At 34.6% G+C, this 72089-nt stretch overlaps 3 protein-coding genes across 3 annotated transcripts; 1 reads left to right on the top strand and 2 right to left on the bottom strand.

The window, feature by feature from the left end:
• The first annotated feature begins 51780 nt into the window (after positions 1 to 51780).
• LOC141712788 (uncharacterized) lies at positions 51781 to 56889 on the top strand. The gene is made up of 7 exons (XM_074515859.1): positions 51781 to 52250; positions 54087 to 54334; positions 54536 to 54688; positions 54835 to 54991; positions 55143 to 55285; positions 55414 to 55449; positions 55750 to 56889. Exons 1-7 carry the CDS (start codon positions 52160 to 52162, stop codon positions 56524 to 56526), a joined length of 1605 nt encoding a protein of 534 aa, XP_074371960.1. The 5' UTR covers positions 51781 to 52159; the 3' UTR covers positions 56527 to 56889.
• Positions 56890 to 57237: 348 nt separating this feature from the next.
• On the bottom strand, positions 57238 to 62821 carry LOC141712787 (uncharacterized). The gene is made up of 7 exons (XM_074515857.1): positions 62490 to 62821; positions 60998 to 61083; positions 59525 to 59671; positions 59316 to 59424; positions 58782 to 58905; positions 58190 to 58460; positions 57238 to 57638 (listed from the first exon to the last, which is right to left on the bottom strand). Exons 1-7 carry the CDS (start codon positions 62611 to 62613, stop codon positions 57531 to 57533), a joined length of 969 nt encoding a protein of 322 aa, XP_074371958.1. The 5' UTR covers positions 62614 to 62821; the 3' UTR covers positions 57238 to 57530.
• Positions 62822 to 65458: 2637 nt separating this feature from the next.
• Positions 65459 to 66664, bottom strand: LOC141714603 (uncharacterized). The gene is made up of 2 exons (XM_074518114.1): positions 66097 to 66664; positions 65459 to 66003 (listed from the first exon to the last, which is right to left on the bottom strand). Exons 1-2 carry the CDS (start codon positions 66662 to 66664, stop codon positions 65459 to 65461), a joined length of 1113 nt encoding a protein of 370 aa, XP_074374215.1.
• Between the last annotated feature and the right edge of the window lie 5425 nt (positions 66665 to 72089).

The following is a 72089-nucleotide window of genomic DNA, read 5'->3' as shown; positions in this document are numbered from 1 at the left end:
TAACTCTTCTCCTAAGCACTTGTTCCTTTTCACTCTATAACCCTTCCTGGTTGCTCCATATAGGTTACGTCGGGTTGCATGTCTATGCGCTCATATGCCCCTATTTATCTGGCATCCGAATTACACTTCCTTAACATTGATACGTGGAACACCTTATGAACTTGCTACAGGTTCGGGGGTAGGGCTAGCTCGTATGCTAACTTCCCAATATGTTTTAGTATATCCAAGGGTCCGACAAATTGTGGACTTAGCTTTCCTTTCTTTCCGAATCTCATCAATCCTTTCCAAGGGTTTCCAAGGGGATACCTTTAAAAACACTAGGTCCCCTACTTCCTATTCTTTGTCCTTTCGTGTCAAATCAACATACTTCTTATGTCCATCTTGGGCTACTACCAGCCGTTCTCTGATTAGATCTATTATATCCTTGGTCCTTTGGACTACTGCGGGTCCGAGCATCTTGCACCCTACAACTTCATCCTATCATAAGGGAGATCGACATTGTCTTCCCTCAAGGATCTCATAAGGCGACATCTCGATAATGACATATGATCTATTGTCATAAGAAAACTCAATCTGTGTTAAGTGATCATTCCAATTTCTTTCAAGTCTATTGCACAGACTCTCATTATAGCTTTTAGCATTAGAGCTTTTGCTTCTCAATACCCATTCTTTTCTAGTTCGTAATCGTTACTACCTTCCGTTCCTAATATTATACTGGTTATACTTTTGCTCGTTAGCGTTCTATAACCTTTTAATATCCACGTCAACCTTAGTATCACGAATGTGTTTCCATTCCGAATACCACCACAACTTTACTACTCCTTTTTCAGCTGTTTCTATTTCCCAAAGTTTGATCAATCATATAGAAGTAAAGGAATTTGTTGAGAGATCACTATGATCATGAACACTTGTTATATCGCATAGTTAGTACAGAAGGTGGCCAACCTTTAGTACTTGACAAGCAATTAAACAATAGATGGTATCCTAATAGGCTTCTATCACACAGATAGATAGTCATTCGGCAATACCTCCCCTTCTGGAAGGGTTGTTCTTCTCAGCTTACATGAAATGAAAAGAAGAGAAAAGAACGAACTGAAGAGAATTGTATATTCGTAAAAAAAAAAATTATTGCCATAAAATATCTGGCTTGGAATCTACCTCTGAACTATAGAGGTTTGTCATAGGAGAACAAAACATATATGTATTTATATCAACATCAAGTATTATAGCATCGTATTTCACATGCCTAAATATTTTTGCTATTCCGTCCATCATTCTATGGACCCATGCTCTTCCTCGAGCGTATACACAATCACCTTTGAAACTCCCTCGATATCGAAAATCGAATCTGGGATCTCATTCTAGACATCATCGTTACTAGAATTCTATGCTTGCACCGCAACCTTCCTCATATAGTAATACGACTCTCTTTTCATAAGAGGGAATAAATATTCAATAGATAGATACTCTACTTAATTAGTCTATCAATGATAACTTATACACTACCACGACCCGATTAGTGGTACTCAATCTCAACATCCATTCCAATACAACTCTCACGGTTGTAATCAGCTCATTACTCGCAGAATCATTGCTGCATTACTATGGTCCACCACTGACCTACTGTCGTCATTCACTTTCCATGAAATCTTAATATCTAACCATACGGAGTCCATACATGTCGTATAGAATACTTCTAAGGAGTTAACATAATCACCAATCATAATTTATGAAGAACATTCTAGATCCTGATGTACATACATGACATGAAGCAGATAAAATTGCAGAAGAGTTTCAATCAAAGCAACGATAGCAGGTTAATACCATTCTTAATCATATGCCTTCGATAGAAGACTTAACTCAAAGGTTCGTTTAGTCCTTTTGAAACATGGTCCAGGCTTATTCTGAAGATAGTACCTTCTAAGATAGATAGCCCGCTCATGGCAATTACATAAATTAAACCTTTACCAAACTACTATTACGGTTTGGTATTGCACAGTCATCAGAAGGAATGTCAATCTTTCAAACCATAATACAACCTTCACGGCTTTAACCATCATCAATGTATTCCTCTGGCACGTGTGCTTATAATTTTCCTCTTACACTTAAAGTGTCGGCCACCTCTTTGACCTTTCCTGATAGTAAAATTTCCATACAATCAATGTCATTTTTTAACCACTTCCAAATAAATTTTCTACCTCATTTCAATCACTGCTTATGTGAAAATGCTTTTCTTAAGTCCTGGTGAGAGGAAAAAAAAATCACCATTTTTTTCCATAAGTCATTGCCTTAGTCTTTAGATGTGAACATTGCCACGACTGACTCTCGATCATACTTAGGACGTCTTTTATCTTGGGTCCTTCTTGTTTTCACCAATCTCGACCCTCATTGGGTCGATCTATACTTTCTTATGGTTCAAGACGTGCCCCACCTGGCATTATTATAATTACGTCACATTTCCTTTATCAAAATTTCTATTCTTGAGAACTTTGAATATTACCTTTTTTCCTTGTAAAACCTCTAAGGTTATCCTTGAATCGTTCCTCCTGTATTCCCTAGATACAGGGCATATCAAAATACCATTTACTAATACTATAATCATTGTCTATATACTTTTGAAAAATTTCTCCACTGATTCTTTAAAGGTTGATGTTACCTTAATCCTTTCCAATTCATACTGTCAAAACTCATACTATCCCTATTAAGGGTGAAATGCCAACCTTTATGCATTCCCCTAGGATTCATTTTAAGTTACCGATGTTCTATCCTTAATTCCACCTTTAAAAAGGTACATGCATCCTTCCATGGATAAATCAAGTCATATATTCCTGATAAGGGTGTCTTATTCAATCATTTCCACCTCGATAGTATGTGCCTAATTTCACAATAACATCTGTATTCAAAATGAGGTCAATCAATATGGCCTCCAAAAGATAACAACGGTTATCCGCTTTTCTTGCCTAATTTGGTAATGATAACAAGGATGTTCTGGAAGATATTGGTTGTGTTCAACGTGAACTTCTTCTTAATAATTCCTTATTTACTTTTGTTGTTTTATCTCAACAGTCACCTCAATGCTGGGATATCTTTCATACCTGGCGTCTCCCTTTCTGGGTATCAAGCCACCGGTCTTACACTTCACATTCTTGAAGGTCACTTCCTTCACCCACTTTTCCTAATTTCTTACTTCCTTGTCTCCTCAGTCTATCCGCGTCTCATTATTTATCCTTCGAACTATCTCAAGGTTTCCTTGAATCCTCCCAACTTAAAGGGGGTACAATATATGTATCTCTTATGCCTTCAACCAGCAATTTAACTCATGGTAAATCACCCTCATCCTGACGATTACATACTTTTCTATTTCTATTGCTACGAGTCTTTAGGGTTTCCTCATACCCAACTTCCTTATTATTCCTCAAACTCTATTGCCTTTATATTCCTTTCCACTTCAGTTTCTTTTTATTTTCCTTTCTCTTATCATTATTTCATGAACCAACACAACATAAGCGTTGATTTCAAATATCCCGTCATTTTGGATTCGTGTCCTCAGAACGAATCTTGACAACTTTTACAGCTTAGATTCATAATTCATCATACTCGTCCGCCTTTGTTCTGGCTCTAAAGCTTTTACACTATCTCCATAACCTTGGGAAGTACTTTCCTGAAAACAATTGACTGAACTTTAATCAGTTTATTGTAACCTCTTGCTCCGTGTTTTTCTTGGTCTTTCACCAGTGGGTGGTCTCTCTCTTAAGAGGGTAAGTGACAAAAATAGTCTTTTGTGATTCGTCCATCATTTAGAATCTCAAATGATTCCTATTTTTCCTTTAGCCAGGCTCTTGCCTCGACTGGGTCAGCTTGTTCCTTGGAACTCTAAGAGCTTAGCAACTTAAAGGTCCTGAAAGAATTTCTCGCCGCATTGTTTCCTCAGGGTGGTGGTTGGGGATAATAGTCTAAGTTCTGTTTAGGTAGGTCCATGAATTGCCCAATAGGAGTACCATCCTGATTCTCCCTATCTTGTTCAACTTCTGTTTTCTCAGTATGAAATGTTCCAACCTTCTCCCATAATCGGGGTTATCTTATACGTTAAAAATCCTTGTTTTCCACTTCATTATGTTATGGGTTCCTTCTATCTTGATGTCAATCTCCCTGACTATCATGTTCAGGTTTTGCTCTAAATCTTATTCCTCATGGGGGCATAATGCTTGGAAAAAAAATTGAGAATCTCTGGGTATTTGTCTTATTTACTTTGCTTAAGTCTTTCCCTCGTTCCGTCCTTGCATGATTGCAAATTATGAATTCTCAAGTTCTATAAACTTCATGACACTCTCTTAAGTGTTAATAGTGCAATTAGCAATATGTACTTATCATAAACAGGCTGATCTGAACTAAAATTAACGAATATATACATAACCATTTGTTCGAGGGTACAACAACTGAACACATTAAAGAGAATTACATCATGTGATCTGATCGCTTCTATCCCAAAAGTACTACCATAGATAATCATCTAGTCATTAAAACTAATCATTCATAACTTAGGCTAATCCTCCAAAAGCGGTGCTACATGAAACCCTTGTCTGATCGCCCTGTCTCTGCACACTACCATGGATCAAGAAATGCGGGCACGCACGACATCCCTAAACTGCTCCATCACAGAGGTGATGAGGTCTAAGATAGTTGCAAGTAGAGCTGGATCAATCTGACCCTCAAGATGGCCTCTAGCTGTAACACGGGTGGTAGCCTCAATCATTTCCATGCTATGAGCTAATCCTGCCGGAAGTACCCCGCCCTCAATCCTTGGTGCAGTAAGTCGATCCAACAGATCACTCCGAACATTATGGGCCTCAGACAGGCCACCTAAAGTCATGTAATAATCGGCGATAAGAGAAGCCTGAGTGGTTGCATCTAGCAGTCCATGGGGTGCAGGTGGTGCAGGCCCAGGGGATCCAAATGGATAACCAAGCATGGTATTAGGTGACAATGGTGCAGGAGATAAAGGTGGCATTTCCTCAGTAGGTGCTGGGCTCTATACAGGGGAGGGAACAGGAATTGGTGGAACCTCATGGATGTCTTCAGGAACCTCAGGAAGAGGGTCTGATACTGGTATAATTGGTGCCGTGGAAGGCCCCACTCCTTCTACCCTCATTAACCTTTGTGCTCTTGGTAACTCTTCATCCTCTAGTGCCACCTTCGCGGCCATTCTTGCTCTGGTAGTCGCCCTGACTACGGTCATCAATTCCTCAGCGGTCCTCTCTTCATTCTCGTCAGGATCCTCCACGAGATCCTCCTCGGCAACAATCCCTTCTGGGATAACATCCTCAACCGCAACATTCTCAATATGAATCTCATCCGGTCCCTCGTTAGGGTACTCTATCAGATTCACAATTTGATCTCCAACATGTAATAAAACATCATCATGCTGATGCTCCTGAACCTCAGGGTTCGGTGCCCCGCTTCCCTATACTAGAACGAACTATGTTACTACCACGATATTTATAAGGGTTCCCATAAGGGTTTTAACTGTCAGTACTACATTAGGTAGCCTGACTATGAACTTGGCAAGAGTTCTTATTATCTTAGTGAACTTATTATCATAACGCCACATCATCTCTGAGGTTTATAACGCTTAGCTCTGATACCATTTCTGTAACACCCCCAAATCCGGGGTCGGGGATCCGGGTTGTCACGAGTTCCATTTCCCTTAATAACACCCAATCTTAATAAACAATCAACTACTCTGTACTGTGACCCCACAATAAACACACACACCACAAGTTATAGTCTCAGAGATGAATATCCAAAAAAATAACACGAGTCATTTTATTCCAAAATTATATGCCATTACACCTCAAGAAGGTTCTGAATAAATTTACATTTCTTTGCCATTATTACAATTCATATTATACATAAGTCTGGTTCATCAATAGTTGAAACCCTATCCTATTGGTAGCTCCTACCTCAGCTACGGCGGTATCAACGCTTCCAGAAAACTGCGGAAAATTTTCTAACCGCTTGCGAATTGGAAGCTTGGTCCTGTTCATCTTGTCTATCTGATGTTGTGTGATAAAAGAAGAAAGCAAGGGTGAGCAACAAGCCCACCAAAATAATATGTAGAATAATTAACAATATATGAGCATTCTCATAGTACTCATGAAAGTCTTGGTCAAAAGAGATGAACCAAGTTTGATCACTTATGCGACCAAATCGCAAAATATTCAGTATATATACAAATATACTTTTCACAATCTTTGAAATCCTTTGACCTGTATAATATACACAGAGTTCCAGTTTATAACTGTATAAAAATATCGTTGCAAGGTGATCTCATATATCTAACCTTGTCTCAACGTTTTTCTGAAAATCTTTATCATGCATAAGATAATCATTTACTAGATATAAGTTTAAAAGATGAAGTTACAAGATACTCCAATATACTTATATCTGAATACTACTTGAACTACCACCGTTCAAGGTATAATCAGTTTCAAAAGTTTATCACATAGATGAGACTACAAGATAAGACTTGAATAGATTCAATCCTTGAAATATCATTATAAATAATGAAGTTACGAGATACTTTATTAAGTCCCGATATATATATATATACACCTATATATATACATTCATACACTCCTTTAAAACCTCTGTTATAAAAATAATAAACAGAGTTGCAATATCCAATGAATTTGGAAAGGAGAAAACCTTGGCATAAACCTGATATCTTGCTGATCAGGCAAAGATAACAATAAGTAACCTTTTCTACTAGTAGATGGACGAATTCCCCACTGGTCATCACCCTGGTCGCAATAGGACCTTATGCTGGACTGCCACTCAGCCACTTACGCATTTGATGGACTCCCACTGAGCCACTTACACTATCATGGACGCCCACTGAGCCCATGTTGCTTATGCCGACTCGATAGATGGACTTACTTCCCGAACGTTGGGTAAGTAATCAATTCATTTACCAAAACCGCAACCTTGTTGCGAATATAAAATACACCACAGAGCCGGATCCCTCTGGTTTTGAGCGAGTATTTAAATCCCCTTTAAAAAGGAAGATCTTAAATATATAAAAAATTGAGTTTTGGAATCCGCTCTAACTTTTGAAAATCATTTTAAGGACTCGAAAACACTTTAAAGAGTGTTTGGAGTAATGCTGATTTAATAAAGTAAATCAGTCCCAATATATTAAAAAATATCTGAATATTATTATTTAAATAATATTCCCATAAATAATAATCTTTATACAAATAATTGAAGTAGAAGTTGTAAAACTTATACTTGAAACGAGTATTAAATAACCAAAGATATACTTGTACGAAAGTACTATCTTTATTTGAATAATCAAAATAAGTTTGATTATCGACACCTTATTCTTTAGTAAAATAAAGAATACATTTCAGAAAATAATCGGAGTCATAGGTCCTCATATGAATATTCAAATAATATTCAATTAAATAATATAAGCGGAGTCATCTGTCCTCGAATGAATATTCAAGTAATATTCATTAAATAATATAAAGTGAGTCATAAGTCCTCGAATGAATATTCAAGTAATATTCATTAAATAATATAAAGTGAGTCATAAGTCCTCGAATGAATATTCAAGTAATATTCATTAAATAATATAAAGTGAGTCATAAGTCCTCGAATGAATATTCAAGTAATATTCATTAAATAATATAAAGTTATCGAATAAACCTTATTCGATTAATAGTTTTAAAAACTATTCATATATATATATATATATAATACTCGAGAGCCTCGCCTCCCGGTTTTAGAAAAAGTTCACCTTTTGATCCCCTATACTAAGGGTAAACTCAAATACCGCTTATCTCTAGCATAGGTATTATGCGACTAATAAGCATTTGAACCAACAGATATATAAATCAAGAATACGAAACAGGCATGCATATATACCATATCACATGCTACAATATATCGCAAGAATTTGCTAATAACAAATATGCATTTATCACAAGATCATGCATATACACATATACATCACAACAACAGTTATACGGGTAGAAAACTTGCCTGAGCGACTGGGGGTTATAAATGGATTGGGACGAGTCTGGTAACCTATAAATAACATATAAGTTGGAATTAAACCAAACTCACTTATAAATCTATACTTTAACCAATTTAGACTCTAACGCTCGCTTTGCGCTTAACGATTCACTTAAGTCGCTCGAGTACCCTCGGCTCCACCATTTTTAATAAATTAATCATTACGAGTTTTAAGGCGATTCTTTCGCGAGTATCTTACCAACTTCCTATTACACTTTACATAAATGTTTCATACTCCAATTAGTCCTTTAACGTCTTTAACCTATGTTTCAAAGTAAGGCAAGGGGTAATGGTTCGTTCGCGAAACGTCGTTACTTAAAACGGCCGTTTCTCCTAAACCGTACATCGGAATCAAACGAACCACATATCAAAACGAAGCTCGTAAAATGAACTATCTAATAATGGCAATGGTCAAAATCTTACAGTGATTTCACGGGTCCTGATTGTTAAGAACAAAACAGTCTTAAAGTAAATCGGACATTACGACGGCTATGTTTACGCGATTACCCAAATTTAAAACACTCCAATTCAACCCATAATCAATCCACAATCACAACCCAATCAAAACTCCATCCATACTACATCATAACAGCCCCAACAACTCAACATTAACAATTTATACTTATTCTTAAACTTGAATTTAACTACACCTAAGTTCATTAATCAACAATCCAAGAACTACCACTCCAAAAAATTCACAAAATCAACTAATCTCTACATTTACAACTAGCAAACCTCTCATGAATTATAACAACAAAACTAAACCTAATTATTCAAATAAAGTTAGGGTTTGGAGGGGTTATACCTTCCTTGGAGAGTGGAAATTCAAGAGAATGGCTTGGAATCACCCTTAAAGTCCTTATCCAAGCTTAATCTAAACAAAACTTCAAGAACAAAAAAATTTAGTTCTTGAAAAACACTATTTACCATCTTCTTCCATGATTTTTAGGAAGAGATTGTGAATGATTTAGGAGCTCAAACTTATAGGATATCCATAACTATGCATAAGGAGTCTGGGATAATTACCTTGTGATTTAACAAAGCTTGGAACTAGGATTTTGATTTTTCTTTCTTTGGAAAAGAAGAAAAGCCGAGAGCAAGATGAAGAAAATGAAATGATCTTTGTGTTTTGGGTGAAATGATTGTTGGTTGGTTGTTTCTAGCTTGATTTTGGTTAATTACCTTTTTAACCATGAACTTAGTGAGGTTTTAAATCAACTACACCTCCTTCCCCCTTATATCATGCTTATGTCACCTTGTTATGTCATCATCCCTTACTTGCCCTCTTCTTATTGGTTTGATGACCTCATCATCACTAACCTCTTTTATTAGCTTCTAATTACTTGGCTAATGACCGCTGATCTGTTATACGATTCGCTTAACTTTCGTTTTCGTTTATCGTTTTGAGGGATCATAACCGGGATCTTATTACTTGGGTTTCCTTAACCTTTCTCAATACATTATATTCCTTTTATGACCCTCTCTCATAATCCTTGAATTTAAATCATTTTAATCATGTTACCTTATACTTAATTCTTTCGGTATTTGGTGGATTTTCGGGAAAAATCAAAGTGTTCGGAATTGGATTCTGACGATCTTTACATACACTTATATACCATATAGAGTACTAATAAAATCTCAGAATATCAATAACAGAACCCCTACATAGTGTGGCATGAAAAGTTTTCTTATTCAGCATAATCTGCAAAATCACTATTCATAAGGGTTTCAAAAATTTTCAAAAATTGGGGTTATTACATCCCCCATGATCCATGTTGTGTTCATTTTCATTTTCTGATGCTCCCCCTGAAACTATGCTCTCTGAGTTGGATTCTTCAGAATTTAGATTTTCAGAACTATCAGAACTTGGCTTATCAGAACTTGACGGATCAGAACTTGAAGAGCCAGATGTATGTTCTGATGCTTCTTGAGATGTGATATGTTCTTGAGTATGCTCCCCCTGCATAGGTGCATCTTCCTTTGACGTAGTCACCACAGTTTCAATAACATCAGAGTTTAATCCATCAGAGTTTACAGTATCAGGACTTAGACTGTCAGGATTTTCAGTATCAGAATTTGAGTCTTCATTTTCAAATCTCAACTGATCATGATCAATAAAATCTTCAAGACCAGTAATCTTCTTGTCATCAAAAGAGACATTGATAGATTCCATGACCACTCTTGTTCTCAAATTATAGACTCTGAAGGCTTTTGTGGAAACTGGATATCCAACAAATATTCCTTCATCAGCTTTTAGATCAAATTTGGATAGCTGTTCAGGATGAGTCTTGAGAACAAAACACTTGCATCCAAATACATGAAAGTACTTCAGATTTGGCTTCTTTTTCTTCACCATCTCATATGGTGTTTTTCCTTGCTTGTTAATGAGTGTTGCATTTTGAGTAAAACAAGCAGTATGCACAGCTTCAGCCCAGAAATAGGTTGGAAGCTTTGCTTCTTCAAGCATTGTACGTGCAGCTTCAATGAGAGTTCTATTCTTCCTTTCAACAACTCCATTTTGCTGTGGAGTCCAGGAGCAGAAAATTCCTGCTTAATTCCATGGTTTTTGCAGAACTCTTCCATTATCAAATTCTTGAACTCAGTGCCATTATCACTCCTTATGGTTTTCACAGAATCTTTGACCAATTTATCCAGATGTTTGACATGATCAATCAAGATAGATGCAGTTTCACTTTTTGTGTGCAAGAAATGCACCCATGTGTATCTGGTGAACTCATCCACTATGACCAACGCATATTTTTTCTTTGCAATAGACATGACATTCACTGGACCAAATAGATCAACATGTAGTAGATGATAAGGCTCAAGAATTGATGATTCAGTCTTGCTCTTGAATGAAGATTTTCTTTGTTTGGCCTTCTGACAAGAATCACAAAGGCCATCAGGAGCAAATACTGACTTTGGCAGTCCTCTCACAAGATCTTTCTTGACTAGTTCATTTATATTGTTGAAATTTAAATGAGAGAGTTTCTTGTGCCAATTCCAGCTTTCTTCAATTGATGCTCTACTCATCAGACAGATTGCAGAACCATCAGTACTTGTTGAAAGCTTAGCTTCATAAATGTTACCACGCCTGTATCCTTTCAGAACAACTTTGCCTTTAGATTTACTTACAACTTCACAGTGTTCTTCAAAGAAATCAACATGATAACCTCTGTCACAGATTTGACTTATACTCAGCAGATTGTGTTTAAATCCTGAGACCAGAGCTACTTCTTTAATGATGACATTCCCAAGATTGATATTGCCATATCCCAATGTTTTTCCAATGTTACCATCTCCATAAGAAACACTTGGGCCAGCTTTCTCCACAAAGTCTGATAGCAGGGCCTTATTCCCAGTCATATGTCCTGAACATCCACTGTCCAGAACTAGAATATTTTTCCTGTTGCCCCGCAATCATAAAGACCACTAATGATTAGTTTTAAGGACCCAGACTTGCTTGGATCCTTTGGCTTTATCAAGTTTGTTAACATTTGCAGCGGATTTAGCATCAGAGTTTATGTTAACATTTTTCTTATCAGAACTTACACTATCAGACTTTGAATCAGAATTTACACTAGAAGGAACAATGGAAACTTTCTTCAAAGAAGGTTTTATTTGATAATTATCATAGTACAAACTATGATATTCCTTACAAGTATAAATGGAATTCCATAAACTACCACAATGAAAACAAGGATTTTGTGGTTTATATCTAACAGACTGACTCTTAACTCCTGATTTTGAAGGTAAGGAGTTTATGTTCTTATTCTTCCTGCAAAAAGAAGCATCAGGAACTTCCACAGTTATGACACGTTTTCCTAGGAGCATCAGGAACAGGCTTATAATCATTGCTTTTATTCATACCTTCCTTTCCATTCCTATTTTTCCTAGGTGATTTTACCTTGTTTGCATTCTTAACATCTTTCAGCTTATGCTTAAGCTGCTTCTTTGTCATTAAGCCTATGTTTACTTCAGCTGTCTTTTCCTGTTTTAGTTTGTCAGAAGTTAGTTCCTCTTTAACTTCTAATTTCTCATTATCAGACTTTATAGTTACAAACTTAACAGGTTTTAACTTTGGCTTTTGCTTAACAACAGGCTTAATTTCTACAGTTCCTTTATCATTCTTATCCTCTCCATAACCTAAGCCCTCTTTCCAATTTTCACTACTTAGCAAATTTTGAGTTATTCTGCCAGAGTTAGTCCAAGTCCTGATAATCTCTCTTTCCTTTTCTAACTCAGTTTTTAGAGATTCATTCATTTTTAGCACTTCATCCCTAACATAAAAAGCATCATCTCTATCCTTTTGAGTTTGATGGAACATAACTAACTCTTTTGCTAAGAAATCATTTCTTTTCTTAAAAGCAAGATTTTCAGAAGTTAATCTTTCACATGTTAAAGTTTGATCTCTATAACTAACAAACATGGTTTTAAGATATCTTCTAAACTCATTAATATCATCAGTATGAAAAGCATAAGTAGTCTGAGGTACCTTTGTTTCAGCAGCTTCAGAACTGCTCTCAGCACTTTCTTTATCAGCATTTGTTTTGCCATCAAAGCATAGTTCTCCTCACTTTCAGAGTCTGAGGTGTCTGTCCAGCTTTTCTTCTTTGTGACAAGAGCCTTGCCTTTGTCACCCTTCACTTTCTTGTAATCAGGAGATATGTGGCCTTTCTCACCACAGTTATAGCATTTGACATTGGTATAATCTCCTCTATCAGACTTTCCTCCTCTACCCTCAGATCTTCTGAAATTCTTCTTATCAGAACTTGTGCCTTTCCTGGAAAACTTCTTTCCCTTCCTGAACTTCCTGTATGCAATCTTTGTGATCCCTTTCACCATAAGAGCACACAGCTTCATCATCTCCTCATCAGCATCAGTCTCAGGCAAGCTTTCAGAATCTAAGACATCATCACATTCAGAACTTGATGACTCAGTATCAGACTTTGTGAAAAGAGCTTTACCCTTGTCTTTCCTTGAGGTAGCTGCCTTGGGGGATTCTTCTTCAGCCTTAAGAGCAACTGTCCTTGACTTTCCTCCTTTCCTCTTGCTTCTTTGTTCCATCTCAAGTTCATGAGTCTTGAGCATTCCATAAATTTCATCAAGAGTTGTTTCATCAAGATTGTAGTTGTCTCTTATTGTTGTTGCCTTCAAATCCCAGCATTCAGGAAGAGCTAACAGGAATTTAAGGTTTGAATCTTCAAGATCATACTCCTTATCAACCAATGACAAATCATTCAAGAGTTTGACAAATCTATCATATAAATCAGTCAATGACTCATTTGCCTTTGAGGCAAAGTGTTCATACTCTTGAGTGAGTATTGTCTTCATGTTCTTCTTAATTGTATCAGTTCCCTGACACCTTATTTCCAGAGCATCCCATATCTCCTTAGCAGTCTTGCAGTTAATTACCCTGTTTGACATTACATTATCAATGGCACTATGCAGTAAGTGTCGTACCTTAGCATCCTTAGCAATTGATGCGATATCTTCAGCAGTATAATCACTCTTTTCCTTTGGTACGGTCTTTGCTGCTTCACCTGCAACTGTAACAGCGAGCTTGGTTGGTTTGTGAGGCCCTTCCTTGATTCTATCAAGATATTCTGGATCTGTTGCTTCTAGGAACATGGTCATCCTTACCTTCCATATGGGATATTTAGATGGTCTCAGTATGGGAACTCTGATGGTCTCATACCGACTTTGAATTTGTGTCTTTGGTGGTTCTTCAGTTTTGGTAGGTTTAGTTGGAGTTTCTGTGTCAGACATGATTGTGTTTGGATCTTAAACTGTATGTGCGTTAACAGATCGGCTCTGATACCACTTGTTAGGTCACACACACTGTAGAGGGGGTGAATACAGTGTAAAGTACAATCAAATTGAACTTTAATATCTCAAGTAACAGAAAACAAACTTTATTGAAACAATAAACTCTGTTACAGTATGGAACTGTTACCTCTCAGTGATGAACAAATATCACGAGAGCTGCTAGGGTTACAATGAATAATCTTCTCGAATATGATAACACTTATAGTGTAAACCCTATGTCTGTGTTTATATACTACACAGTTACAAGATAATCGCTAATTGATATGGAATATAATTCTGCTTCCTAAAATATATCAATCAGATATCTTTTCTTCCAAGTATTCCATTCTTCATAGAATTCCATCTTCATGCATATCTCTTCTTATGTTTGTCTCGATCTTCTTTCCTTTAACCAGCTGCCTTCCTTATCTGAACGTCCTTCAGTACTTAAGTTTTGATATCCATCTTCTGATGATTATCTCCTAATAATATAAGTACTGATATCCTTAAGTCCTGACTTCCAGTAAGTACTGATTTATCCTGTTTAAGTAAGATCTGAAAACTAAACATAAATCATATTAGCCATGACATTATCAAATATATCTAACAAATTATGTTATGTATACTACATATATGTAAAATTTTGGTGCCCCTTATCGATGTGATGCCCTAGGCACTCGCCTTGGTCGCCTTAGCCAAGGACCGACCCTGGGTAAAAGTTAGACGTTCTAAAAATGTCGGGAATCGGTCAAGTTTCTGATTAGGGTTTTATTTCATATTGTAGATTTGGAAGAGTGGAGGCATTCAGGCTAGAAAATGGAAAGAGGTCTTATGTGGCAGTAGCTCAAATTCCGTAAAACAGGAAAGTTTTTTTAGGCAAGTAACTCTGCTTTTATTATGAATTGTTTATAGAGAGATTGTTGATGCTATGCACTAATAGAATAAAGAATCTTCATAAACTTGTTATTGATCCTTGTGGTAACACTATTATTGATCCTTGTGATAAACCTGTTATTGATCCTTGTGATAAACTCTAATGATAACCCCTTGTTCCAAGTATTTATACCCTATTTTCATATTTTGTAATCTTATAATCCTTGACCCTAAGAGATTCGTAATGAACCTTTCATATGTCATATCTTGTTAACCTAGATTCCTTTGATAATCACTTGTGCCTTATTTATGCGTCGTTCTTTGGAACTATCCTTATAACAACCTTGTTATACCCTGTTTAATGCTGGATCATCTCCACAACTTAGGATCTCTGTTGTTTCCCAGTTGTTCACTTTCCTTGAATTCTTGAAACTTAAGAATGACTTTCGACTTGAATGAGTCCCAATGATTTCACATATCGGTAAAGTTAAAATGAATTTTGCAAAACTTCATTGTATTCTTACATAAAGGTTTTCCCAAATGAATTCCTAAAGGATTGGATAGAGACGTAAGAGGCTAGTGGGACTAGTCCAGTCATGTAAGAGACTAGCGGGGCTAGTCCAATATAAGGCTGAAATAATGCCATAAGTACCTTAATGACTGGATGGATGTGAGTACGGGCTGATCACCCGTATTATATTTAAAAGATGGATATTCCAATCAAGGGTTCTTTACTGCTAAAGAATAAAAAGTCAAAATTTTTATAAATGTTACAACAAGCGTTATGCTTTTCTTTTGATTTGAAGTTGAATACTTTGAATTGATTCTTCTTTAAAGTTCTGAGAATCTTATTTGAGAACCCCGTCACTTTGCTTTGATATTGATGCTCATAACTTAGGGCGATTTATCTCTCAAAGTGTGAAACTCTCTAAGAACCCTATCAATTGATCTTGAGAATTATTGATTATGCGAATTTGAATCTTAAAAGCTTTTGAAACCTTCCCTTGGAACCCTTTTCCTAGAAATTGATCAAACACTGCCACCTAGTTTATTGAAATAGAATGCCTCATATATTATTTTTTATGTTGATATATATAACTGTTCATATAGTTACTTGTTGAGCTCATTTGCTCATTTATTTGTTTGATCTAACAATGGCAGTTAAGCAAGAAGATGGTCAGACTTAGGCGTATCGCTCGCAAGAGTGTTCCTGGTAGTCCCTATCGTGTCGTGGTATTCCAGATTCCAGATTAGGTAGATGCTGTGTGAGCAAGCGACAATAAGTTGGTGGGAAGTGTAATAGATAAATCAGATAATTTTGGGTTATCTGTCGGTTCCACGTCGGAATCGAATAATTTAGTTTTATAATAAAGGTTGTAATAATATTATTTTGGTTGGTAGTTGTAATCTTGTCTCATACTGTATCCTGTTTAGATCATGTTAGCTTCGGGGTTATTATATTTCTGCTGTTAATATATTAGTTTATTGGTGTTTTGGGTACTCATTCATAACCCCGAGTTTGAGGGCGTCACAGAACGTCATGACTATGGCTGTTTATTCAAACAATAGTAGCAATCCGTTGAAACTCCAATGTACGCCTTCAAATACATTTGATAAGGTACAAACACTGAAACACAATCAAATTAGAGAATTTGACATATACTTGGGTGAAAACCCTGGAGTGATGGGAGCTTAGGGGATATTGGGCCAATAACACTAGATTTGCACATTATTACAACCAAATACAATCATGTACTTGAGAAACCAATGTTTGGGCATGAGCTCATGTTTCAGAAAATCAAAAAATCAACTTTTCCCCTATCATAAACGTCATGGAGCTTTATATTTTTCTGAAATTTCTGAAATCACAAACAAGTGATCAAGATGGTAAGCTCTAGCTAACTTATGATATTCTATCTACGAGTGCTAATTTATTTTCTTTATCCTTTTTCTTTCTTACTTAGTTTATCTTTCTTTTTTTTGTTGACGATTTGGGAATTTTTAGTTGCTTCCATTATAGAGATTAAGGCAACTACATTAATTTTGTTTTATCACTTACACGCCAAATGTCATGAAGAAAAAAATTAAAATTTAATCCATGAAATATCTAAATAAAATAGAAAAGAAAATGTAGCTTTGTGTTTAGCGTTTAAACAAAAGTGTTGCAAGTTATATAAAGAATTTATGAGAGAATCTTAAATTTATTATTTACGAAACTAAATAAATATTCATGTGCCAAATCATTGATGGACTGTGAATATATATAATCTATATGACTATTATTTAGATTGGAAATCTTAAGATCATCATTACTAATTTCAAAATATTTAGCATTGTTTGTCTTAAAGAGAAATGTTCTTCATACTCTTTTTCAGGAACATAGAATTTTCCAATGACTAGTAAATATTGTCATATCATACGATTATATTAATAAAAAATTACTTTCTAATCTCCTAGATTTCTCTAGAAAGATATGTGAATAGTCAAAGTGATACATATCGAACATTTAATAACTATATGTATAATCTTTCTAAAATTAACTATTAATATTTTCCATGCTTATTATCCAAATATTATCATGTATTAAACAAGTCTTACCACTTGTGTTATTTATCAATCTAATTTGTAAATAAAATATATCATCAAAAAACTAATCTTGATGCACAAAAATAATTCAACATCTATTTATATTGGACCATCAAACACCCAAACTATCATATAATGTATTAATCCCAACAATTATGATCTTCAACATAGCACAATTTAACTATATATTGAATGATCATCATCAAAACATCAATATTTATTAGACAATGTTTTTGTTAATAATAATAATTATATAAACACGCCACTTTTGTTCATTCAACCACTGAGCGTCGCCAAATATCACTTCATGGCCTTCAAACTATATTTTTCATCCTAGAAATATATCTCAATGTCACAGTATGTGCGTTTAATATAAGTGTTAGTCCATAGTTTCATATCACACTATTTTTAATTCGTCATTTTATTAACATCGAGAATAACAATAATAATATCATCTAAATTATTTAATTATATCATGAAGCTATTGAATTAATTTAGATTATCTCTTCTATCATCTCCTGCCACCAACCTCAATAAATTTTTATTAATTCTTTCTCCAATTATTATACATAATTTGTACTGCCTCTTTGAAATAATGTCTTAACTAATACTCCTATAACAATCTCAAACTTAACTTTCAAGATTTATATATTGTTATCGAAATTTTATCATACTTCTTATACGAGTCTTTTTATACACTTGTTTATATAAATTTATGAATTAAACATAACATCTAAGATAATTTACTTGATATAAAAATGGGTTCAAATTATATATAATTTGAATTGTTTGATATTCATTTCAATGTATTTGATCTAACACAATATTATAATATTCTTTATTCCTTTGGTACGAGGGAATGAGAATTTACTTACTTACGATAATTAGGATTCAACATGTAAGGTTATATAAACACTTATATAAATATATAATTTTTTATGCACATCGTTAGCCTACACTCATTCTTTAGTGTTATTATTCATGTTATAAATCAGAATCATTTCATCAAAATTAAGATAATTAGGTCTTTTTTTATATGTTTTTTTATATGATTTATAACATGAATAATAACACTAAAGAACGATTTAATGAATGTTTTTTTATATGATTTATATTAAAAAATGAATTCCTTTAACTAATATTTAAAGGAAAATATATAATTTTATTTGCTCAGAGTTCTTCCAATGCAAAGTTGAATCTAATGAAAAAATATTTATATAAAAAAACATGTACGGATAATATTTATATTAATGAAATTCTTAATATTCACTTTTAGTATCATATAGTTTTCAAATATGATGGTATACTTCATGAAATTCATAGAATGATACTGTTATAACAGAAGCAAGAAATTTTATTATAAATGTAAAGAAAAGAATACAAATAGGCAGAAAAAGAAAAGTTTTATTAATCTTGAGGATACATATTACATCATACGTTTAGGTTATGTCCTAGAGAGTTTATATAATACTTTCTAGGCGGTTATAGAAAAATTCATAAAAATAGGCCCAAAACAAATAACCTTAGCATAAAACATAAGATACCGTAAAGGTCGGGGAGTTGGCCCCGAATCCCCATCGGGGATCACGTTGCGTCCCCGAACCCCCATCGGGGATCTTCGCCCCTGGACCCTGACTCATTGACCGGGTAGCGAGACCCCCGAAATCCCAGCGTTTGGGGCATATACCGATTCAAGGCATATTCTAATAAATTTCCAACTTGACTTGAATCCTCTCACAAAAAAAGATGTACCAGATGCACCATAATAATGCCATACATACCAGAAAAAACTTTTTTACCGCAGATTTTTCCCTAAAAGGGCAATCAACTACTTCGAACATTTAGCAAGTTTAAATAATGTTGAAACTTGCAATGTGAAACCGGCTTGGTGAGCATATTATATGGGTTATCAGCAGTATCCACTTTGCTCACCTCGATTATCTTCTCACTTCTTAGAAAATGATATCTCACATCTATTTGTTTAGTCCGCTCATGATGGACTTGATCTTTGGCTAAACATATTGCACTGAGACTGTCACGATACAAAGTAGCCTGATCATGATGTAGACCCAAATCACTGACCAAAACTTTCAACCAGACTCCATCTTTTGCAGCTTTTGTCAACTCCATGTATTCTGCTTCTGTAGTAGACAAAGTCATCATAGATTGCAGGGTAACTTTCCAACTGACAATTGAACCACCCAAAGTGAAAGTATAACCAGTCATAGATCTTCTACTGTCAACATTTCCAGCATAATCAAAGTCTGAAACCCTGTCACCAAACACTCTGTATGCACCTCCATAAATGAGACCAACATCACACGTACCTTTTAAGTACCAAAACCCCCTCTTCAAACCTTTTAAATGCTCCTTTCCTGGATCACACATAAACCTATTAACAACATTGACATATTGTACAAGATCGGGTCTAGTGCAGACCATTGCATACATCAAACTTCATACTACAGTAGTATAGGAAACTCGAGACATGTGCTTCTTCTCCTCAGCAGACTTAGGTGCATAAGCAACGGACAGATGTGCATTTGCAGCACCGGGAGTATCTATGGGCTTTGCTATAGACATGCCAAACCTTGACAAAATCTTCTGAATGTATCTCTTATGTGACAAGAAGAGTTTTCTTTTGTTTCAATTTTTATAAATCTCCAATTCCATAATTTTTCGAGCTACACCCAAATCTTTCATTTCAAACTCAGCACTAAGAAGACCATTCAACTTCTAAACATTAAACTTGTTCTCTGCAACTAATAAAGTATCATCCATATATATGACTAGATAAGTAAAAGAACCATTTGTTGTCTTACTATAAGAAAACATAACAATCATACAGACTCCTAGTGTAGCCAATACCCATCATATAGCCGTCGAATTTCTTGTATCACTGCCTAAGAGACTGCTTTAGTCCATACAAGGACTTCAACAACTTGCAAACATAGTCTTCTTTACCAGGAACCTGAAAACCATCTGGCTGAGTTGTGTATATCTCATCTTCCATCTCTCCATGTAAAATAGCTATATTCACATCGAGTTGTTCAAATCGCAGATTTTGATGTGCAACTATTGCTAGTAGCACCGTGATGGAAGTGTGTCTTACCACTGGCGAAAAAATCTCATTATAGTCTACTCCCTCTATTTGAGTGAACCCTCGTGCTACTAACCGAGCTTTATACTTGATACCCTCAACAGATGTTTCTCCTTTCTTCTTATTATAGACCCATTTACAAGTGACATTTTTTCTATCTCGCGGCCGCTTGACTAATTCCCAAGTCTTATTCTTTTGAACTGACTCAATTTTATCTCCCATTGCAGCAAACCATTTTATAGACTCAGTACATGTAACCGATTCTTTGTAAGTGGATGATTCATTAGAGCTAGGATCCACCTCTTCAGCAACCTGTAGTGCATATGCCACCATATCTTCATAACCATATTTCTTTGGAGGCACCTCATAGTTAGCTCTCCTCGATCGATCAAGAGTCAAACTGTGCTGATTCACTACTGGTAATGATGAAACTGATGATTCTGATTCTGACTGTGGTTGTTGAATTTCCTGTTGTGGGTCACTCTCATCTTGAGTGACTCCCTTCTCTACCTGTTTCTCAACATCGCCACTTTCAAAAATAATAGTAGACTTCACAGTAGAGTTAAACATAAAATTTTCATCAAAGACTATATTTCTACTTAGTATAACCCTATTTTTAGATGGAGATAAGATTATATAACCTTTAAACCCATCCCCATAGCCTATAAATAATCCCTTTTTAGCTCGTTGCTCCAATTTACCCTCATTTACATGATAATAAACGGTACAACCATAAACTCTTAAATCGGAGTAATCAGCAGGCTTACCAGACCATTTCTCAATAGGAGTTTTGAGATGAATACCCGTGTGAGGTCCACGATTAATCAGATAACACGATGTATTAACCGCTTTTTCCCAGAATCTTCTAGTTAGTCCAATATTAGAGAGCATGAACCTAGCTCTCTCCAAAAGTATACGTTTTGCTACACCATTCTGTTGTGGTGTATCCCTGACTGTATGATGCCTACAAATCTCCTCATTCCTGCAGAATTCAATAAACTCAGATGAGCAAAATTCCAAGCCATTATCCGTTCGCAGCCTCTTAATCTTCTTCCCTGTTTGATTCGCCACCAATGCCTTCCACTGCTTGAAAATTTTAAAGGCTTCACTTTATGCTTTATGATGAACACCCAAGTGATTCTTGAGAAATCATCAATCGTTGACAGAAAATATCTGTGACCTCCTAAAGTCTCCACCCGGGAAGGACCCCAACAATCAGAATGGATGTAATTAAGTGTGCCTTTTATTTTGTGTGTTAATTTAGGAAACTTACTACGGTGTAGCTTCCAAAAACACAATGTTCACAAAACTCAAGCTTGTAATCTTATGACCACAAAGTAGATCAGCTTTTGACAGAACTTACAACCCTCTTTCACTCATGTGCCACAACCTGGTCATGTTTTCATCTTCAATCTCAGAGGACACAAACAACAACAATACCTGTTGTAGAACCTTGAAGAAGATACAAGGTGCCATGTGTAACACCTTTTAGAATCACATCGGAACCCTTGCTGTAACGCCCCCAAATCCGGGGTCAGAGATTTGGTCAGTCACTATAAAACTTCAATCCAAATCAACCTGTTTAATCAATAAATAAATGCCAGCGGAAGATATTTAACATAAATGACCCCAACTAATCCAAGATCTTTTAAGGTTACAGTTCTAGAAACAAGAATTCCAAATTCCACAAATAATTTTTTTCACTTTCTTTTGACACTCTTTTCAATAAATTCCAACTCACAATTAAACCCACTAGTATAACTTCGAAATGAAGTATACTAGGCCCAAATAAAATACACAACTATAATATAATATAATATAAATAACTTTATACAATAGAACTTACACTAGCCCGCAAACCCTGGACCAACCACCTTCCAAAAGCTTCTTCTTTGCTTCCTCGAATTACGCAGCTAAACAGCGCAAGCTAATCCTCACTGGAGGTTAAATTTAAAAACAGGCAAGTATGAGCGGAAGAAATGCTCAGCAAGTTCATTATAGTAAATATAGGGTCGTTTGATATAAAACCGACATCTGCATCAGAGCAGAACATTTAAACTCATAGTTGCTAATCATAAAATTCTTTTTGATATTTTCAAGCGAAAGGCTTCAGCAATACTTTGAATCTTGATAAGAATAAAACTCGTAAAATAGTGGTTACGGAAATATCGTAAAGAATGCTAACATGAAATAATGATTATAGAGTGGATCATAAACCCAGTCAAAACCGAACTCTTCAAATTAATACTTACTTTGCTATCATATCAAATTAGATATCAATACGAACTCTGATGCTCACAACACCCATACTGAATCAACATCAGTCATCTATACTAATACCACCTTTGATATTTAACAACAAACTAAGTATTCTCAAAATCAGAAACTGAATCAAAGCCACAAATCACTTTTAATCCAAAACAGAATCAATACTTTTAATCCAAAACAGAATCAGTTGATAAATTATTATTCTATGAATATCAGAAATGATATGATAATTTAGATTAGGATCATTCTCCGATGGACGTACTATCACATGCTGATCAGCCCGTGTGATAGCACAAGGTCATGATTCTTAGAAACGTGACCCCAAAAACACGAGTACTCAAACAAAAAGGCATAACTAGCCTGTGGCAAAATGGTGTCATAATATTCATATGGCACTTAGAAATAGCCCTCCGTTGGACCGTCCGTCCCGGTCACTTACGGAATTATGATCCAATCTTAAAACCTTTTATTGAAATGGGGTCATGATACTCGACACCCGAAATAATTTTATTTCCCCCAATTCTTGGGTAGGAATATTCGCAACCAAATCACTTTTCTCAAAATCCAAAACATTTATAAATCCGATAATTGGATAAGTAAAATCACTTGACTATTCTTAACATAGAACAGCAGACGAGTATTTGCATAACATAATTATTTAATTCAGCGATATGTAAAACATTTATCGATTCTAAACTGAGAATGGGGAACGCAATACTTGCATCAAAAGATTTAAAATAAATATCACTTGAACAATAAGTGATGATAGGGATACTTGCATAATATGATTTGAAATAAACGTCACTTGAACGATAAGTGAAGTCAGGGATACTTGCCTTTGAGATTTAGCAGTTAGTCACACTCGCAAACACGCATCTATTCTGACATTCTGTCTCAAAGCATCACCATCTTTCTTCTACTAATTCTTTGGTATGCTGCTCATGCAGTGCTGCAACCTAATATTCCACACTGTTCAACTCTAGTCCTCATCCATGCCCTCTGGTTCTGATCATCTTGAAAGACTCGCATCTATAATTAAAAGATACAAATTTAATCGTCTAAACGATAATCACTCAACGAACTGCGCGTCAAAATCCTATCGTCTACCCATACGATAGCCCACACATAATTATATCAGCCAAACACAGAAATCTTGACCCACATATGCACATAATTCACATAGCACATAAGCACATAACTCATATATCACATAATTCATATCACATAAGACTCAATTCATCAGAAGGGTCGACTCGATATGTTTAAAACTGAAATCGGATCAAAAATATGATTTTTCAGTCACTACGCGACTCAGAATCGATTTACAAAACAAGCAACCTTTCGAAACAAAAAGGATTTTGATCTCGAAAGTATTTTTATTGAAAGCGGAATATTTTTCTGAGTCTGGAGGCGTTCGTTTCGTATTAAACGGACGAACGGTTGATTTATTATGAATTTTTGAACATTTTTCGGAATAAAAACAATCTCCGAATCATTTAATAATTAAATAATAGTGCTCGAACACCCGAAAATAACTTTATAAGAATTATCGAGCCTGTAAAATAATTTAAAATAATATTTTAAAACTCGAAACTATTTTTCAGAATTTTTAAATCAAAAATAAATAATTAATTTAATTAGTTATTAATTAATTCAATTAATATTAACATTAATTGACTAATTAAATAATTAATTATCAACTAAAATTAATTAATTATTAATTAAGATTTATTTTAGAATTAAAAATATTTTTCGAAATTAAAATAATGATTTTTGAAAGTAAAAATGAATTTTACAAATGAAATAATGAATTTTGAATTATTATTAAATAGAATTTCCCAAAAACAGATTTTGTGATTGAATTTTGAGGGGAAGGGAATCAAAACCGGGTCAAAACCCCGGGTCAAATTGACCCGATTGGGTCACCCAAATCTCTGAAGAACACGGCCACCTCCCCCCCAGAATCCGGCCACCGCCGCCCAGAATCCGGCCACCGCCGTCGACTCCGGCGAGGTCAAACAAGGGCCAAACTGCACCATCTCTTACGTTCTGTGTATCAAAATCGATCAAAATGAATCGAGTAATTCAACGGAAACCACAACAACAACAATTGATCACCCCAACCCTTAAATCGATCAAAACCCGACCCCCAGGTTCATCTTTTCCGGCAAAACTCGATTTTACTATTTACTGAACCAAATTCAACAATTAACATCTTAAAACGAAGCTTAAGACATGTATAATCAGTTCATATCATCAAAATAATCCAAAAATCATCCAATAAGAAACCCCAAATTTTCGAATAAAAACCCTAAAAATCGACTTTGAATTTTACCAACTGTTGAAACGATTTGAAGATATAAAATGATAGAGAATGGTCTGTGATTCATTTTGGTTATTCATACTTGTGATTTGGTGTTCAATAACACCTTCAAAATTGACTTTGATTTTCAGAATTCTTCAAGAACACCAAGAACACATATTCAAAGAATTTTCAGAAAATCAAACCTTAATTTCTATATGATACTGAACTCTATTTTTGAAGTATAATATACCAAATCGACCAGAAAAATATGCTCTACAACATGGAAGCATCAAATCACATCAACAACATCAAGAACAAATTTTCATAATTTAATTATCAAATAATTCGAATATAAATAAATAAATAAGAAAATTACCATGATTTCTGGGCAGAAACTGATGATTGATTCAGAAAGAAGATTTCGAGAGCTTCGTTTTGATATGCTGCACGCCCGAATCAGAGTTCGATAACGCCTTCGTTCGTGAGTTTGATTCTCGGGAACGTATCGGTTTCTCGGGTTTTTCTCTGTATTTACGGTATTTTAACTGGTTGCAAATGAATAAACGGAATAAACGAACTAAGAAATGGGCTATTTATATTTATGGAATATTGGATCGTTATGGATCGTTTTGGATCGTTAAATTAGTTACTTAGCCACTAAGTAACTATAAAAACGATACAATTAAATACCAGAATTGGATAATTATCAAAACCGAGCTTTTTATAAAACACTATATACGAAAATAACGTAAAAATATCCCGTCTCTCGAGAATACGGGTTTTATTGATTACCGAAATAACTATCGTATCAAAAATCTTGCGACGGGCCGTGCACGGGTCAAACAGTAATCCGGATTGAAAAAGTCAAAACACGGAAAATGTCCGGAATTACCAGATTAGGTTAGAAAGGAGTTTTCGGAAGAGTTTCGGGTTGTAAAAACGCAAAAACGGTTGAAGTCGGATGATTCCCGGCTTTATAAAATAATTTTGGTAATTATTCAGAAAATAATTAATAATTCATAAATCATTATAAAATCATCTAACAGTCCAAATATTACCAGAAAAATATCACAATTATCTATATTTTATTCTGGACATATAAAAATTCAAATATTCAAATAATATCACATCTAAACACCCAAACATCAATTCCAATTATCAGATAATTCACCAAAATTCACATAAAATCACATAAATAATTCCAAATAATTATAAAAATAATATCTGAAAATATGAGATATTACAATCTACCCCCCTTATAAGGATTCCGTCCTCAGAATCAGCAGAAGAGATCACTAAGGATCTTATCACAAATTTTCCATTTCCAAATAACCTCAATTTTCCATAATCTCAAATAAATCTTGTATTCCTTGTATAATAAAACTTTTACAGGAGCTTCACTGTGCACCACTGTTCCATTCACACCTCTTGATTAATTCTTCAATAGAATTCCCTTTACTACTTGCGAGAAAAGAATAGAGAGAAAGATAAAGAGAAAGAAAAGAAAGAGAGATATAGAGAGAGAAATAAAGAAACAGACCGAGTTCGGTATATGCCACTGATATTCTAATCGCATTGCAGTCCACTGTCGTCCTTCGTAATTCCATCACATCGCCTTACTTTGACTTGACCAGGATACTCAACTTAACTTGATTGGCATACCTTCGAATATTTGGAATGATAAAATCATAGAATTTCAAAAAGAAGAGACTTTGACACCATGACGGAACCAAAATCTGAATTTGAGAAAAAGTATTGTTGAAATAAAAGAATAACTGAGAGATCAATATAATCAAATGAACTTGGTATTGCGTGTCCAAATTAAGACACTACTAAAGGTTGTTAACCTTCCTGTATTCATAATACACACAAGTGATGGCGTCCCATCCGACTCCTATCACACAGACAGGTATACCTTGTGTCCCCTATAGTTAGGGTTGTTCATCTCAGTCAGAATTAAAGAATATAAAAGGAATTCAAAATCAAATGAATAAAACTGAAAATATTTCAAAGATGATATTTCTAAAGGAAATGAAATCCAGAGAACAAAAATTCTGACACCAAATAAATAAACGGGTGTTAGGAAATATATCCTCTAACAGATACCTCTTTTAAGAGAGGTAAAAAGAAATTATAGAAAGAGAAGGTATTGCCAAAGTCTTAATACTTATCTTCTATTTGAACTCTTATGTTGACTCGTCATCCGATTATAGATACTTCTTCATGTTCTAAGGATATCGAGAATCTTTGTCGTCGTCAAATCGTAGCAGCCTCGGTAGACTCCAGAATAGAATTTTGCAGCTTCCCGGAGTTCCATCCAGCTCAGCACAATCATCTCAAACGAATGCGCCTATCTTAACTTACTCGTTGGTACTATATCCAATAGTCCAACAGGAACTCGATATGAGCTCAAACGCCCTCACATAGCTATACACACTCCTACACACTCTCGTTTCTAGTATACTATAACCTCAGCTCTGATACCAACCTGTAACGCCCCCAAATCCGGGGTCAGAGATTTGGTCGTCACTATAAAACTTCAATCCAAATCAACCTGTTTAATCAATAAATAAATGCCAGCGGAAGATATTTAACATAAATGACCCCAACTAATCCAAGATCTTTTAAGGTTACAGTTCTAGAAACAAGAATTCCAAATTCCACAAATAATTTTTTTCACTTTCTTTTGACACTCTTTTCAATAAATTCCAACTCACAATTAAACCCACTAGTATAACTTCGAAATGAAGTATACTAGGCCCAAATAAAATACACAACTATAATATAATATAATATAAACAACTTTATACAATAGAACTTACACTAGCCCGCAAACCCTGGACCAACCACCTTCCAAAAGCTTCTTCTTTGCTTCCTCGAATTACGCAGCTAAACAGCGCAAGCTAATCCTCACTGGAGGTTAAATTTAAAAACAGGCAAGTATGAGCGGAAGAAATGCTCAGCAAGTTCATTATAGTAAATATAGGGTCGTTTGATATAAAACCGACATCTGCATCAGAGCAGAACATTTAAACTCATAGTTGCTAATCATAAAATTCTTTTTGATATTTTCAAGCGAAAGGCTTCAGCAATACTTTGAATCTTGATAAGAATAAAACTCGTAAAATAGTGGTTACAGAAATATCGTAAAGAATGCTAACATGAAACAATGATTATAGAGTGGATCATAAACCCAGTCAAAACCGAACTCTTCAAATTAATACTTACTTTGCTATCATATCAAATTAGATATCAATACGAACTCTGATGCTCACAACACCCATACTGAATCAACATCAGTCATCTATACTAATACCACCTTTGATATTTAACAACAAACTAAGTATTCTCAAAATCATAAACTGAATCAAAGCCACAATTCACTTTTAATCCAAAACAGAATCAATACTTTTAATCCAAAACAGAATCAGTTGATAAATTATTATTCTATGAATATCAGATATGATATGATAATTTAGATTAGGATCATTCTCCGACGGACGTACTATCACATGCTGATCAGCCCGTGTGATAGCACAAGGTCATGATTCTTAGAAACGTGACCCCAAAAACACGAGTACTCAAACAAAAAGGCATAACTAGCCTGTGGCAAAATGGTGTCATAATATTCATATGGCACTTAGAAATAGCCCTCCGCTGGACCGTCCGTCCCGGTCACTTACGCAATTATGATCCAATCTTAAAACCTTTTATTGAAATGGGGTCATGATACTCGACACCCGAAATAATTTTATTTCCCCCAATTCTTGGGTAGGAATATTCGCAACCAAATCACTTTTCTCAAAATCTAAAACATTTATAAATCCGATAATTGGATAAGTAAAATCACTTGACTATTCTTAACATAGAACAGCAGACGAGTATTTGCATAACATAATTATTTAATTCAGCGATATGTAAAACATTTATCAATTCTAAACTGAGAATGGGGAACGCAATACTTGCATCAAAAGATTTAAAATAAATATCACTTGAACAATAAGTGATGATAGGGATACTTGCATAATATGATTTGAAATAAACGTCACTTGAACGATAAGTGAAGTCAGGGATACTTGCCTTTGAGATTTAGCAGTTAGTCACACTCGCAAACACGCATCTATTCTGACATTCTGTCTCAAAGCATCACCATCTTTCTTCTACTAATTCTTTGGTCTGCTGCTCATGCAGTGCTGCAACCTAATATTCCACACTGTTCAACTCTAGTCCTCATCCATGCCCTCTGGTTCTGATCATCTTGAAAGACTCGCATCTATAATTAAAAGATACAAATTTAATCGTCTAAACGAAAATCACTCAACGAACTGCGCGTCAAAATCCTATCGTCTACCCATACGATAGCCCACACATAATTATATCAGCCAAACACAGAAATCTTGACCCACATATGCACATAATTCACATAGCACATAAGCACATAACTCATATATCACATAATTCATATCACATAAGACTCAATTCATCAGAAGGGTCGACTCGATATGTTTAAAACTGAAATCGGATAAAAAATATGATTTTTCAGTCACTACGCGACTCATAATCGATTTACAAAACAAGCAACCTTTCGAAACAAAAAGGATTTTGATCTCGAAAGTATTTTTATTGAAAGCGGAATATTTTTCTGAGTCTGAAGGCGTTCGTTTCGTATTAAACGGACGAACGGTTGATTTATTATGAATTTTTGAACATTTTTCGGAATAAAAACAATCTCCGAATCATTTAATAATTAAATAATAGTGCTCGAACACCCGAAAATAACTTTATAAGAATTATCGAGCCTGTAAAATAATTTAAAATAATATTTTAAAACTCGAAACTATTTTTCAGAATTTTTAAATCAAAAATAAATAATTAAATCTAATTAATTAATCAATTAAAATTAATTAATAACTAATTAAATTAATTAATCAATTAATATTAACATTAATTGACTAATTAAATAATTAATTATCAACTAAAATTAATTAATTATTAATTAAGATTTATTTTAGAATTAAAAATATTTTTCGAAATTAAAATAATGATTTTTGAAAGTAAAAATGAATTTTACAAATGAAATAATGAATTTTGAATTATTATTAAATAGAATTTCCCAAAAACAGATTTTGTGATTGAATTTTGAAGGGAAGGGAATCAAAATCGGGTCAAAACCCCGGGTCAAATTGACCCGATTGGGTCACCCAAATCTCTGAAGAACACGGCCACCTCCCCCCCCCCCCAGAATCCGGCCACCGCCGCCCAGAATCCGGCCACCGCCGTCGACTCCGGCGAGGTCAAACAAGGGCCAAACTGCACCATCTCTTACGTTCTGTGTATCAAAATCGATCAAAATAAATCAAGTAATTCAACGGAAACCACAACAACAACAATTAATCACCCCAACCCTTAAATCGATCAAAACCCGACCCCCAGGTTCATCTTTTCCGGCAAAACTCGATTTTACTATTTACTGAACCAAATTCAACAATTAACATCTTAAAACGAAGCTTAAGACATGTATAATCAGTTCATATCATCAAAATAATCCAAAAATCATCCAATAAGAAACCCCAAATTTTCGAATAAAAACCCTAAAAATCGACTTTGAATTTTACCAACTGTTGAAACGATTTGAAGATATAAAATGATAGAGAATGGTCTGTGATTCATTTTGGTTATTCATACTTGTGATTTGGTGTTCAATAACACCTTCAAAATTGACTTTGATTTTCAAAATTCTTCAAGAACACCAAGAACACATATTCAAAGAATTTTCAGAAAATCAAACCTTAATTTCTATATGATACTGAACTCTATTTTTGAAGTATAATATACCAAATCGACCAGAAAAATATGCTCTACAACATGGAAGCATCAAATCACATCAACAACATCAAGAACAAATTTTCATAATTTAATTATCAAATAATTCGAATATAAATAAATAAATAAGAAAATTACCATGATTTCTGGGCAGAAACTGATGATTGATTCAGAAAGAAGATTTCGAGAGCTTCGTTTTGATATGCTGCACGCCCGAATCAGAGTTCGATAACGCCTTCGTTCGTGAGTTTGATTCTCGGGAACGTATCGGTTTCTCGGGTTTTTCTCTGTATTTACGGTATTTTAACTGGTTGCAAATGAATAAACGGAATAAACGAACTAAGAAATGGGCTATTTATATTTATGGAATATTGGATCGTTATGGATCGTTTTGGATCGTTAAATTAGTTACTTAGCCACTAAGTAACTATAAAAACGATACAATTAAATACCAGAATTGGATAATTATCAAAACCGAGCTTTTTATAAAACACTATATACGAAAATAACGTAAAAATATCCCGTCTCTCGAGAATACGGGTTTTATTGATTACCGAAATAACTATCGTATCAAAAATCTTGCGACGGGCCGCGCACGGGTCAAACCGTAATCCGGATTGAAGTCAAAACACGGAAAATGTCCGGAATTACCAGATTAGGTTAGGAAGGAGTTTTCGGAAGAGTTTCGGGTTGTAAAAACGCAAAAACGGTTGAAGTCGGATGATTCCCGGCTTTATAAAATAATTTTGGTAATTATTCAGAAAATAATTAATAATTCATAAATCATTATAAAATCATCTAACAGTCCAAATATTACCAGAAAAATATCACAATTATCTATATTTTATTCTGGACATATAAAAATTCAAATATTCAAATAATATCACATCTAAACACCCAAACATCAATTCCAATTATCAGATAATTCACCAAAATTCACATAAAATCACATAAATAATTCCAAATAATTATAAAAATAATATCTGAAAATATGAGATATTACAATCTACCCCCCTTATAAGGATTCCGTCCTCAGAATCAGCAGAAGAGATCACTAAGGATCTTATCACAAATTTTCCATTTCCAAATAACCTCAATTTTCCATAATCTCAAATAAATCTTGTATTCCTTGTATAATAAAACTTTTACAGGAGCTTCACTGTGCACCACTGTTCCATTCACACCTCTTGATTAATTCTTCAATAGAATTCCCTTTACTACTTGCGAGAAAAGAATAGAGAGAAAGATAAAGAGAAAGAAAAGAAAGAGAGATATAGAGAGAGAAATAAAGAAACAGACCGAGTTCGGTATATGCCACTGATATTCTAATCGCATTGCAGTCCACTGTCGTCCTTCGTAATTCCATCACATCGCCTTACTTTGACTTGACCAGGATACTCAACTTAACTTGATTGGCATACCTTCGAATATTTGGAATGATAAAATCATAGAATTTCAAAAAGAAGAGACTTTGACACCATGACGGAACCAAAATCTGAATTTGAGAAAAAGTATTGTTGAAATAAAAGAATAACTGAGAGATCAATATAATCAAATGAACTTGGTATTGCGTGTCCAAATTAAGACACTACTAAAGGTTGTTAACCTTCCTGTATTCATAATACACACAAGTGATGGCGTCCCATCCGACTCCTATCACACAGACAGGTATACCTTGTGTCCCCTATAGTTAGGGTTGTTCATCTCAGTCAGAATTAAAGAATATAAAAGGAATTCAAAATCAAATGAATAAAACTGAAAATATTTCAAAGATGATATTTCTAAAGGAAATGAAATCCAGAGAACAAAAATTCTGACACCAAATAAATAAACGGGTGTTAGGAAATATATCCTCTAACAGATACCTCTTTTAAGAGAGGTAAAAAGAAATTATAGAAAGAGAAGGTATTGCCAAAGTCTTAATACTTATCTTCTATTTGAACTCTTATGTTGACTCGTCATCCGATTATAGATACTTCTTCATGTTCTAAGGATATCGAGAATCTTTGTCGTCGTCAAATCGTAGCAGCCTCGGTAGACTCCAGAATAGAATTTTGCAGCTTCCCGGAGTTCCATCCAGCTCAGCACAATCATCTCAAACGAATGCGCCTATCTTAACTTACTCGTTGGTACTATATCCAATAGTCCAACAGGAACTCGATATGAGCTCAAACGCCCTCACATAGCTATACACACTCCTACACACTCTCGTTTCTAGTATACTATAACCTCAGCTCTGATACCAACCTGTAACGCCCCCAAATCCGGGGTCAGAGATTTGGTCGTCACTATAAAACTTCAATCCAAATCAACCTGTTTAATCAATAAATAAATGCCAGCGGAAGATATTTAACATAAATGACCCCAACTAATCCAAGATCTTTTAAGGTTACAGTTCTAGAAACAAGAATTCCAAATTCCATAAATAATTTTTTTCACTTTCTTTTGACACTCTTTTCAATAAATTCCAACTCACAATTAAACCCACTAGTATAACTTCGAAATGAAGTATACTAGGCCCAAATAAAATACACAACTATAATATAATATAATATAAACAACTTTATACAATAGAACTTACACTAGCCCGCAAACCCTGGACCAACCACCTTCCAAAAGCTTCTTCTTTGCTTCCTCGAATTACGCAGCTAAACAGCGCAAGCTAATCCTCACTAGAGGCTAAATTTAAAAACAGGCAAGTATGAGCGGAAGAAATGCTCAGCAAGTTCATTATAGTAAATATAGGGTCGTTTGATATAAAACCGACATCTGCATCAGAGCAGAACATTTAAACTCATAGTTGCTAATCATAAAATTCTTTTTGATATTTTCAAGCGAAAGGCTTCAGCAATACTTTGAATCTTGATAAGAATAAAACTCGTAAAACAGTGGTTACGGAAATATCGTAAAGAATGCTAACATGAAACAATGATTATAGAGTGGATCATAAACCCAGTCAAAACCGAACTCTTCAAATTAATACTTACTTTGCTATCATATCAAATTAGATATCAATACGAACTCTGATGCTCACAACACCCATACTGAATCAACATCAGTCATCTATACTAATACCACCTTTGATATTTAACAACAAACTAAGTATTCTCAAAATCATAAACTGAATCAAAGCCACAATTCACTTTTAATCCAAAACAGAATCAATACTTTTAATCCAAAACAGAATCAGTTGATAAATTATTATTCTATGAATATCAGATATGATATGATAATTTAGATTAGGATCATTCTCCGACGGACGTACTATCACATGCTGATCAGCCCGTGTGATAGCACAAGGTCATGATTCTTAGAAACGTGACCCCAAAAACACGAGTACTCAAACAAAAAGGCATAACTAGCCTGTGGCAAAATGGTGTCATAATATTCATATGGCACTTAGAAATAGCCCTCCGCTGGACCGTCCGTCCCGGTCACTTACGCAATTATGATCCAATCTTAAAACCTTTTATTGAAATGGGGTCATGATACTCGACACCCGAAATAATTTTATTTCCCCCAATTCTTGGGTAGGAATATTCGCAACCAAATCACTTTTCTCAAAATCTAAAACATTTATAAATCCGATAATTGGATAAGTAAAATCACTTGACTATTCTTAACATAGAACAGCAGACGAGTATTTGCATAACATAATTATTTAATTCAGCGATATGTAAAACATTTATCGATTCTAAACTGAGAATGGGGAACGCAATACTTGCATCAAAAGATTTAAAATAAATATCACTTGAACAATAAGTGATGATAGGGATACTTGCATAATATGATTTGAAATAAACGTCACTTGAATGATAAGTGAAGTCAGGGATACTTGCCTTTGAGATTTAGCAGTTAGTCACACTCGCAAACACGCATCTATTCTGACATTCTGTCTCAAAGCATCACCATCTTTCTTCTACTAATTCTTTGGTCTGCTGCTCATGCAGTGCTGCAACCTAATATTCCACACTGTTCAACTCTAGTCCTCATCCATGCCCTCTGGTTCTGATCATCTTGAAAGACTCGCATCTATAATTAAAAGATACAAATTTAATCATCTAAACGAAAATCACTCAACAAACTGCGCGTCAAAATCCTATCGTCTACCCATACGATAGCCCACACATAATTATATCAGCCAAACACAGAAATCTTGACCCACATATGCACATAATTCACATAGCACATAAGCACATAACTCATATATCACATAATTCATATCACATAAGACTCAATTCATCAGAAGGGTCGACTCGATATGTTTAAAACTGAAATGGGATCAAAAATATGATTTTTCAGTCACTACGCGACTCAGAATCGATTTACAAAACAAGCATCCTTTCGAAACAAAAAGGATTTTGATCTCGAAAGTATTTTTATTGAAAGCGGAATATTTTTCTGAGTCTGGAGGCGTTCGTTTCGTATTAAACGGACGAACGGTTGATTTATTATGAATTTTTGAACATTTTTCGGAATAAAAACAATCTCCGAATCATTTAATAATTAAATAATAGTGCTCGAACACCCGAAAATAACTTTATAAGAATTATCGAGCCTGTAAAATAATTTAAAATAATATTTTAAAACTCGAAACTATTTTTCAGAATTTTTAAATCAAAAATAAATAATTAAATCTAATTAAATAATCAATTAAAATTAATTAATAACTAATTAAATTAATTAATCAATTAATATTAACATTAATTGACTAATTAAATAATTAATTATCAACTAAAATTAATTAATTATTAATTAAGATTTATTTTAGAATTAAAAATATTTTTCGAAATTAAAATAATGATTTTTGAAAGTAAAAATGAATTTTACAAATGAAATAATGAATTTTGAATTATTATTAAATAGAATTTCCCAAAAACAGATTTTGTGATTGAATTTTGAGGGGAAGGGAATCAAAATCGGGTCAAAACCCCGGGTCAAATTGACCCGATTGGGTCACCCAAATCTCTGAAGAACACGGCCACCTCCCCCCTAGAATCCGGCCACCGCCGCCCAGAATCCGGCCACCGCCGTCGACTCCGGCGAGGTCAAACAAGGGCCAAACTGCACCATCTCTTACGTTCTGTGTATCAAAATCGATCAAAATGAATCGAGTAATTCAACGGAAACCACAACAACAACAATTAATCACCCCAACCCTTAAATCGATCAAAACCCGACCCCCAGGTTCATCTTTTCCGGCAAAACTCGATTTTACTATTTACTGAACCAAATTCAACAATTAACATCTTAAAACGAAGCTTAAGACATGTATAATCAGTTCATATCATCAAAATAATCCAAAAATCATCCAATAAGAAACCCCAAATTTTCGAATAAAAACCCTAAAAATCGACTTTGAATTTTACCAACTGTTGAAACGATTTGAAGATATAAAATGATAGAGAATGGTCTGTGATTCATTTTGGTTATTCATACTTGTGATTTGGTGTTCAATAACACCTTCAAAATTGACTTTGATTTTCAGAATTCTTCAAGAACACCAAGAACACATATTCAAAGAATTTTCAGAAAATCAAACCTTAATTTCTATATGATACTGAACTCTATTTTTGAAGTATAATATACCAAATCGACCAGAAAAATATGCTCTACAACATGGAAGCATCAAATCACATCAAGAACATCAAGAACAAATTTTCATAATTTAATTATCAAATAATTCGAATATAAATAAATAAATAAGAAAATTACCATGATTTCTGGGCAGAAACTGATGATTGATTCAGAAAGAAGATTTCGAGAGCTTCGTTTTGATATGCTGCACGCCCGAATCGGAGTTCGATAACGCCTTCGTTCGTGAGTTTGATTCTCGGGAACGTATCGGTTTCTCGGGTTTTTCTCTGTATTTACGGTGTTTTAACTGGTTGTAAATGAATAAATGGAATAAACGAACTAAGAAATGGGCTATTTATATTTATGGAATATTGGATCGTTCTGGATCGTTTTGGATCGCTAAATTAGTTACTTAGCCACTAAGTAACTATAAAAATGATACAATTAAATACCATAATTGGATAATTATCAAAACCGAGCTTTTTATAAAACACTATATACGAAAATAACGTAAAAATTTCCCGTCTCTCGAGAATACGGGTTTTATTGATTACCGAAATAACTATCGTATCAAAAATCTTGCGACGGGCCGCGCACGAGTCAAACCGTAATCCGGATTGAAAAAGTCAAAACACGGAAAATGTCCGGAATTACCAGATTAGGTTAGGAAGGAGTTTTCAGAGGAGTTTCGGGTTGTAAAAACGCAAAAAACGGTTGAAGTCGGATGATTCCCGGCTTTATAAAATAGTTTTGGTAATTATTCAGAAAATAATTAATAATTCATAAATCATTATAAAATCATCTAACAGTCCAAATATTACCAGAAAAATATCACAATTATCTATATTTTATTCTGGACATATAAAAATTCAAATATTCAAATAATATCACATCTAAACACCCAAACATCAATTCCAATTATCAGATAATTCACCAAAATTCACATAAAATCACATAAATAATTCCAAATAATTATAAAAATAATATCTGAAAATATGGGATATTACACTTGGAGAAATGGAGAACTCCACCTTCACCTTTAAAACTAAAACCTTTCTTGTCTAACATACTCAGAGATATCAGATTCTTTGTCATAAGTGGGACATGCCTAACATCATTCAATGTGCAGAAATTACCATCATATGTACGAAGTTTAACCGAGCCTATTTCAACCGTCTCACAAATAACACTGTTAGCCATAGAAAATTTTCAACCGTTTGCTTGCTCGTAGGTTGTGAACCACTCCATGCGCAAACATATATGGTAAGACGCTCCAGAGTCAAGAATCTACACATCAGAGTGATGCGTGCGATTAACAGCACCTAGAGAAATATTTTCTTCAGAATTATCACCAGCTACAACAGCAGTAACTGCAATAGTACCCGCCAATTTATCATGTTGCTTCTTTTTCTTGGGACAGTCAGATTTCCAGTGCCCATTCTCTTTACAGTAATTGCAGGCATCGTTAGATTTCGAACCCTTATGAGTTGGTTTCTTAAATTTATTTTTCCCCGACTTCCCATATCCTGTACTCCTGTTGGCTACCAACCCAACAGCCCGATTATCTGCACCTGTACTAGCCGCCTTATGGCGCATCTCTCGAGAATGAAGAGAAGATCTAACCTCCTCTAGAGAAATAATATCTTCCTGCATTCGCATTCGTAGACTAAACAGATGTTTCTTGAGAAACAACTTATTTGTTAAAGATTTTGTCATGTAGAGACTTTCAAACTTCAACCATAAACCATACACGGTATTCTCCTCCACGATTTCAGTAATAATATCATCAGTAGAGCTGGAAATTCGTTCATTTTGTGTACTTTTGTGTCTTGTACTTTGTGTTTCGTGTCATGAATGCCTAAATCAAACCCGAACAGTTAATGATTCGTTTCGTGTTCATGTACCTTCATTTCATGTACGTTTCATGTCATGTTTCGTGTAATTTTAAAATTAATATAAAAATAAAGATAAATACAATTTATATTTAAATATTTTATTTTTACTAGTCGAGTCTTAAGTCAATAAGTCATACAAACGCAAGTGCAGTCAAATCTTGTGAAATTTAAATTTGAATCTATTTTGTATCAATTTTTCATAAAAGTAATATGTAAAATATTATTGTAAGATAAATGTATTCATATAATTATGATAAATATATTTATTTATTTATTTCGGGTACTTTCATTTCGTGTCGTGTACATAAGGGTACATCCAAAACCGACACTAAATTCATCCGTGTACTTTCGTATTTGTGTACTAAAAAATGTCAACTCAAACCTGTTATTTTCGTGTTGTTTTATCGTGTACAAAATTTCCGGCTCTAATCATCTACCTTGTGTGCCTTCTCTTCAAGACTGGCCATTTCAGCGCTTCCAGAAGCAACTAATTTCGTGTTCAACGACGTCCAAAGCCCCCGAATCCAAGCATTTGGGCTATATACCTGTGGCGCCCTCCAAACCCGGGTCAGAAGTTTGGGGTCCACACACACACACTTTATTTATAACCTACTTATAACAATAATAAAGATAATAATAATAATATATGCAGTGACCCTACTTACCAACCACCACGGACCGCAACAGGTTAAAGTATGCACACAAGCCAAACTCACTAATATATTACAAACCGTTCAAATCCCAATCATTCAAACTCAAACTGAGTATTAAACTTTATTACAACTTTTACAAACTTAAATTATCCCAAAAGAAGCCTACTAGCTCAGCTTTCTCAACCTGAACCCCTAGCTCTCGCGCTGGACTGGGGATCCTCTTTACCAACTGGTTCCTTTTTAACTGGAAAGAATATAAACAACATTGCACAAATGAGCTAACTAGCTCAGTAAGTCACAATGACAAAACTGAGAATAATGATCATCAAGTGAACATGATTATGATATCAAGTGAATAATGGATTATGATTTAGAATTGGATATTATACTTTTAATTTAAAAACCAAGGTTAGGCTGCTGATCAGTCACGCACTAACCCCGAGCAAGGCACACAGCATTGCTCTAACTACTGGATCCAAGGCACACATTGGCCTAACTTGACCATTATATGGTCTGACCACGAATCTGGTCCACAATTTTATAAAAACAGTCCAATTCTAACATTATAGCAGAATATGCAATAATAAACAATAACCAGAATCAATAACAACAATAAGTGTTTAACAATGAAAGGGGTTCAATCCTTGTAAGGATCAATAAGTCAATTTAAAAGCTTGGATGTTGGGTAATGAAGAATTGGATAACAGAGGAATCAACATTTCAGGGTTTCAAGGATTTGGGCTTTCAAAGCATAGGATGCAATGATTGAGTATACAAGTAATTCAGTTCAGTGTTTGGGATTTTGTTTGCATGTATTTGTAGAGTAATATCGTATGCTTGAGATTCGTGTTTGGGTACAGAACAATCAATGGTCTAGAAAGAATAAGGTCCATGGCTCAAGAACAATAACTGGAATCAGGGTTTGGGTTTCAGTGCTTCAAAGCACTTGCAATATCAACAAGACTATCAAGTACTACAATATCTCGAGAAAGTTCAGAACACTTGCCGGATATTAGCTTACTACACTGCACTCGCTTCCAATTACAACCGTCTTACTCCTCAACTATTTGTTTCCCTTTTCTACACCTTGCCTCTTCTGCTCACATATCATAAGCATCTATCAATAATCGACTCATAGAATTCTATTCAACACATACTTCTATCTACCCTTCGCTTTACCCAAATCCGATTAACGGATTGAAAGTTACGCAATAATCAGTAAACATCGAATATATAAACCGACAGTCAACCAACATATCACATATAACACATAATACGTCACATAATCAATGACATATCATTTATAAAGACATTTCGGGTCATAAATAGGCTTTCTGGTATTTAAAATGATTTTTAAAACATTTTTCGGAATTAAAACGGGTCATTGGATCAATTTCGGGTTAATAAACAGGGTTCGGTTGGCCAATTCTGGCTCCGAAATAATTTTAGAATAATTATCGAGCCTTGGAAATAATTTAAAATAATATTTTAAAGCTCGAAACTATTTTTTGGAATTTTTAAATCTTTTTTAAATAATTAAATCTAAATAAATAATTAATTAAAATCAATTAATAATTAATTAAATCAATTAATCAATTAATTTTTGAATTAATTGAACAATTAATCAATTAAAAATTAAGTAAAATTAATTAACTAATTAATTCAGATTTATTTATGAATTAAAAATAATTTTCGGAATTAAAATAATAATTTTTAGAATTTTCAGAAATTAAAAATGAATTTTTATAATAAAAATAAATAGGAAATATGATTTTTAAACATTTTATAAACAGGAATCCTAAATTTACAAAGTCTGAAAACTTCAGGGACCTAACTGTATCGTCCCCAAAAGTTCAGGGACCAAACTGCAAATATTACAGTCCAGTCGCCGGAAAACGTCGGGGTGGCCGCAGATCACGTTCCCGGCGTCCTCACCCCACCAACACCTCCAGATCACATCTATACTTTACCAGGAACACAACCAAGCCAACAAATCATTTTAATCATATCTGAGTTGGCCGGAATTTGGCCGTGAAGTTTGCCAGTTTCCGGCGAACTTCGGAAATATTCAAAATACAACTCCCTTCTCTACAGACCTCGGTGATTCATGAAACTTATACGACTGGATTGCAAATTTCACAGAGAACACAACCCACTATATCACAACATCAATCTATTACAGGATAAGAAACCCCCAAATTTCAATTAAGAACATTCATACGGGTTATAAACCCTAATTTTGAAATTCGAAAATCAAACTCAAATTTGAACATGTTATTGAACTCCAAATCAGACGTATAATATACCAAAATCATCAGGAAAATAAGCTCTACAACATGCAATCATCAAATCATACAAACAATCATCCGAACAAAAATTCATATTTTTAATAAAATAAATTCGAAAATAATTAAATTTTTAGAAATTAATCCTTTGATTCTGCAGGTGTATGGATTACAGATTCTGATAGAGCTTCTCAAGACCTTCAAATCCAGTACTCGAGCTTTTCAAACAAAGATCAATAACACCTTCAAAAGTTGGTTTGATTCTTGAAACAGTTTATGAATATAGGATTTTTCTCAGTAAAATTATATATTTATCTGTCTGCAAATGATTTTTATACGAAATAAAATACGGAAAAAGGCTATTTATAATTACGGAAAATTAGTATCCCGCTGGATCATTTCGGATATAAAACGGTACGTTTATTTGTAAAAACTGATCCAAACGGTATCGGTTTTCGGGATAATTATCCAAATCAGTACAATTTGTACTGCGGTCTTGGTCTCAGCGCCTAGTTACACGTACTACGAAGTGATAATTGGGATAGTTTAATAAAAAGCTCCCGTTTATCGAAAATACGGGTTTTATTGATTTACCTAAACGAATATTGTATCGAAAATGTTGCGCCGGGACCCGCGCAGGATAAACCGTACACCGGATCGAAAAAGTCGAAACATGGAATATGCTCGGAATATTACAATCAGGTTAGGAAGGAGTTCTCAGAAGAGTTTCGGGTTCCAAAAACGTAACAACGGGTGACGTCGGTTGGTTCCCGTTTTTATAAAATAGATTTTAATTACCCGGAAAAAAAGATTTTATAAATTTCATATGATTCTTATAAATCCATAAATCAACATAAAAATAATTAGGAAGATATGACAATTATTTATATTTTATTTTGGACATATAAAAATTAAAATACTCAATTAATATTATTTTTGAATATCCAAGTACAGATAACACTTAACAATTAACTCACAGAATATATACTGAACACACATAATAATTATTTAATAGCAAAAATAATTACACGATATATCCCGGATATTACATCCTTCCCTCCTTAAAAGGATTCTGTCCTCAGAATCTCCTAAGAAAACAAATGAGGGTACTTTTCTCTCATATCACTTTCTAATTCCCAGGTTGACTCTTCAACCTTTGGGTTTCTCCACAATACTCTTACTAACTTTACCACTTTATTTCTCAATACTTTCTTTCTTTCCTCTAGAATCTCTATCGGACTCTCTACATATGATAAATCTGCCCGAAGCTCTATTGGTTCATATTCTATTACATGCCTGGAGTCTGGATTATATTTCTTGAGCATAGATACATGAAAAACATTGTGAATGTGCTCCATGTGCGGAGGTAACGCCAATTCGTAAGCTACTTTGCCAATGCGCTTTAGGATTTCAAAAGGTCCGACATATCTTGGGCTTAGCTTCCCTTTCTTCCCAAACCTCGTTAGTCCTTTCCACGGTGATACTTTCAATAATACCAAGCTTCCTTCTTCAAATTCCATGTCTTTCCTTGACTGGTCTGCATATTTCCTCTGACGATCTTGTGCGGCTATTAATCTTTTCTGGATAAGTTCAACAACTTCCTTTGAAGTCAATAGCACAAACACGTAACATATCCTCGATTGTCTGGATCGTTCTTTCACTTTGGCCATCCGTTTGGCGGTGATAAGCTGTACTCATATTCAGTCTTGTTCCCAAACATTCTTGAAAACTCTTCCAAAATCTTGAATTAAATCTTGGATCTCGATCAGATACAATAGACACAGGAATTCCATGACGAACTACGATCTCAAGTACATATGGACTAACTTGTCGAGCGAAAATCTTTCATTTATAGGCAGAAAATGAGCTGACTTGGTAAGTCTATCCACTATAATCCAAATGGCATCATGATTAGCCCTTGTCCTTGGTAATCCAACTATGAAATCCATGGTAATATGTTCCCACTTCCACTCTGGAATCTCCAATGGCTGTAGCAATCCGCTTGGTTTCTGATGCTCTGCTTTAACTCTCTGACAGGTATAACATTTGCTAACCCATTCCGCAATTTCCCTCTTCATATCTGGCCACCAATAATTCTTCTTTAAATCTCTGTACATTTTGGTACTCCCTGGATGGATGGAATATCTTGAACTATGTGCTTCTTGTAAAATTTCATTCTTTAACTCCGTCACCGGTGGAATCCAGATTCTAGATGAAAATCTCCAAATGCTTTGATCATCCTTCTGCGTGCATAATTCTTCACCTACCAAATGATTTATATCTTGATCCATTACATCATCCTGACATTTCTTTATTTTCTCCAACAACTCCGGCTGGAAAGTCATACTGTACACTTTCGCTTCCTCAGGTTTGCAAACTCTAATTTCCAATTCCAATTTCTGAAATTCTTTATATATATCTTCAGGTACTGATAACACATTCAACCTTTCCTTCCGACTCAATGCATCTGCCATAACGTTCGCTTTACCGGGATGATAATTAATCGAGCAATCATAGTCTTTGATCAACTCTAACCATCTCCTTTGCCTCATATTAAGTTCCTTCTGGGTAAATATATATTTCAAACTTTTGTGATCCGTATAAATCTCACATTTCTCTCCATACAGATAATGTCTCCAAATTTTCAAAGCAAATACTATGGCTGCTAACTCCAAGTCATGAGTAGGATACTTCTGTTCGTGTGGTTTCAATTGCCTTGACGCATACGCAATCACCTTGTCATGCTGCATAAGAACACATCCTAATCCTTTGTGAGAAGCATCACTATAAATTACGAAATTCCCTTGATCGTCTGGAAGTGACAAAACAGGTGCCGTGATTAATCTTCGCTTCAATTCCTGAAAACTTTCTTCGTACTTGTCGTTCCATATAAACTTTTCATTCTTTCGTGTAAACTTTGACAATGGTGTTGCAATCCTTGAGAAATTCTGCACGAATCATCGATAATATCCTGCCAATCCCAAGAAACTTCTTACCTCAGTGGGTGTTCTCGGTCTTTCCCAATTCGTAATTGCCTCAATCTTTGCCGGGTCCACTTTGATCCCTTCGTTACTGACTATGTGTCCTAAGAATTGAACTTCCTGTAGCCAAAACTCACACTTCGAGAATTTAGCATATTACTTCTTTTTCCTTAAAATCTCCAAAGCCGTTCTCACATGTTCCGCATGATCCTCTTCTGTCTTTGAATAGATTAAAATATCGTCTATAAACACAATAACAAACTTATCCAAATACTCCTCGAAAATTCTATTCATCAGGTCCATAAACGCTGCCGGGGCATTGGTCAATCCAAAAGACATCACTAAAAACTCGTAATGTCCATACCTTGTTCTGAAAGCTGTCTTTGGTATATCTTCTGGCTTGATCTTCAGCTGATGATATCCCGATCTTAAATCAATTTTGGAGAAGTACTTGGCTCCCTTCAACTGGTCAAACAGATCATCGATTCTGGGTAACAGATACTTGTTCTTGATTGTCAGCTTGTTGAGCTCCCTATAGTCAATACATAATCTCATGCTTCCATCTTTCTTCTTGACAAATAATACCGGTGCTCCCCACGGGGATATACTGGGTCTGATTACTCCTTTCTCTAACAACTCCTGTAACTGCTTCGCTAGCTCTTTCATCTCAACAGGCACCATTTTGTACGGGGCCTTGGATACTGGTTCTGTTCCAGGTGTTAAGTCGATCGCAAATTCAATTTCTCTATCTGGAGGAAGTCCTGGTAACTCGTCGGGAAATACGTCTGGAAATTCATTTACAACTGGAATATCTTCAAGTTTTGCTGGCTCCTGACTTCTGTCGATCACATATGTTACGAAATGCTCACATCCTTGCCGTAATAACTTCTTAGCTTGAATTATTATTAAGAACTTCTTTACTTGCTTCTGTCCCTTGAACGTTACTATCTTTTCGTCAGGCGTCTTCACTATTACCTTCTTATTTCGACAATCTATCTGGGCATCGTGCTTAGATAACCAATCCATCCCTAATATAACGTCAAATTCTCCTTAACTTAAATGGTATCAAATCTACACAAAACTTACTACCAGAAATTTCAACCTCACAATTTCCACAAACTTGATTCACAGTTACACGTTCTTGATTTGCTAACTCCACAGTCATTATTTCATTTAAATACCCAACTGGACAATTTAACTTACTATCAAAATCTTGTGAAACAAACGATCGAGTTGCTCCCGAATCTATTAACACTTTGGCACATAAAGAATTAACATTAAGCGTACCTGCCACAACATCCGTATCCTGGATAGCATCCCTCACTGACATGTCGAAGACTCTAGCCCTTGGAGTCTCATTTACTGTTGGGGTAGATCCTATGATCCTCAAGGCATTACTGACTGGGGCTGATGTCTTGCAATCCCTGGCCATATGTCCTGGCTTTCCACATTTGAAGCATATAAATCCAATGGCTGGAACCTTCACTGCTGGATTCCGGATAGGCTGATCCTTATTTGCTAGCTCTCTAGCTGGCTGATTTCGGCACTCCCTCGAATAGTGCCCTTTCTGGTTGCATCTAAAACATACCACATTCAACTTATTACAAACTCCTCCATGCTTCTTTCCACAAACTTGACAATTTGGAAAAGTTAATCTCAACTGATTCGGCTGATTCACATTAGCTGGACGGTTGCCCTGGCCTCCGTTTCCTGCATTTTGTCTCCTAAAATTAAAATTTCTCCCTGACTGGAACTTGCCCTTCTTAAAGTTTGGAAACTTCCCTGGTTGTGACTGACCCTCACTTCCTTCAACTTTCCTTTTCTTGCTTTCCTTTTCTTTCTAGAACATCTCACTCTCTGTCTCTGCGATCATAGCCTTCTGTACTACTCCTGCATAGGTATCCAATTCAAAAATGGCTACCTTCCCTCTGATCCATGGTTTCAAATCCTGCTGGAATCTTTTAGCTTTCTTTCTATCAGTATCAACATACGACGGTACATACCTTGACAATTCCTCAAACTTACCCTCATAATCTGTTACCGACATGTTCCCTTGCTTTAATTCTAAAAACTTCAGCTCTATTTGATCCTGAACAAACTGAGGAAAATACTTTTCTAAAAATAATTCCTTAAACCTTTCCCAAGTAATAGCATCTGTGCCTTCCAATGTCTTCACCATTTCCCACCAATAGGTGGCCTCATTCTTCAGATAGTAACTTGTAAACTCAACCTTCTGTTCTTCCTTTACTTTCACTAAGGCAAATGCCTTCTCTATTTCCTTTAACCAAACATTTGTTTCAATTGGCTCTAAGGAACCCTTGAATTCTGGTGGGTTTACTGCCTGAAAAGTTTTAAAAGTTACCTGGGGGTTGGTCTGTCTTTGTTGTTGTTGTGCCAGGTGAACTGTTTGTTGGGCCAAGATTTGAAGAATCTGGGCTCTTGCTGGGTCCATGGGTCCTGGGTTCACATTCGGGTTTGTATCATCTTGGTTGTTATTGTTGTTGGTTTCTTCATTCTGGGTGTTGGTGCGGGTATTTCTTCTAGGAGGCATTTTCTGTAAAGAATCAATCAATTTATTTAGTTTTTGAATCAAATCTTTGCATAAAGGAAAAGTTTTGTAAAACAGGAATATCTCTTTTTGAAAATAGTTGTAACTAAGTAAATTGCATGCTTATTTACAGAATATAAATAGTTATGGAAAACAGGGCACATGGTATCACAGGGTATAACTGGTGCAATAAAGTAAATGACAGTGCTGGAAAGGAAAAAGGTACTGATATATATAGATCAAAAGTTTTAGGTAGTACAAGCGTAAAGACGCTTCGGAAGTAAAAGCAAAAAGGGTGCAACAACCTACTCACTAGTCAGCATAGCTAGTCTATAAATACAACTCAAAAGTCTACTGATACACACTACACACTACTGTACATACTACATAATCACAACAACACTGCTCAGAATCTCCATTTCTGAATCTCTGGCTCATGGCAAATTTGGACCTCCTATCTCCTCAAGCTCCTCTAGAACCCACTTAGCCCACTCTACTAGGAAATCAGGGGTGATGTCCTCATGTGTAGCCTCAGCAATCCTCACAGCAGCTGCTCTACGAAACGCCTGGAGCCTCTCCCTAAGTCGCCTCTCACCACTCCCCATCTCTCTGGTACGCATGATATGCAATAACTCCTGGATCTGACCCTGTAGGAATCGCTGCTCCATAAGGCAAGCCTCAAACTGATGATATGGGACAGGATAGGAAGAGAACTGGAAAGGTACTCCTGTGACTGAATGACTAGTAAATCCTGAATCAGCAGGTGGGGGTCCTCTAACAGGTGGCCTCACGCCTGGAGGTGGAATAGCCTGCAATGGTACGGGCTGCAACACAGGTGGAGGTAGTATAGCCAACACGGGTGGAACAACAGGACGTGGATCCGAAAACGGCACTCCAACTGAATGCTCTGAGTGATCAGCTGATACGGGAATAAAAGAGTCGGCCATCACTGCTATCTGAAATCATATCGCAATATAAGAATCTCGTACCATAACGCGAATTACACTAATACCTGATATACCGAAGCACTCAACCTCTCGACGTTCTATCTTTATATTCCTTACTTCTAATCCTAACCCTCTACCCATTCCCGTTAACCTAGGCTTGTGTCAGTGACTTATAACCTGTAGCTCTGATACCAAACCTGTGGCGCCCTCCAAACCCGGGTCAGAAGTTTGGGGTCCACACACACACTTTATTTATAACCTGCTTATAAAAATAATAAAGATAATAATAATAATAATATATGCAGTGACCCTACTTACCAACCACCACGGACCGCAACAGGTTAAAGTATGCACACAAGCCAAACTCACTAATATATTACAAACCGTTCAAATCCCAATCATTCAAACTCAAACTGAGTATTAAACTTTATTACAACTTTTAAAACTTAAATTATCCCAAAGAAAGCCTACTAGCTCAGCTTTCTCAACCTGAACCCCTAGCTCTCGCGCTGGACTGGGGATCCTCTTTACCAACTGGTTCCTTTTTAACTGGAAAGAATATAAACAACATTGCACAAATGAGCTAACTAGCTCAGCAAGTCACAATGACAAAACTGAGAATAATGATCATCAAGTGAACATGATTATGATATCAAGTGAACAATGGATTATGATTTAGAATTGGATATTATACTTTTAATTTAAAAACCAAGGTTAGGCTGCTGATCAGTCACGCACTAACCCCGAGCAAGGCACACAGCATTGCTCTAACTACTGGATCCAAGGCACACATTGGCCTAACTTGACCATTATATGGTCTGACCACGAATCTGGTCCACAATTTTATAAAAACAGTCCAATTCTAACATAATAACAGAATATGCAATAATAAACAATAACCAGAATCAATAACAACAATAAGTGTTTAACAATGAAAGGGGTTCAATCCTTGTAAGATCAATAAGTCAATTTAAAAGCTTGGATGCTGGGTAATGAAGAATTGGATAACAGGGGAATCAACATTTCAGGGTTTCAAGGATTTGGGCTTTCAAAGCATAGGATGCAATGATTGAGTATACAAGTAATTCAGTTCAGTGTTTGGGATTTTGTTTGCATGTATTTGTAGAGTAGTATCATATGCTTGAGATTCGTGTTTGGGTACAGAACAATCAATGGTCTAGAAAGAATAAGGTTCATGGCTCAAGAACAATAACTGGAATCAGGGTTTGGGTTTCAGTGCTTCAAAGCACTTGCAATATCAACAAGACTATCAAGTACTACAATATCTCGAGAAAGTTCAGAACACTTGCCTGATATTAGCTTACTACACTGCACTCGCTTCCAATTACAACCGTCTTACTCCTCAACTATCTGTTTCCCTTTTCTACGCCTTGCCTCTTCTGCTCACATATCATAAGCATCTATCAATAATCGACTCATAGAATTCTATTCAACACATACTTCTATCTACCCTTCGCTTTACCCAAATCCGATTAACGGATTGAAAGTTACGCAATAATCAGTAAACATCGAATATATAAACCGACAGTCAACCAACATATCACATATAACACATAATACGTCACATAATCAATGACATATCATTTATAAAGACATTTCGGGTCATAAATAGGCTTTCTGGTATTTAAAATGATTTTTAAAATATTTTTCGGAATTAAAACGGGTCGTTGGATCAATTTCGGGTTAATAAACAGGGTTCGGTTGGCCAATTCTGACTCCGAAATAATTTTAGAATAATTATCGAGCCTTGGAAATAATTTAAAATAATATTTTAAAGCTCGAAACTATTTTTCGAAATTTTTAAATCATTTTTAAATAATTAAATCTAATTAAATAATTAATTAAAATCAATTAATAATTAATTAAATCAATTAATTTTTGAATTAATTGACCAATTAATCAATTAAAAATTAACTAAAATTAATTAACTAATTAATTCAGATTTATTTGTGAATTAAAAATAATTTTCGGAATTAAAATAATAATTTTTAGAATTTTCAGAAATTAAAAATGAATTTTTATAATAAAAATAAATAGGAAATATGATTTTTAAACATTTTATAAACAGGAATCCTAAATTTGTAAAGTCTGGAAAATTCAGGGACCTAACTGTATCGTACCCAAAAGTTCAGGGACCAAACTGCAAATATTACAGTCTAGTCGCCGGAAAACGTCGGGGTGACCGGAGAACACGTTCCCGGTGTCCTCACCCCACCAACACCTCCAGATCACATCTATACTTTACCAGGAACACAACCAAGCCTACAAATCGTTTTAATCATCTCTGAGTTGGCCGGAATTTGGCCGTGAAGTTTGTCAGTTTCCGGCGAACTTCGAAAATATTCAAAATACAACTCCCTTCTCTACAGACCTCGGTAATTCATGAAACTTATACGACTGGATTGCAAATTTCACAGAGAACACAACCCACTATATCACAACATCAATCTATTACAGAATAAGAAACCCCCAAATTTCAATTAAGAACATTCATACGGGTTATAAATCCTAATTTTGAAATTCGAAAATCAAACTCAAATTTGAACATGTTATTGAACTCCAAATCAGACGTATAATATACCAAAATCATCAGGAAAACAAGCTCTACAACATGCAATCATCAAATCATACAAACAATCATCCGAACAAAAATTCATATTTTTAATAAAATAAATTCGAAAATAATTAAATTTTTAGAAATTAAACCTTTGATTCTGCAGGTGTATGGATTACAGATTCTGATAGAGCTTCTCAAGACCTTCAAATCCAGTACTCGAGCTTTTCAAACAAAGATCAATAACACCTTCAAAAGTTGGTTTGATTCTTGAAACAGTTTATGAATATAGGATTTTTCTCTGTAAAATTATATATTTATCTGTCTGCAAATGATTTTGATACGAAATAAAATACGGAAAAAGGCTATTTATATTTACGGAAAATTAGTATCCCGTTGGATCATTCCGGATATAAAACGGTACGTTTATTTGTAAAAACTGATCCAAACGGTATCGGTTTTCGGGATAATTATCCAAATCAGTACAATTTGTACTGCGGTCTTGGTCTCAGCGCCTAGTTACACGTACTACGAAGTGATAATTGGGATAGTTTAATAAAAAGCTCCCGTTTATCGAAAATACGGGTTTTATTGATTTACCTAAACGAATATTGTATCGAAAATGTTGCGCCGGGATCCGCGCAGGATAAACTGTACACCGGATCGAAAAAGTCGAAACATGGAATATGCTCGGAATATTACAATTAGGTTAGGAAGGAGTTCTCGAAAGAGTTTCGGGTTCCAAAAACGTAACAACGGGTGACGTCGGTTGGTTCCCGTTTTTATAAAATAGATTTTAATTACCCGGAAAAAAAGATTTTATAAATTTCATATGATTCTTATAAATCCATAAATCAACATAAAAATAATTAGGAAGATATGACAATTATTTATATTTTATTTTGGACATATAAAAATTAAAATACTCAATTAATATTATTTTTGAATATCCAAGTACAGATAACACTTAACAATTAATTCACAGAATAGATACTGAACACACATAATAATTATTTAATAGCAAAAATAATTACACAATATATCCCGGATATTACAATACCGATTCAAGTCATATTCTAAAAGATACATTTAATAAGATTCTAAATAAATAATAATGATTAATATGATATATATACTATATACTATACTTACCATGAGTTATAATTTGCATCCCTCTCATTTTTTTATATTATTGTTTTTAAAATACAAATATATTCTCATGTTCAAAATATCGATTCGAATCTCGCACACAGCAAATAATGATATTATTATTTATAATAATACAAATAACGTTAACGGTTTAAATCTCATTAATTATGTATTATTTTATATTATTTGATCTTGATTTAAAATTCTATACATTCAAATAAAAAATATGTAATTATTAATTTTAATAAAACAAATTAATATTTAATTAACTATAATATAAATAAAAACCTATTATTTCAACGTTACATAGATTGAACAGACCTTAGGATTATGTACGAATACCTGAAATAACAAAACGTCCGTGTCTGCCCCAAATTCAACATTCCAAAGCTTCCCTCATTTTTTAATTATCTTTACAAATTTCTAGGGTTTCAATTATCTTCCCCCATTCTTCAATACCCATTAAATCAAACCTCAAGATAGCTCTTTTTTTCTCCACCTTTTTGATCAGCTCTTCTTGTATCTTGTCTTTAATCTTGGCCCTTCTTGTTTAAATTATATATTTTTCTGAATCTGTTGAATTAAGATTATGAAACCCTTGTTTTATCTTGAGATATGAAGCTCTGGGGCTTAAAGATTTGATTTTTACAAGATTTAAGTGGTAAGGTTAGGGTTTTTATATCAATTGTTATAGATACAAATATTGGGTTATGGTTGGTGCTGGGATGAGTAGTGTGTTTAGTGAAGAGATACTTGCAGACAAGCTCTCTAAGCTTAACAGCACTCAGCAGTGTATTGAAAGTATCCTTTTTTTATCTCCGTGTGTGTGTTTTTTTCCGCTATGTTGTATCACTTGAAAGTAATTTGATGTTATCTACTTGTTAGTTTCTTCGTTGTGGTTTCACATTTCTCTTGATGTTGCATTGTTAAGTGTTGATTTCGGTAAATTGATACATGTACTGAAGCTCTAGTCTGCGCTTACTTTCATTTTCTTGTTTTATACGGAGAAATGAATGAATAAATACAAGATGGAACGTTACATGGAGGAATTCGAGTAATTATTTGTGAGTCATGCCACGAAGAGGGAAAGTTTGTGTGTCTACCTTGACAAATATTTAATGTGTATTACAATGGCATTGCCCGTATCTTCTGATATTTAATGTTGAAATTGTGTGTTTACCTTGACATAAATATTAAATTAGAAACGTGTATCACAATGCCATTTCCCTGACCTAATTCGAGTAATTATTTGTGAGTCATGACACGAAGAGGGAAAGTTTGTGTGTCTACCTTGACAAATATTTAATGTGTATTACAATGGCATTGCCCGTATCTTCTGATATTTAATGTTGAAATTGTGTGTTTACCTTGACATAAATATTAAATTAGAAACGTGTATCACAATTCCATTTCCCTGACCTTCTGAAATTTAATGCTTTAACATATATTTTTTTGTCCCAAGTTAGGCTCACCGTGCAACCGGTAAAGAAATACTTGTACGTACGGAGATGTATTGATAATCATTGACAGACTTAAAATTATTAGCTATTAACCGGAGTTCGTATTTTTTTACCGAGTGTGTTTAGAATAGCAGGTGATGTTCCGACAAAAAAAAAAGAATAGCAGGTGATGTTTAAGTTAAGATGATGCTTTAGTAGTTTACCTGTTGTTCGTTTAAGGAAGCTTATAAACTGTATCATGATCAGTATCATCCGCAAGAAACACATTATTTGTCGTAATATTTCTATAGGCAATATAATGAATATTTGGTAAAAAAATTGGGTTGTGGTTCAGATAATGAGTCGTGAGGCTGGACATTGATATTTTTGTTTGCAGAACTAGCATCTCTTATCTCAAAAGGCATTAGGCATGCAGATACTGTGCCATTTACTAGATGTTATATTTCAAAATTTTACATTCTTTCCTGTCATTTTTCGTATCTCAGTTACGAAATATGAATAAATACAAGTTGTGACATCAAAAGTAAATTTATGTGGACCATATTTAATTAAATCCATATAGTACATTGTTCTCTTATTCGAACTCTACGGTTTTCACTTGATATTCCGTAATCTAGAGTAGGGCCCAGTATGCAACCGGAGAATATTTTTGTATATTTCATAAAGTCTATCACGAGATTATTAATTCAACTTGCTATAATTGGTTCTTAAATAAGATTCCATCTTTTACTATCCTAAATTGTAATCTGATTGGAAGGTAACGTTTAGGTTAGGACAACCCTTAGTTTGTTAAGCGAGCTATATTTTTTTGTAAGAAACCTTATTAAACTGGTGACCGGAATAGTAAATACACCTGTAAAAGATAAGTATGTATTTCCATAATTAATTATTTGCCTGGGTGTGGTTATGAATTATTAGTATTTCTATTTTACTGCTATGTTACTGCCGAACTAGTTTTTTTTATGCTTATAAAGGAACTAGATATCCAGATGCTCTGTTACTTAAATGAATTATTTAGGTTTCTGGAATTCTATAAATCTGCAGTTGTGGTTATTAATGAGTGAATTCTTTTTAGGTATACAATATATGTTTTGTGTGTACCTGTATTTAACCTTCCTCCGAAAAATTGTACCAGTGAGCAATATATGCCAATCTTGTTCCCTTAACTCTCTGTTAGCTCTATCCCATTGGTGCATATTTCACCGAAGCAAAGCAGAACTGGTTGTATCAACATGGAGTAAGCAGTTCCACAATTCAGAGATAATTCAGAAAGTTCCGTTGCTGTATCTTGCTAATGATATAATACAGAATAGCAAACGCAAAGGAAATGAATTTGTAACCGAGTTCTGGAAGGTTCTTCCTGCAGCAATTAAGGATCTTACGGAGAAAGGCGATGACTATGGAAAGAATGTCGTCTCCAGATTGGTAGGCCCTGTTCTTCTCCAATCTCCATATTCTTATCTAAACTAATTTAGTTACAGCGATTCTACTTACAGTGCTATAATGCAACCATGTTTTATGGAATGGCAATATGCCATTACATTTTTATGGGATGATTATTAAGGTGACATTAGCTTGTTAATGAATGCATAATAAGTTATGATAATCTGATATATTAATTGCTAGGTTAATATATGGGAAGAGAGGAGAGTTTTTGGCCATGCAAAGAGCATCAAGAGTGTGATGCTTGGAGAAGAATTACCTCAACCATTAGAATTCAGCAAAAAGCGTTCTCGTTCGGTCAGAATTATGAAAAGGGATTCTCGATCTATTAGAACTGTAAGGCTAAATCCATCACGCTTCTTCTATCAATTTTTCCTTTCTATATTCAGTAAATTATATGTAAGTTGCGTGCCTGCTTGGTCTCTTAATTATGCGTTTACCATGTTTCTAACTCTGTATATCATTTTCTTTTTTAAAACTAGAAACTGACAATTGGGAGCACAACAGAGAAGATAGTTTCATCATTTCACTTGGTACTTAATGAAAATACTGCTGAAGATGAAGAAATGAATAAATGCAAGTCAGTTGTCCACCGTGTCAGGAAGATGGAGAAAGATGTTGAAGTCGCTCTAACCCAAGGTAGCATGCGATAATGCAATATTTTAACCTGTTAATGTACTCCCAGTCTAGTTGTATTGGGTCAATTAATATTTACTTACCATGCCACTTAGTCTATATATATATCTTGGCTATGTGATTTAGTCTAATCCCCCTCCCTCAAATATTCCAGCCAAAGATCCTAGGAGGAAGATATTGGCAAAAGATCTGGAGGAGGATGGAAATATGTTAAATCAGTGTATTAATAAGCTTAAAGTTGTTGAAGCAAATAGATTGGCCCTTGTATCACAGTTACGAGATGCACTTAATGAACAGGTGACATTTTGGACTATTTTCGGTGCAGGCAATTCTGATATTTTTTATCTGGAAAGTTTAGAGTTCTAGATTATATTGGCTAAGCTTTTGAATGCTTGTGCTTATTATAACTTTTTCCCTTGTACCAGGAATCCGAACTGGAGAATGTTCGAACACAGATTCAGGTATGTGATTTGATACCTTTAACCTGAAACATTTTCATGCTATTGCAAGTACTTTTGTCTCTTTAGTGGGTAGATGAAGTGATATACGCTATTAGCAGTTTAGTACCTAGACAGGTTTTAGCATCTCATTCAAAGTGCTTTCTTGTTTTATGCCGCGCTCTCTTAGATAGTTGATTCCTGTAAACTTCTGTAGTGTGTTATATTGTTTTCCTGTACTTTTTTCATCATTAGTGTACAGCTCAGTACCCAAGTAGTTGACGCTGGTGCTAAGGTCGGAATTGATATGAACTGGATTTTCAGGTAGCACAAGCGCAGGCAGGGGAAGCTGCGAACATGAGAAAACAGCTCAATGATGAAAACTATGTGGCTGATTCTAAACCATCAACTGTGACACCGCCACTTATAGATGCCAATGCAACAGGGCAACCACCCAAGAAGTCAGCTGCCGCCATTGCAGCAGAGGTTGTAGACAGGCTTGCAGCTTCTAGCTCCTCTCAGTATATCATGAGTTCTGTTCTGTCCACATTCGCGGCTGAGGAAGCTAAAAAGGCTAGGCTCACCAAGCCCTCAACTATTACTGATTCTTTCTCATCCCAATCAAACAATATAGTCAGCACCTCCATCTCGCAACCAGAACAATCCTATCCTGTTTCAGACCCCAATGACTATATGGCAGCACAACCCCTCAGTGTTCAAACAAACACTTCTTATCATTCTGTTATGATGGCTCAACCCACTATGCAGAGTCAGATGCCCAACTCCCAGGCCCAATATATTTCACTTGCCAACCCGCCTTCCCAGCAATACATGCAACCACCAGGTAATATCGTGACATCATACGGATATGGTAATGGCCATCCCATGACACCAGGACCACCGCCTCCTCCTCCAACTTACATGATGAGCCCCATGGTCCCAATGTCCCAGCAGCAACCTCTTACCATGAATCATCACCAATCAGCCCTGAGTCAGCAAAATCAGGTACCAATGCATCAGCAACCTCCTGCTCCTCCCAGTTACCGGCCTCTCCAACCTCCTGGAATGGTGTACTATGCTCTCCCTCATCAGCAGCAGTGACTTCAGCTAAATTATTAAGTTTTCAGGTAGAGGAAAATCCGAAAATTTTGAAACCAACTTTGCACATTGATTTTTTTTTCCTTTTTTGGTTTTTTGAAAGATAGATACAAAGGAATATGACAGTTGTATTTTGTCTGTGGAGATACTACAGACGTGTAGACTAAGAAAGTTAAACAAAGACTCAGGTTAAGACTCAAAATTTTGTTTTTCTGCCCGCCAACAATCCTTGGTTTCTAAATAACCAGGGCCCTGAACCTAAATCTTCCCCATGCACGGATTAACAGTAAACTGCACAGAGAGGGCGAGAGTAAGAGAATGAAATCTGTAATGAGTTTTGTTGGTCGAAAAGAAAGTTTAATATAAGCAAGTACAGAGTGGTCTTGTTAATTGTTTAATTGAGTGACCCTAAATGGTTGCAACTTGCAAGTTAGTCCACGGGCTAAATGGTTGCATTAAATGTTGGTCCACGCCGTAGGAGTAAATGAGCGAGGTTTAAAATGAATCGGTTTTTACATAGAATACTGTCAATGAAACTGAGTGGCACTGGCAACTGACGAGGGACCGTTGCCCAAATAGGTAAAGGCTAGGTAAAGGCTTGAAATAGTAAATTTGCAAAAATTAGTTTTCTAAAGATTGAATGCTGCAATTGAAAAATATTGTACATGCTATCCCAAAGAGGTTCCTAATTTTAATTATGACAGAATGAAAGAATTAGCTCGAGTGTCAAAGGCTTCTCTTGGCGATCCCAGCTCAAAAACAACCACATATTAGGATAACAATTATGTCCATGATTTAACATGTGATCATAACAGGTCCTTTTTTTCATCATCACTGGATATATTGACAACATAGATATCTGTATAAAATACACTTCGACAACCAAACAGAAAATTGAGTTGAGACTGAAAATTATTGCTAAAGTTACAATATAGAATAATTGGTATGTGCCCAAGAATTAACCTTCAGAACCCATATTCAGGCTGAACTTGCACAATCTTACAGGCTTACAGGAGACCTAGTGTTTTCAGCTGTTGAACATGTTCAGGTGGGAGAGGTGGCGGTGACCAATCAGATCCGCTTATCTCACTGTCAACATCTTCAACTACGTATTCCTGAACATGCAAATGGTTAGGAAAACAATCGAGAAAACTATATGATCTACTGGTATTGAAACTACAGATAAAACAGTCAATGTAACAACTGTGGGACAAGGCCTCTGTAGTGGCTTCACTTCAGAAACAAAAACTCCGAGCATTTCTAAATTTTATGTTATGGAGGCAAAATGAAGAAAGAATTCTACATTCCAAATACTTACTGAAAATATGTTGAATTTAGTAACAAAAAAGAAATATGTTAAGCAGCTGAATCCATGTTGGGAATAAAAACCAGAATATTTTGAAAATCCCTTCCACATGAGAGAAAACACATATACTAAAACTAAACTTACGAAACAGGCATCCTAAATCAATTTTTCAGAAGAAAGTCTGCAAGTAATATATCTGTTTCACACTGTCAATTGTAGCAAAGATAGGGCTTCTAAAAAATTTGCTAACGAGCAGCAGGACTAAAACTTTGTTGAGAAAAGGGTACAAACATTTCCGTACTTTACACCACATATAGAACTAATAACATAAAATGCACCACATAAAAGTAATTTACTCACTTTCGTTAGCATCCTTTTTGCCAGTATATGATAGTGGCGCTGCCAGATCCTTTGTCCAACCATTGTAGCCACTAGTACGCTGTAGAAGATACCTATCACTGTAAATAGTCCTAGCACAATCAAAGCCATAACAAATAATAGTGGTAACCCCGCTTCACCAGCACCTCCCAAGCAACCACATTCACCAGTTGCAGTAGCGCAACTCTCAAAGCAAGTAGTACAGTCAGTCCACATACAAAGGGTACCCGGTAAATGGCAGTCCGCACAGATTCTGTCCCGACAATCAATAAAACAACAAAAGCATATCAGATAATAAATAGATTAATTTAATACACATATTCCTGCTACAGTAATTAAGAAGAGCAAAAAATCAAATGATAGGTCACCTTAGCCTTTAGATACTGTTTTCCTTAGAGTGATTTTAAACATTACAAAATTCTAAAAACATATCAAACATGCCCGGGAAATAGGATGACTAAATTTTTATAATCCATTCGAAACACAAATTACAAGAGATATGCAGTTATTGTTATCACGGATCATAAAAATACCCCTCAAGTCGAGACCAATATTTTACAAAAATATTACATACCCAGGCTGGCAGCAACAAAGGCATAATTCTCTACATGGCTGAGCCAGATCATTCCGTACCCTACGGTCATAGCAAGTTATAAAGCATCCGGACAGTCCCAGCAGCGCAAAAAACAGTAGTGCTCCTGCACATTCCAACAATAACTATATCCAGTTCAAGCACCAACAAAGATAAAATTCAAACAAGTGATGCTTCAACTGTCAATAAAGAAATAACATCTACATATAAGCAATAAATACTATTTTCCTGAAGATGTGTGTGTAGGGGTGGGGTGGGGTGGGGTGGGGTGGGGGGGGGCAATATTTACAATCACTATTAAAAAAGGAAGATATCATTGGTCTAAATAAGAAAATCCCAACAAACAATAATAATAAAAGATTCATCCAAGAAGTCCTATAAAAAAGAATGCATTCAGGGTAACTATTTCGAGTCTGAAACAAGGGAATCAAAACAATACATACAAAAAGACCTTTTAAGAGTGACATACGAGAACACTACTAAGAATTAAAAAACATCAAGTTTAAGAGGCTTAACCACATATATAGTAAAAACTTAATGCACTATCAAATCCCCATGCAAGACGAAGCCAGGACTTCTGGTAATTATCAATTATATACATCAAATAAGCCAACGAAGAAATCACCTGTACAAAGAAAAAAAAGGAGATATAATAACTAAATTGTCACAAAAGCGACACATAAATCTAAAAGAAAAACCCATCAAATACAGAAAAATTGACCTACCATTTGAACAGAGAGAAAGATAAACAAAATATCTCTAGTAACAAAGAATCGGAATTTTAGGGTTCGCCATTTTCTGTCAGCAAGAACGTGAACTCTCAAATGATAAGGACTCTTGCATGTTGTGCAATGAGCAAATGCGAATCCTTCCTGAAGAAACATTATAGCGTAAGTAAACAAACGAAACGTGATAGTTATCAAACTCAACATCCAAGTTTGTTCTATGAGAGTGATCGAGCATGTGAAATTTTAACCAAGTCATTCTCAATGATGACAACTGTTTTAATTCAACTAGCAAATTTAAGACGAAGATATAAGCAAACCAAGTAACCAACACTTTACTATCTTCTCTTGTTACCTGTTACCATGTAAAAACATCATTATGAAGCAACAAACTGAGAATCATTCAGTTGCATCCTTAAATTAGCACCAAGAGACATCTTTACTTATCATTTTTCTCCAACCAAAAACATGGGAATTGCTTACTTAAAGCAGGAGAGTATATAGATCAACTAAAGAGAAAACATTAGCCCATATATATTAGTGGTAAACCTGTATAGATTAGAGGTATTCAATTATTGGACAAGTAATGTTTTCTAGAAGGAATAAGAAAGGCAAGATTCTTGTCAAACCTCTAACAATGAGGTTGTCTGGATGACAATTTGGACAAGTAATGTTTTCTAGAAAAAGAAAAAAAGGCAGGATTCCTGTCAAACCTCTACAATGAAGTCGTCTGGATGACGATTTACAGTAAGCAGAAAATGACTCCAATTAGAAAAAGACCTTAATTATACGGAATTTATTCGGGCACCATTTGCTTTGAATCCATTGTTGGAAAATTTGTTGGATAAATTTCGAGCAATGAACAACAAATATTTCCACATTGAATGAAACTTCAGTTCAGGTGACCATCATTTAAGTTGAATTCCTAATAACCATACATACAATTACTCGATTTAAATTTATATCGGATAGATTACTATTAGCCTATTATATTGTAAAATTTACTTCCATAATATATTATTTACTTATAACTCAATGTATTTTTCAATTTTAATATATCAATTAATTTATAACTTATATATATTTAGTCAAAATATTGACATAGAATGTAGAATTTGAAATAAATCATACTTTCTAATATAAAACTTGCACCGATTATTTGAATTGAAAGTATTGAATCCATAAAGAACCTTGTATTAACTAATCAGTCAAATCGGAAAAAAATTAGTACAGGTAATAAAAAGTACTTTTGAGGCCAACTAAGTTTTGTTAAGATAAGCCAAATAGGCACCAAGATTATAGATATTTGGAAAAGAACTAAGATGTAATTCGTGCAGAAAATCGTTTTAGACAGAATGCTGCTCAAATAAAATTACCGAAGCACACCCCTTAATGCAAAGGAGCATCAAATTTCAAGCCGCCATAAATACTTACTGTAATTTATAGCAAAATGTAGTAGAAAAAAACATGTACCTTCACAGCACGCCAGTGATCTAGACAATCTCGGTGAACAAACTTTGATGTTCCTTTGCATTTGCAAGGAGCAATAAAATCCCTGCCTGATAATGATGGGATAAACAGTGGGAGTCAATCAACCAGGGGGAATCAGTAGAGAGTGAATAATGAGTAACAATATTCAGGGATGGAGCAAAGAATTAAGTATTCCAGTGGAAATGTTTTTAATTTAACAAAGTATAAATTTGAACTATACAAGTTTTGAATAAATTCAAAAGATATTTAAAAATTTGTCACTTCCGCAAAATCGTAATTTTTTAAATTCTTAAGTTTACATCATTATCATTTCTGTTAAAACATGCATAATTATTTTAGAAATGTTTTTGTGACTATTCCAGACTTTGGGGTGGTGACTGCCCGCTATTCCTTAGATCCTTCCCAGATAACATTAAGACAAGACATAGATATGCCCTTGTAAGCTCATGCGAGACACGAAATTGTATGTTAAAATGATATGAAACAGTTCAATATCATTATTTAAATAGCTTTTGTTTGTGTGTATATATAATATTCACAACCCCTTTTTTAATATGATAGTTTTTTGTAAAAAAAATTACCATCTAGACTTATTTTTAAAAACTCATATATTTTAATCCCAATATATAAATCCTGTTCTCGTTTCATATTAAAGTACTTGTAAAATTTTGCACTAGAGAATTCTTGACACAGAGCTTGAAGTTAAAATACTAATTTGTCTTTCTTTCTGTTTGTATTTAGGATTAGTGTTGATAGATATTTATAAATTATTATAATGGATATGTAGTTTAGCAGGAATGTTATAGATTTTAGTACTTGAAAAATAAATTCTAGATTCCTTATCAGGGTTTTAACTGGTGATTAAGCTTTAGGTTTTACTCATATATAACAAGTTTTAATCCATATTTATAGAAAGACTTTAATAAATGATTGAATTAAGTCGATCTCTCTTAGGGATTTTGATCCATGCAAATTTGTTAATTCTATTGTTTAAAATTGTAACAGTAGTGGTTCTTCTGCGATTGGATCATTAATAGGGGCTTAAGCCACCGGATTCTTTTTTTTTGTTTCCCTTTCTACTGCATCAATTGCATCAATTCTATTTTTAGCGGCCATTTTCTAAATCCAACTATATTTTCCGATAGGTTTTAAGATAGATACATTATATAATCAAGATTCAAGGAATAAAGCTAATTAACCTAATAACTTGCGCAATGCTCATTGGCAGCCAAAATTAGTTGTAAACAATCAAGATTCACAAAGATTCAACTGTTTGCACAAACTAAAGTTGCTGTTAGCAACACCCTATCTACACAAACCCAAAAGCAACAAACAATTCATCAAGTTCGAGGCCACAAAGACGCACAGCAATTTCAAATAAAGTTAAACAATAAATGTAGCGAAATGAGAGCAGTGTACATGTAATTCACAACAAAAGTGAAATATTCAGAAAGAAAAGGAGAGAGTGAGTTACCATCCGTTTCGAGACAAATTCGACACTGAATTTGTTCGCCGGGACCGGCTTCAAGATCAATAGCATGAATATCAGTGATCGGGGGTGGAGTAACAAGAGGAGAAGACTCAGCTGGATCACTCATTGACTATTTACTCAAACATATACACACAAAGTAATTGAATTGATTTAGTAAAGTAGACTCATATTACAAAACCCTAATTCCTCTTTGTTTTTATAGGGCATCGATGTATGTATGTATGTATGTGTTTTCCGTTTGTAAAATACAGCCAAGAAATGATGCACACAACCCAAAACCCAAAAAGTTTTCCGCTGCATACCCCCACAGGTATTTTCTATAAAGTTTGGGTCTTGAATATGACTACGGGATTTTTTATAAATACCCAATTTCTAAAAAATATTTGTAAAAATACGGTGAACATCGTATGTAATTGTTGCAATCTCATATGCAGCTCGTATCCGTATTTTTGCAAATATTTTGCTAAAAAGTGATATTTTTTGTAAATTTCCTTTTACACTATAGCTTCTTTTTTTCAAAAAAAAAACACGAAATGGCCCTGATGTGTAAAATAACTGCAAGTGCACAAAGTAAATACAGGTCGATCCACAGAGACTATGAATTTTTAAAACCCTAACAATTTAAATCAGGCGAACTAGACAATAAGATTTGAGTGGAGTTTGAATTAACCTAATTAGCAAATATATCAAATAATATGGAAAACCTAGGAATCCGAATCCGTTAATTAATCACAATTAAAATCAACTCACCCTAAAATCAATTCTCTTTTCTTCACAAATAAATTTTAATTAACGAGACAAGAATATACTATAAAACTTGTTATCTAACAATAACCCATCAAAACTTTAGGGAACAAGCATAGACTATGAAAAATAAATTCAATAATAATAATATATCAAAATCACTTTGTCAATTAAACAATTAAGCACCAAGAAAAATTATGGGAATCAAATAATAAGAACGAGAAGATATCAAAGCAATTAAATTAACTTCATCTTCATCCTAGAGAACAAAGTTAGCTACACATGATAAAAAGATGAACAAAACAAATAACTACTACCTCCGTCCTATAGGGTTATATACATTCACTATTTGCACGTATTTCGAGACTTCTATAAAATATAGTTTTATAATGTTTTTTTAAAAAAAAAAATTTTGAATAAAAGATTAAACATAAAACTTTATTTTAGAAAAAAAAATTAAAAAATATTTTGGAACTATGTTTTAAATGAACATTGAAAAGCGTGCAAAAAAGTAATGTATAGAATTCAATGGGACAAAGGGAGTAATTGGGTGTCTTGGGTGTGTTGGGTTGTGTAAAATACAAGAGGGGAGACCCATTTTTTAAGGGAAAATATGAGGGTTTGGGTCTTGCAATACAAGTAGGATTCTTAAATTATTTCCTTCTTCTTCTCCGATAAGTATTCTATTTATCTTCCAATTCCTTTGCCTTCAAGAATACTCCACTTCCTGCCTTATTTGCACTTTTTCCAACTCAAATTCCGATTTTATTTATTTTCCTACAAAACAAAGTAAAATAATTTATTTATTAATAAAATTACGAAAACAGACATAAAATAGGTATTAATAATATGCAATAATATGGACCTATCAAATGCCCTCATACCTATCTTTTGCTCGTCCTCGAGAAAAATCAAAAAGAAAAATGCTAACTAAGAAAAGTCCTATGCTCCTTTTCGTAGACGTGGCAGGAAATTTTAGGTTTACCAACCCGTTAAACTCATAGACGATCTCTACAAGAAGAGTGTTGTCTCCTAAGGGTTTACACAAGATATGCCCATAAAATATGCGAAATACTTTAGTAAGTGTCCAAACTCTATCAACAATAAAATTCATCGGTGTCAACACAAGAATTTTTAGGAAAATACATGCCTTTAAGACTCTTCTAATTATAGCCCAAATGTAGGTATCAACAATCCACTATATCGATTCTGAACGTTTACAAAAAATTCCAAGGCGTGTCGTGAAAATAGGTCTATGAAGAATCAATTGAGTAAGTAAATTTCCTCTTTTTCAACCAATATTGAACGGACCCAATCTCTATCAAAACAAGTATCTAGCTAAAATTTATAATTTTTTTATTTTTTTTTCTAATTGACTGTGCAATGTCCGTTTTCTTAGGCTTTCTATGTTACCCATGTAGCGAGCTTTGGGCCAATGACTCCCAAACCAGATGGTCTTAGGGCACTAGGTTTTGAAATACCCCTACGGACTTAATTACTCGAATAACAAAGGCCACAAAACAAGACTAGTCAATTATACTACTTGTGTCCATCATCTCAATTTTTTTTATTTGTGAGGAATACTGGGTATTGAAGTAGTTTATTCAAGCATCTTTTTTTCTTTTCTTTTATTTATTTATTTTTTTCGTAAAAAATTGATTCGACATTGTTTCAACATGTGGGATCTGTCTCATATATCGAAAACTTTCCTAAACAATCTTTCCTACAAAGACCTTGTGCAAATGTGTCGTATTGGACTCTTAAGCAAAAATTCGTTCAACACAAGTTTCATGAAGACAACCTTACTCAACTACGTTCAAATCATCTCAAGGCATTATATATATAAGTTTTGAAAAAACCAACTAGTATTAAAGTACAAGAGTGGACTGGACAACCTTGCCTAAAATATCTCTGATTTTTTTTGGATTTTTTTCATTTTTTAAATAAATATATATATATATATATATATATATATATATATATATATATATATAAGTACTACTAAACCCCTCCCCCATACCTAAATCATGCATTCTCCTCAATGAATGCAAATGAGAGAAAAATGATAAAGTAAAAGGACAAGAATACCTGATAAGGGCATGACAGAGGAACACAATTACCTATAACACACACATACAGACTCACACACACATAGTTACTCCCCATACCTACACTTTATTATGGGAGACACACACAAAAAATATTTGTTAACCAATACCAGAGTGTGGGAAAACTACCTTCGTAACACAATCAACACACATGTGAAACTCACTTATAAGAACAACATTATCCACTAGAGAGATTAGATCATGCATCAAAATAAAACTCATAGCACTAACATCATTCATGGACCAATTAGGTGCTTCTTTTTGTTGTTTAAGCAGATTAATGACTTGAAATTCTTGGTTATGAACTTTGCTACTAGATATAAGAATATCATGAGTTTCATTATCAACTACCAAAGATTGATTAAGAGTGAAAAATGATAGAATAGGATCAAGTATGGGTGGCTCACCAACAGAAGTCTTAACAATGGTCTTAGGATCAAAACAATTATCCTCAAGTTGGGTTTCATGATTAGAACAAATGGCATTCAATTCCTCTAACATCTCATCACAAGTGAAATTCTTATACAACTCATGCAATTCTCTATTGCTCTCATACTCACACGAAACATCTTCCTTAATAAGAGACTCAATTTCAATATCCTCAAGATTCGACCACGAAACAACCTCATCTATCAAGTTAACTTCTACAGGTTGTTTAAAAAGCTAATTAGACTGATTTCATAAATTAAAGATATTAAGATCAATCAACATGTTTCCAAATGTGAGTTTCATCGAACCATTTCTACAGTTAATCAAAGCATTAGAAGTGGCAATAAAAGGCCTTTCTATAATGATATGGATTTGATTTTTGAGATTTTTGAATGGCTCAGTTTCTAGAACAACGAAATCAACGGGGAAGATAAAATCACCAATCTTAATTAACACATCTTCAACAATACCCTTAGGAATTTTAACAGAACGGTCAGCTAATTGAAGGGTGACACTAGTCTTTTTAAGTTCACCTAAACCCAAAGCTTGATAGAAAGATAATGGAGGAAGATTCACACTAGCTCCTAAATCGAGTAAAGCTTTATCAATGAAGGTATTACCTATGATGCAAGAGATGGTAGGACAACCAGGATCCTTATACTTCACAGGGATTTGATTTGACAATATAGAACTAACATGAAAGGTTAGGACAACTTTCTTAGGAACATAAGTGGTTCTTTTATGAGTACACAAATCTTTTAGACACTTAGCATAAGTGGGAACCTGTTGAATTGCATCTAAAAAAGGAATGTTAACCTTGACTTGCTTAAAGACTTCCAAATTCTTATCTAACTGAGCAGATTCTTTGTTTGACATAAGTCTTTAAGGAAATAAAGCTTTTAGCTTAAAGACTTTTTCACTATACGCATCAGAGTGGGGTTTTGAAGGTGGTTCTTTGGATGGTGATGACTCATTAGATTCAAAAATTTCAGGATTTGAAGATTGTGGAAGACTAGGATTCAAGAGTAGAAAATTTGGTTCAGATGTTAGCTTATCTTCCTGATGAGTATTAACACCAGCATAATTGTTGAATTGATTACCAAACCTTAGAGAGATGACAGAGTTCACATTTTCATGAGACTTTTGGTTTTGATGAAATTTAGGATTAACCTCGGGTTGACTAGGGAAACAATTTTTCTCTCTCTCACTGATTGTGTTTTCCAATTGACTAACTTGGACCTCTAGCTTAGTTATGGCTTGTGTATTTGAATTTAGCAACTGCCTATCTTGGGTCATAGCTTGCATGAAAGATTGTTGAGATTTAAGTAAAGCCTTCATACTTTTTTCAATGGAGTTCAATTTCTTATCAGATTCACTAAAAACAGGAGGATTTAAGGGGACTGAGTTAGGATAATTAACGAAGGTTTGAGGAGGATATGAATTGGGATTTTGAGCTGGGTATGGACCAGGATTGGGCTTTTGAAAAGTAGGTTGAGAATTTTGATTAAACTGATTATATTGACCTTGGTTCCATGAGAAATTTGGGTGATTCTTCCAACCAGGATTGTATGTGGGTGCATATGGATCATTCCTAACTCTAGGCTGAAATACGACATTGACTTGGTCAATTTCAGGGCAATTATCTATCACATGATTAGGAGAACTACAGTTTGCACAGATAGAAAATCGAGAAGACATATTGTTGGTTTCTAAGGCTTCTAGACGTTTAGTGAGTGTAGCTAACTTAGCTTCGATTGCAATAGAATTACCAACTACGTGTAAGCCCTTAGATCTTTCAGGTTCCGGATTAGGTTCCCTAGTTGACTCCCACAACATTGTTTTTTCAGCTAACTCCTCAAAATATTACCAAGCTTCTTCCTCATTTTTATCCATAAATTTACCTTGGCACATAGACTCTAACAAAGAAGTTGTTTGACTGTCTAAGGCTTTATAAAGAATTTTACAAAGTCTCCATTTTTATATACCATGTTGAGGACACTTAGATAAAATCTTTTTAAATCTATCAAAATACTTCTAAAAAGACTCATTTCGATTTTGTTGAAATTGGTTGATTTCATTCCTAAGTCTGTTTGCCTTAAGGTTTGGAAAATATTTTTTAAGAAAGATAGACATAAATCCATCCCACATGGAAATAGAATTAACGGGTAGACTATACAATCATTGTTTAGCCTCTTCTTTTAAAGCAAAGTTAATAAGTCTGAGCCTAATGGAGCCTGAGCTAAGTTGTTGGAGTTTTTGTAAAGCACATATTTCCTCAAATTCTCGAAAATGAAAAGATATGGATCCTCTCCCTCTACCCCAGAAAACCTAGGTAACATGCTAATGTGGTGATGTTTAATTTTAAAATTATTCGCGGTTACTTCAGGTAGGACTACGCATGAGGGTTCAGCGGAACAAGCGGGATAACAACGATCTTTGAGTGAGACAACCATAACTACAAGTAGGATTTCTACTTCTTCTTTTGACTCAATTTTTGTGGGTGAAGAGAAGTCGAGTTTCCATACTACTTTAGGAGATGAGAGGTTAGAGTGTCTTGTTAATCTAGATGAATGGTCTCGAACCTAATTACTTTGCATATAAGATAAATAATCACGTAGTAGACAAAAGCTATAAGTAAACACCCAAAAAAAATTGGAAAATCAAAAAAAAAATCTTAGATCTATGAGTAATCCTAAAAAAAATCTAGACAGCTCGTAACTTTTGGACCACCAAAAAGTCTATAAATCTAGATTTATTCAAACTGATTGGCCAGGTAAGCGGGGGCACTTCTTTGTAAACAAGGCGCTGAATTAGAGAACCGATTGCCTAGTCACCAATCCAAATTGGTTAGGTAAGTGATACACTTGCCTTGTCACCAAGAGTTTAAATAATTCCAAATTTATTTCCTCTTTTAGGTACCTTCCTAATTGAGCTCGAAATTCTAGGGGCTGATGTCTACTTAATTTTATTATGGTAGGTGAATGCAAGATGAATGAATTAGTGATTTGTGGGCCAAGGAAAGGGTGATGAAATCCCTCACCTTATATTGTAATGAGGTGACACCCTTAAGATTGATTAGATGATGCAGGACACAAAGAACGAGATAATAAACACTTATGGATGCACTACACTACGTGTATTATTCTTAATTGTATGTACCTCTTTCCTCCAGCAATCACCACAGTTGTATAAGATGGAAAGCAATAAATACAAAAAAAAATCTAGATGATGTGATCCTATGTGAAAATATGAATGATGCAACAAATTAGTTTTAACAAATAACTAACTAATGTTTTTGGATTTTTCAAATATTTTTTTTTGGTTTTTTTAATAATAAAAGTGAGAAAGAAAAAAAAATAGAGAGGTGATACGGAATACCGAAAAGCGCTTTCAAAAATTCCAAAAGAGACGGTGATGTTTTTTAGCGATCTTCTTGTCCAAGCTTTCCTCTGCTTCACGATTCCCTAAAAAAATAAAGAGAAAAACAAAAAAAACTAGTCCGAAGAATTAAAAATCAAGGAGTGAAAATTAACAATAGTCCCCGGCAGCGGCGCCAAAAACTTGATGTGTAAAATAACTGCAAGTGCACAGCGGTTAATTGTAGCAAATACAGGTCGATCCACAGAGACTATGAATTTTCAAAACCCTAACAATTTAAATTAGGTGAACTAGATAATAAGATTTGAGAGGAGTTTGAATTAACCTAATTAGTAAATAGATCAAATAATATGGAAAACCTAGGAATCCGAATCCGTTAATCAATCACAATTAAAATCAACTCGCCCTAAAATCAATTCTCTTTTCTTCACAAATAAATTTTAATTAACGAGACAAGAATATACTATGAAACTTTTTATCTAATAATAACCCATCAAAACTTCAGGGAGTAAGCATAGGCTATGAAAAATAAATTTGGTAACAATAATATATCAAAATCACGTTGTCAATTAAACAATTAAGCACCAAGAAAAATCATGAGAATCAAATAATAGGAACGAGAATATATCAAAGCAATTAAATTAACTTCATCTTCATCCTAGAGAACAAATTTAGCTACACATGATAAAAAGATGAACAAAACAAATAACTAATTGGGTGTCTTAGGTGTGTTGGGTTGTGTAAAATATAAGAGGGGATGTTAGGCCTCAATGATACTATAGAAGGGGGTTGAATATAGTATCTACAATCAATTCGATTATAAACACAAGTATGTAATAGAAAACAAGTTTATTCAATATATCAAACTCTGTTATAGTAGGTTTAATCTACTCTCTCAGTGATGTATGATATCACTAAGAGCTGCTAGGGTTACAATGAATAATATTCTCGTGAATGATAACACATATAGTGTAAACCCTAATCTGTGTTTATATACTACACAGTTACAAGATATCTCCTAATTGATATGATATGTTCTGTTTCCTAAAATACATCAATCAGAGATTATCTACTGTAGTCCTTTAGCTCTACAACTCTCCAAGCATATCTTCTTTTGTTTAATCCAGATCCTTTCCTGTAAATCAACCGCTTTTCATCCCTAAAGTGTATCCGCACTTAAGTTCCGATGTAAGTCCTGATGGCTTAAGTTCTGATAACTTTCTGTCTTCAGTAAGTTCTGATTTTCAGTTAAGTTCTGATAGTAAGTTCTGAAACTAAACAAATCAGATTAGACATGACATCATAAATATATCTAACAATCTCCCCCAACTTGTAAAATTATAAAAATATAAAAGTTTATAGATTTGATGATGTCAAAAACATTTAAGTACAAATGCAATGAGAGTTTATATGTACAACTAAATACAACTTACAGTCCATGCAGCTTTTACCAAATTTACTGAATCAGCCTGAATCCATAATGATTCCTTATAAGGTCTGATACCAGCTTGGTCTCTGCATTTCTTTTAACTTCAAGTAACTGGGCTTTGACTTGCTGCAGTTCTTCATCTTAGTATCACCAATCTGATATATGGCAGCTCTGAGTGCAGAAATTGGATTTCTTTCAAGTCCATCTCCCAGTCTGATTACCCTTGGATGTGTAGAATCTTTATTATAACATAAGCATATTCCTTTCAGAATTACTTATACCTTAGCAGAATTCTTCCCTATTGGAATTTCTCTTCCATCATCCTCAGTCATTATTGGAGTATCCTCTGTCATTCTTGCACCAGAAATTCTGAGTAAATCTCTTATTGTCTTCAGAATATATTCTGACCATTTCCTGGTAACATCAGAATTTACCTCCAGTAGATAATGAATATATTGGAGCTCTTTGACAGATTTCTTCAACACATCAGAGTCAGATAATCTATAAGTTCTGTCATCAATCAGAAATAAGATCAATTTCTCTTTATCTTCATAACCATCATGAGTATCCATGACTACTTGAGCAGAAAGCACTTTATCAAGGTGCTTCTGTGTGATCTCTTCATATGGCTTATCGGTCAATGTGAATGGATCTCTAATATCAATTTCTATCCCAGTCTGGAATTTCTCTCTGTCAGAACCTAATTCAGAAGTGTCTCTAGCTTGCTTGGCTTTTACCCCAAATGCTACAAGTTGATTCAACATCTGATTTGTCTTAGGCTGAACTGGAATAGACTTGTTCCATAATAGTTTCTTTTTGTCTTCTAATGTTAAGCTGTCTATGTCAACTTGAGCAGTGTCAGAGGTTGATGTCTTGATATTTTGGTCAGGATTTGCAGTTTCAACTACAGCTTGCTGTTCTGAAATATCTTCAGGATTTATTAAGTTCTGAACTTCTTCACTCTGAACAACTTGAGCTATGTCAGAGGTTGTCTTAGATTCTTCTGTCATCCTCTTTCTCTTCAGAGTTTCAACTGTTTCATTTTCAGCAGCAGCATTATCAAAGACTTGAACCATCTTGCACACATGATCCATCAGAATTTGAGGAATCTTCATCTTCTGTTTCTTTACTGTCTCCCCAACTTTTCCTTTTCCCTTGTCTTTAGGATCAGTAGTAGTTTGAGATCTAGTCCTAGATCTAGGAATCTCTGTGGCAGATCTTTCTCTTATCACAATCCCCTTTTCTTTTGGCTTTGGTGGCTTTTTAACATCAGAAGCTTTTGACTTGGGTTTTCTCTTTTCAGCAGCAAATTTAGCTTCTTCTTCTCTTAATTCCTCTAAATCCACTCCTGGATTATCCTTAAGGAATAGTCTCTTGGCCAATTCTTCATCAACAAATTGAATTTTGGGATCTTTGTAGAAGAATGTTGCTTTCTTTCCTTTGAATTTCACAGTCTGCAAAAACTTCCGTGACTCTTGGCTTCCATCTTGGACT

The sequence above is a fragment of the Apium graveolens genome, chromosome 3 (assembly GCF_009905375.1).
Source record: "Apium graveolens cultivar Ventura chromosome 3, ASM990537v1, whole genome shotgun sequence".
Lineage (NCBI taxonomy): Eukaryota > Viridiplantae > Streptophyta > Magnoliopsida > Apiales > Apiaceae > Apium > Apium graveolens.
Note: the sequence above shows the minus strand (reverse complement) of the source record. Positions and strands in the feature narration are given on the sequence as shown.

Excerpts from the sequence above, each read along its gene's own strand:
- LOC141712788 (XM_074515859.1), top strand. The coding sequence starts at position 52,160 with ATGGTTGGTGCTGGGATGAGTAGTGTGTTTAGTGAAGAGATACTTGCA. Across the intron at positions 52,251-54,086 it reads CACTCAGCAGTGTATTGAAA|CTCTATCCCATTGGTGCATA; the intron begins GTATCCTTTTTT and ends ACTCTCTGTTAG. Across the intron at positions 55,286-55,413 it reads GAGATGCACTTAATGAACAG|GAATCCGAACTGGAGAATGT; the intron begins GTGACATTTTGG and ends CCCTTGTACCAG.
- LOC141712787 (XM_074515857.1), bottom strand. The coding sequence starts at position 62,613 with ATGAGTGATCCAGCTGAGTCTTCTCCTCTTGTTACTCCACCCCCGATC. Across the intron at positions 61,084-62,489 it reads AATTTGTCTCGAAACGGATG|GCAGGGATTTTATTGCTCCT; the intron begins GTAACTCACTCT and ends CATCATTATCAG. Across the intron at positions 57,639-58,189 it reads CAAAAAGGATGCTAACGAAA|GAATACGTAGTTGAAGATGT; the intron begins GTGAGTAAATTA and ends TTGCATGTTCAG.
- LOC141714603 (XM_074518114.1), bottom strand. The coding sequence starts at position 66,664 with ATGTCAAACAAAGAATCTGCTCAGTTAGATAAGAATTTGGAAGTCTTT. Across the intron at positions 66,004-66,096 it reads TTTGATTAACTGTAGAAATG|AAGTTAACTTGATAGATGAG; the intron begins GTTCGATGAAAC and ends AACAACCTGTAG.